The sequence below is a fragment of the Phalangium opilio genome, unplaced genomic scaffold (genome assembly GCF_054372755.1).
Source record: "Phalangium opilio isolate 3A_F unplaced genomic scaffold, DU_Popi_V2 ptg000043l_1, whole genome shotgun sequence".
Lineage (NCBI taxonomy): Eukaryota > Metazoa > Arthropoda > Arachnida > Opiliones > Phalangiidae > Phalangium > Phalangium opilio.
In genome coordinates this window covers 1,221,478-1,293,566 of record NW_028324167.1, presented here as the reverse complement: position 1 = coordinate 1,293,566, position 72,089 = coordinate 1,221,478, and the positions used below count along the sequence as shown (strand labels likewise).

Genomic DNA, 72,089 nt, shown 5'->3' with positions numbered 1-72,089 from the left:
GCTTTCGGACTTGTTGTAAAGATCTTGGCCCAGCATCATATCAAGAGCTTCATAAATTCCTATTTGCTTGCACACCTTCATTTCGCATTCTTGATAAGAATGAAACATATAGGCGTAATCTCGTCTAAAAATTGGACTTTTGTTCAAAAGACGAAATAAACGACACTCTGTTTCAGTTATTTTCCCAAATGGTCTATCATCGTGCTTGCCGTAGCGACCTTTGGGAAACAAAGTACTCCAAGTTTTTGTCCCAAGTACTAATCGGCGTGGCTTCGACGCGCTTCACTTGGTAAGTAAACCTAATTAAAATTAGTAATTTTATGAACGACTTTAGAGAGAGTACTAGTCAAATAACTAATAGACACATCGTATACGATGGGGTGTGGCTAAAAGGGCTAGAAAACGACATTCTTTTTAAACAAATTAAAAAAATAATAGATCTCATGCTTCTTAAAAACATTCACTTATTTTCTTATAACTAGCTCTAAATTAAATCAGGGGTGTAAATAATTTTGAACTGTTATTAAACATGTAGTCTTTTATTTATACATTTTAATTAATATTCAAGTATCAATTACCTAAAATGCGGGTATAAATTATTTAGTAAGGGTTTATCGAACAATAAAACTAACAATAGCGTTATCAACCAAAGAACTTAATCAAGACGTAATTCGTGCCTTTCTTGAATGAACCTGTGGACCTCGGTATGTTTTGAGCGCTAGTATGATCTGCGGATAGAGTCAAAAAATATGTGGTGAATGTGAAATAAGTTAGAACCGTGCTACTCTCTAGAAACTAGTCTATTTTAGTGTGCCTTAGGATTAAGGTATACTTATAGGTTACGGGTAATGATCTTAGCACTGTTGAAGGCAACGCGTCGAGGAACGCTAATTTTCACTCATTTTGGTATTTTATTCAAGATTTGAATATGGAATTTGTTTAAGGGTAACTTAGGGATTGCTTTTAATTATTTTTGAAACATTGAACGTAACGCGTCGAGGGACTACTCTCTAAAAACTCATTGCGTATTTTAAAAGGGATTGGGAAAAGGGTTATTCAGTGTTTTGTAGCGCTAAAATTTCAAAATTTAAATTAATTCCAATTTTACAATTCCAATTACGTACATACAAAATAAACTTGTTGCTCAAAAACCAACGTCACGCCTTTTCAATGATGGCCATTGTACAGGTTCAGCCATGGTGGTCCAAGAGACCTAGGAAAGCTACTGGCCACGGTACCCAATCTCTCGTTATCACGCCTTACAATTCAAAGGATGTTTCACCTCGGTAAAAACCCGAACCTTTATGGAAATTTACCATTTTCAACTAAAGAGTTTTGTATAGAATAGTTTACACAAAAATACCCCGACGTCATCGTTGACGTCAGCCTACCTGGCTAAGACCCGAAAGGAAGGGGTAAACAAAAAAGAGGACTCGCTCCTGACCCGACGACCGAGATGGTCGAGTTTAAAAAGAAAGACTAATCTTCAAGGGGAAGCCAAAAAAAAATAAAATACTCTTTATGTCGGGAACGCGACGTAGCAAAGAAACTTATGGAAGCAGGAACGGCCCTGGACTCAAAAACCAGTGGTCCAGTAATGGACACCTAATAGCTAATCACCAAGCTAATTACCGCGTCTTTATGTGCGCGTACGAACATGAATCGCGCGGTTAATAACCGCGTCTTCCGTTTGTGCGATAGAATGCGCTTTATGCTGGATCCAGTACCAGGAGGCGAACGATGTCTTAATATACGTAACGTACTCTTTACAGGATTATCCTGCTTTGTTTATTTAGGTTAATGTGTCTTCGAAAGCCAGAAAAATAAATTATTTCACTTTCAACTTGTTCTCACTTGTAAACTGTATGAGATAAGTAAGATTAGTAAGAAGCGCTTCGACTCTAATTAAGTGTTATTATGTTTTATTATGATTTAAATTTTATGCAATTTCTATTAAATATGTGAATTGAAATGGTAACTTTCGCCATATTGGCTATACTTATTCGATATCCCATGATTTATATTTGAAACCAGACACCCTAGATTCAGCACCACCTCCCAATAGTATAAAGTAGATCACCCGGACCAGAATGGTTTCTACAACTATCGTAACGAAAGGGAATGAGAAAAGAGAAGAAATTTTCACGTTACAGGTTCCAGGTTATCATTTTAGCACTGTTAAATGCTGTGCGTCTAGGGGCGATTCACTAAGGAAGATTTTCTTTCATTGTTGATTTTTATTGATGCTTTTAAAAGTGATAGGGATTCATTGGTGATTTAAAATGAATGGCCATTAAGGAAATAGAAAACTCGTGGCAGAAACACACTTTGAATTTTAGGCGTGAATGTTTCGTTGTAGAAGAAATTGTGAAACCCCCGAAATGACAAACGTATTTTCGACTTAAGCATGGTTTTCACTTGACCGAAAAATACTACTTTGCAGCTGGACGTCAAACGTCAGATTTGTTTTTAACGTTGTCGCCCAGCGTTACAGCGTTTTCACTTAGCGTAGTTTCCGCAAATAATGAAACCAAGGCTTAACAGATAAACTGAACACTGCACTAATTGCGGCCCATCCATTGTCTTTCGTTTTTGCAATCTTTGTTTCTAATATCATACAGATTTGTATTGTTCCTAATCTCTTCAATAAACCTTTCAGCATTGAACTTCAGCATTTTCAGGGATTTGTATTAGTAACTGACTCGATTAGGATCGAAATAAATAAAAAGATGGCGGACCGCGGACGGCCTCTTCCGAACACGCGTGGTCGAAAATGACGTCACGACTCTAGCTTATTGCTGATTGGCTCGCGCAGAGCGTTAACGTTGAACGCGGCCGAAAAAATAGAAAGCTAATATCGCCACACTCAATGTAATTTCTGTCCAGCGTTACTATGTTTTTTTCGGTTGTCGCTTGACGTCGGGCGAAAAGTCGTGATTTTCGCCAAGTGAAAACCATGCTTTATACTTTTGCTGATTCGCTGTCCATACAAAGTGCACCCCACAACGTGAACAGAATAAATTTATTTTTCCAAAAACCGTAACGCGTCATAACTCATCAGAAGTTAAGTCCCAATGTAGTCACCCCTGGCAGTAATAATTCTAGGGCCTGAGTTTTCTATACGAAACGGTTGAGAATTTATTTCGTTCAACACAAGAACAAACAAAACTAGAAACCGTAAGAATTTTAAAAACCTTCATTTTAACTTTGATAACTTCCTATAATTAATATATACGTAAGAAGATAAAATTTAAAATACCTTTGCCTAATGTCGACTTTCGCTTAACTAAATGCTAGAATGACGGGTTTCACACTTTTTCTTTTACAAAATATGTCGCAAGAGAATATACAATTACAACGCACGCTCGAACTTCATTTTTATAACACCGAACATCTTTACATGTAGGGTATGGAACAGTAATACTAGCCACATCGCACCGTACTTAACAGGCGTACAAAAACTTTATGTAAATAGACTCTCGATGCGCAACTTTAAACTTTCCCAAAAAATTACCCGTAATCGTTACTTCAATAAATTTATTTATGTTATAATTACAATAGTGCGACATAAAGAGAAATTTTGAGTGGGTAGCCCCTCGATGCGCTACCCTTAACATTGCTACAATGATTACCCGTAAGACCAGTCTAAAACGAGGCGTTATCTTTAACAATGCTAAAATGATCACACACTAGTAACCCTAAATAGAAGAACTGAAAGTTTTAGTGATTACCCCCTCGATGATCGAGTTACCTTTAATAGTGCTTAAATGATTACGTACTTAACGCTCGATTAATACACGTACAGAAAGTTTTAGTTTACGACGCATAATTTTCGCATCTTATAAATTTCTAACATGAACTTATGGCCAGAAGCGTTTGAAAGAGAAAGAATTCCGTAAAACACCAAATAATTGTAATATCCCGGTGCCTTAAGACCATTCTATAAATAACGTCAGCTTTTGCTTTCAAAATTTGCCTCGATTTCTTTGAATGTTGAAATAGGGGATAGGGAGCGTGATTGAAAGCGTAGAATCCGTATTGACGACGGGTGAGGGGAATTTTAAAGGGAGAGTATATAGCTTAACCTTACTTTCATAATTCCCTTACTTTTAAGAGGAACGAAAAATATCACCTTCACCACAATTTTCTCCCTTTCACTTTCCCTTCAATGACGAACGAAAATTTTTATACTGCCAAAGGCTCTACTCTTGACACTACTACTACGAGAATGACAACAGGGCAGGTCAAACTAAGAGCCTCATCGTAGATGTACAGTCTGTTAGAAAAGTCTTTGCCCGTTGATTTTTTTTGCGAATATTTTGAATAATTCAAAAACCGTTGATCACAGAGAATTAACATTTGACACTAAGATAGATATTTTAGTTCTCCATCAAATGAGACCAAATTTGAAGTCGTAGGTCGAAGCACGTGCTAAAAAACGCGAATTTTTCGAAAATCTGAAAATGTTCAACTTTTAAAATATTAGTTTTTGGAGAAAATAAATGTGACTTTCGTTATCAGGGGGGTCAATTTATATTTAGAAAGTGTCTTCAATTTCCTTGTATCTTTAATATTTCGCAAGATATTTCAATTTGTTTAAATTTATAAAATTGAGAACGCTCTAAGTTCCACAAAAAGTGAAAATGAAAACCGTTTACCCAGATATCTAGAACATCCCATATAGGGTATCTCTACCTATCTTTTTGTTGATATGACGAATTAGTAAGTTCCAGCTAACTTTAACTTTTCATTATGTTTAAAGGGATACATAAATGTTCTAATTTTTAGAATTTAGTCTTTCACTTCAATATTACCTGACCGTTGTAAATGTCACAAGGAATTTTTTTTAAATGTAAAGACTACTTTCCCATTGGTTTAGTAGCAGGGCCTGAAATAAGGTAAAATTATTATATAACGTGTGTCCAGTAACCTCTCCTTTGACTGGAAAATATATAGAACCCTGCCCTCCGGAGTTTCAAAAAATAGTGTCGAAACCTAATAGTCAAGCTATCTCAACTTCGGAAATATTTATCGGTCAAAATGTCAAGTGACCTTAATTTTTAAAAAAAATATGGGCATTTTCAAATTTAATTGGACAATGTCCTGTGTCCTGTGCTTATTCCCGGCCCTGTTTAGTAGTGTTTACCTGTTTGGATTAAATCTCGTAATCTAAGCTGCTGTTAATGACCGAGCTTCACGATATTTTGACTTCACCATGAATAATCAGAACAGTCGGTCTACTCAAGCCAAATATAACCCATAAGGTGAAGGTTCATAAGTAGCTGTGATCTTATATTTGAAAAGTTAGTTGGAATTTTAGTTTATTTAGTCTTTATGCACAGACACGGTTAGTTACCCAATTTGACCACTAACAATAGAGGATGACTTCACATATGGATTAGCTGAGGCTGGGTCTACGAATGTCTAGTTATTCACTCTCTTAGGAACGTCCTATTATAGACCCGCAACATATCAGTTTTATGAATAAACCCTGGTTAAGCATTGTTATTTTGAATTTGAGAGTTGTCAAACACCTGGTTTAAGTCAATTTTTACACCCGAATAACGCCGCGTAGCTAGACTAGTTTGAAATCCTTACACACCACACTAACTTATTCATGGAAATAATGTTTAAATTTACGATTGCTGTGACGTTCAATTTCTGAATGTCTTGTATGGGTCATGAGTGAAAACAGTATTTTCAAATGATCATTGGTATGAAATTTTGGGCTTTTCTATTGCCAGGCCTATCGTAACATTGTTAGTACGACAGCAGTTACCACAAATACAAGTGGATTTTTAGTTCCGAATCTTAAATTTACTTCGAAACGGTATACGGACTAAATACCCTCAAGACCGAAACCCCATGTCATAATCCCCAGTATTGAAAAAAAAAACAAAAAACCCCTCCTTAGACAAAACCCCCGGTCGTTTCCCCCTTCTCTAGGCAAAATCCCCCGGTCATTTTCCCTCATCCTAGAAGAAAGTAAAGCCCCCATTCTCAAGGCAAAATCCCCGGTCATTTTCCCTCATCCTAGATGAAAGTAAAGCCCCCCATTCTCAAGGCAAAATCCCCAGGTCATTTTCCCTCATCCTAAAAGAAAGTGTAGCCCCCATTCTCAAGGAAAAATCACCCGGTCATTTTCCCTCATCCTAGAAGAACGCAAAGCCACCCCCCCATTCTCAAGGCAAAATCCCCCGGTCACTTTCCCTCATCCTAGAAGAAAGAAAAGCCCCCATTCTCAAGGCAAAATCCCCCGGTCATTTTCCCTCATCCTAGGAGAAAGTAAAGCCGCCGCCATTTTGTGAAAATATATCGAGTGACGTTTAAATGGCCATATAGGTTACGTCGAATTATGGACTACTAGAAGAAAAGCCCGTTGCGGCTAATACACCAACGGGCGGTAGCGAATAATGTTTTTGCAATTTTTTCCCCTTGGTGACAACTACTCCTTGGTGGCTAAAATTGAATCTAAGCCCAACCTATACTAGAACCTGCAGATAAAACGGCAAATCGACACCCCAAAACTGGAAGGCAGGCCAGGGCGTTACGCTATTGGCCGAAGGTGCCAGTTTTAAATTATCGATGAAATCAGAATCTATTTTGATTTTTAAAATCATTCAGAGATATTTCCTGGATGTTTCGCTATGCAGATAGGTCTTATAACTAGTAGATGAATCGTTTGAAAATCACGAAAATTGAATTCGGACGGGCGGCGCGAGAAAAAATAGGCTGTTATATATTAGATGAGTCGGGGTAGTACCAGTTAGATCCTGCGGAACATGAAGGGATAACGTAAATTCGAATGTGACATGAAAAAGATAAATATGGGATTAAAAATCTGCAAATTGGTTTTAAATATTCCTTTATTTTTCTGTTTGTTACCATATAGAAACGTAAATAAATCAAAAGCGAGAAAAAGTTACATACGAATTTTTGGAAACAAATATTTAGCAATAATGATGGCTAACTAGACTAAACCGTTTTGCATCAATTTGGCAATAAAAATAAACCGCTTGCAAAAATCAATTTGTAAACCAAAGAAAAAACTTATCAATATTTAAACAATACGGCAGCGAATCGCCCCTCACGCGCAAACACATTCGTAGCCTTTTCCTAAAGGACACACATAATTTCCGGATGAAATCAGGTGGCAAAGCGTTGTAAGCCGCAAGAACCATGTTGAGAAGATCTTCTCGAGTGTCCGGAATTCTCTTTTCCATGTTGTTTGCCATATGTGCCCACATGGTTTCAATGGGATTTAAGTCCGGCGAGTGCGATGGCCATTCCAACACGTTAATTCCTTCGTGGTCCAAGAAATTGGCCACAATTCGGGCATTGTGCGCGGGGCAGTTGTCCTGTTGGAACCACAGGCTGAAATATTTATGTGATAAGTCAATAAATTCCATAGAATTAATGTTAATAAACTTACCGGTTTTGGTCTTCCACGTCATAAATAGCGGCCACAGAGGGAAGCATGGAGTCCCGCAAAATCCAAATATAGGACTGGCCGTTTAGACGTCCCTCAATTGGGTGCAAAATGCCGACCCTGCCATCGCCAATACATCCCCAAACGTTGACGCTAAAACGCCCGCTCCTTTTCGTATGATTGACGAAGTTTGGGTCGTATCTTTGATTTGTGGTTCTCGTGACCCACACCACCGGCGACGATGGCGAACTTTGAAAGGACTATAAAATATCAAGAATAAAATTAATTGAAATTAGCATAAGAAATTACCCAGTTAATATTTACTTTTTCATCGGAGAAGAGAATGAACCTTTCCAAGTCTTCCCGTGGCCAAGTTAGCATTTCTTCGCAAAATTCCCAACGAGCGCGCTTATGGGCTGCCGTGAGAAAAGGCTTATTCGCCGACCTTCGTCTCCTTACTCCCGCCTTCTTTAATTTGGCCCAAACGGTTGTTGGCGTAACGTTGACACCAGTGTTGTTTTGCCACCTATTTCTTAAATGTCTGATTGAAAGAAATTGGTTGTTCTTGGCGTCCCTGATAAGTGCCCTCGTCTCTCCGGCATTGCCGGCGATCGGTCTACCAGGTCTATCTAAATCCTACACGTAGGGGAACCACCTTATACTTTCTACATCTCTAACCTTATATAATCAAACCAAAGTCAAATATTAAGCAAAACCTTACTTGAACCCTTTGGAATCTTTCATATCGTGAATACGTGTAACGAGCACCTCTACTTGAACATCCAACACGATTAGCGATTGCATCCCAGGTCCATCCTTGTCTCCTTAGAGTAATAATTTCGACTCTTTGTCCTTCCGTGATGCGAGGCATGATTGAAACTGTTTACTTTCTTAAGGAATGTAGGCATTTTTATATCAAGTCACAAATATTTTTTGAGTGCGTTTCCCGTCTATAGAATCTCTATTTAGAACCAAAGCAAAACGTTTTTAAATAGAGATTCTATAGACGGGAAACGCACTCAAAAAATATTTGTGACTTGATATAAAAATGCCTACATTCCGTAAAGGGAGGGTGAAGTAGAAAATCAGGTGATTTTTTATCAATTCTTCTACTAATTACAAGACCAGTCTACATAGTGAAACATTCAGGAAATACTTCCGAATGATTTTAAATTTCAAATTAGGTTCAGATTTTAAGGATAATTTTAAAGAAGGTCCTCCGACCAATCGCGTAACGCCCTGCCTTTTTATTAACAAAATTCTCGTGGCACGATCCGTGTTGAATGAAATTTATCACGAGATTTGATAAAATTCGCGCGCGACATGGAGCGTGCCACGAGAATTTTGTTAATAAAAAGGCAGGGCGTTACGCGATTGGTCGGAGGACCTTCTTTAAAATTATCCTTAAAATCTGAACCTAATTTGAAATTTAAAATCATTCGGAAGTATTTCCTGAATGTTTCACTATGTAGACTGGTCTTGTTATTAGTAGAAGAATTGATAAAAAATCACCTGCTTTTCTACTTCACCCTCCCTTTACGGAATGTAGGCATTTTTATATCAAGTCACAAATATTTTTTGAGTGCGTTTCCCGGCTATAGAATCTCTATTTAAAAACGTTTTGCTTTGGTTCTAAATAGAGATTCTATAGACGGGAAACGCACTCAAAAAATATTTGTGACTTGATATAAAAATGCCTACATTCCTTAAGAAAGTAAACAGTTTAATCATGCCTCGCATCACGGAAGGACAAAGAGTCGAAATTATTACTCTAAGGAGACAAGGATGGACTTGGGATGCAATCGCTAATCGTGTTGGATGTTCAAGTAGAGGTGCTCGTTACACGTATTCACGATATGAAAGATTCCAAAGGGTTCAAGTAAGGTTTTACTTAATATTTGACTTTGGTTTGATTATATAAGGTTAGAGATGTAGAAAGTATAAGGTGGTTCCCCTACGTGTAGGATTTAGATAGACCTGGTAGACCGATCGCCGGCAATGCCGGAGAGACGAGGGCACTCATCAGGGACGCCAAGAACAACCAATTTCTTTCAATCAGACATTTAAGAAATAGGTGGCAAAACAACACTGGTGTCAACGTTACGCCAACAACCGTTTGGGCCAAATTAAAGAAGGCGGGAGTAAGGAGACGAAGGTCGGCGAATAAGCCTTTTCTCACGGCAGCCCATAAGCGCGCTCGTCGGGAATTTTGCGAAGAAATGCTAACTTGGCCACGGGAAGACTTGGAAAGGTTCATTCTCTTCTCCGATGAAAAAGTAAATATTAACTGGGTAATTTCTTATGCTAATTTCAATTAATTTTATTCTTGATATTTTATAGTCCTTTCAAAGTTCGCCATCGTCGCCGGTGGTGTGGGTCACGAGAACCACAAATCAAAGATACGACCCAAACTTCGTCAATCATACGAAAAGGAGCGGGCGTTTTAGCGTCAACGTTTGGGGATGTATTGGCGATGGCAGGGTCGGCATTTTGCACCCAATTGAGGGACGTCTAAACGGCCAGTCCTATATTCGGATTTTGCGGGACTCCATGCTTCCCTCTGTGGCCGCTATTTATGACGTGGAAGACCAAAACCGGTAAGTTTATTAACATTAATTCTATGGAATTTATTGACTTATCACATAAATATTTCAGCCTGTGGTTCCAACAGGACAACTGCCCCGCGCACAATGCCCGAATTGTGGCCAATTTCTTGGACCACGAAGGAATTAACGTGTTGGAATGGCCATCGCACTCGCCGGACTTAAATCCCATTGAAACCATGTGGGCACATATGGCAAACAACATGGAAAAGAGAATTCCGGACACTCGAGAAGATCTTCTCAACATGGTTCTTGCGGCTTACAACGCTTTGCCACCTGATTTCATCCGGAAATTATGTGTGTCCTTTAGGAAAAGGCTACGAATGTGTTTGTGCGTGAGGGGCGATTCGCTGCCGTATTAATTAAATATTGATAAGTTTTTCCTTTGTTAACAAAATTGATTTTTGCAAGCGGTTTATTTTTATTGCCAAATTGATGCAAAACGGTTTAGTCTAGTTAGCCATCATTATTGCTAAATATTTGTTTCCAAAAATTCGTATGTAACTTTTTCTCGCTTTTGATTTATTTACGTTTCTATATGGTAACAAACAGAAAAATAAAGGAATATTTAAAACCAATTTGCAGATTTTGAATCCCATATTTATCTTTTTCATGTCACATTCGAATTTACGTTATCCCTTCATGTTCCGCAGGATCTAACTGGTACTACCCCGACTCATCTAATATATAACAGCCTATTTTTTCTCGCGCCGCCCGTCCGAATTCACTTTTCGTGATTTTCAAACGATTCATCTACTAGTTATAAGACCTATCTGCATAGTGAAACATCCAGGAAATATCTCTGAATGACTTTAAAAATCAAAATAGATTCTGATTTCATCGATAATTTAAAACTGGCACCTTCGGCCAATAGCGTAACGCCCTGGCCTGCCTTCCAGTTTTGGGGTGTCGATTTGCCGTTTTATCTGCAGGTTCTAGTATAGGTTGGGCTTAGATTCAATTTTCGCCACCAAGGAGTAGTTGTCACCAAGGGGAAAAAATTGCAAAAACATTATTCGCTACTGCCCGTTGGTGTATTAGCCGCAACGGGCTTTTCTTCTAGTAGTCCATAATTCGACGTAACCAATATGACCATTTAAACGTCACTCGATATATTTTCACAAAATGGCGGCGGCTTTACTTTCTCCTAGGATGAGGGAAAATGACCGGGGGATTTTGCCTTGAGAATGGGGGCTTTTCTTCCTTCTAGGATGAGGGAAAATGACCGGGGGATTTTGCCTTGAGAATGGGGGGGGGCTATACTTTCTTCTAGGAATAGGAAAATGACGGGGGGATTTTGCCTTGAGAATGGGAGAATGGGGGGCTTTACTTTCTTCTAGGATGATAGAAAATGACCGGGGGATTTTGCCATGAGAACGGGGGGGCTTTACTTTCATCTAGTATGAGGGAAAATGACCGGGGGATTTTGCCTTGAGAATGGGGGGGGGGTCTTTGCGTTCTTGCAGGATGAGGGAAAATGACCGGAGATTTTGCCTTGAGAATGGGGGCTTTACTTTCTTCTAGGAATAGGAAAATGACGGGGGGATTTTGCCTTGAGAATGGGAGAATGGGGAGCTTTACTTTCTTCTAAGATGAGGGACAATGACCGGGAGATTTTGCCATGAGAACGGGGGCGGGCTTTACTTTCATCTAGGATGAGGGAAAATTACCGGGGGATTTTGCCTTGAGAATGGGGGGGTCTTTGCGTTCTTCTAGGATGAAGGAAAATGATCGTGGATTTTGCCTTGAGAATGGGGGGGGCTTTACATTCTTCTTGGAATAGGAAAATGACGAGGGGATTTTGCCTTGAGAATGGGAGAATGGGGGGCTTTTCTTTCTTCTAGGATGAGGGAAAATGACCGGGGGATTTTGCCTAGAGAAGGGGGAAAACGACCGGGGGTTTTGTATAAGGAGGGGTTTTTTTTTCAATACTGGGGATTATGACATGGGGTTTCGGTCTTGAGGGTATTTAGTCCGTGTACCGTTTCGAAGTAAATTTAAGATTCGGAACTAAAAATCCACTTGTATTTGTGGTAACTGCTGTCGTACTAACAATGTTACGATAGGCCTGGCAATAGAAAAGCCCAAAATTTCATACCAATGATCATTTGAAAATACTGTTTTCACTCATGACCCATACAAGACATTCAGAAATTGAACGTCACAGCAATCGTAAATTTAAACATTATTTCCATGAATAAGTTAGTGTGGTGTGTAAGGATTTCAAACTAGTCTAGCTACGCGGCGTTATTCGGGTGTAAAAATTGACTTAAACCAGGTGTTTGACAACTCTCAAATTCAAAATAACAATGCTTAACCAGGGTTTATTCATAAAACTGATATGTTGCGGGTCTATAATAGGACGTTCCTAAGAGAGTGAATAACTAGACATTCGTAGACCCAGCCTCAGCTAATCCATATGTGAAGTCATCCTCTATTGTTAGTGGTCAAATTGGGTAACTAACCGTGTCTGTGCATAAAGACTAAATAAACTAAAATTCCAACTAACTTTTCAAATATAAGATCACAGCTACTTATGAACCTTCACCTTATGGGTTATATTTGGCTTGAGTAGACCGACTGTTCTGATTATTCATGGTGAAGTCAAAATATCGTGAAGCTCGGTCATTAACAGCAGCTTAGATTACGAGATTTAATCCAAACAGGTAAACACTACTAAACAGGGCCGGGAATAAGCACAGGACACAGGACATTGTCCAATTAAATTTGAAAATGCCCATATTTTTTTTAAAAATTAAGGTCACTTGACATTTTGACCGATAAATATTTCCGAAGTTGAGATAGCTTGACTATTAGGTTTCGACACTATTTTTTGAAACTCCGGAGGGCAGGGTTCTATATATTTTCCAGTCAAAGGAGAGGTTACTGGACACACGTTATATAATAATTTTACCTTATTTCAGGCCCTGCTACTAAACCAATGGGAAAGTAGTCTTTACATTTAAAAAAAATTCCTTGTGACATTTACAACGGTCAGGTAATATTGAAGTGAAAGACTAAATTCTAAAAATTAGAACATTTATGTATCCCTTTAAACATAATGAAAAGTTAAAGTTAGCTGGAACTTACTAATTCGTCATATCAACAAAAAGATAGGTAGAGATACCCTATATGGGATGTTCTAGATATCTGGGTAAACGGTTTTCATTTTCACTTTTTGTGGAACTTAGAGCGTTCTCAATTTTATAAATTTAAACAAATTGAAATATCTTGCGAAATATTAAAGATACAAGGAAATTGAAGACACTTTCTAAATATAAATTGACCCCCCTGATAACGAAAGTCACATTTATTTTCTCCAAAAACTAATATTTTAAAAGTTGAACATTTTCAGATTTTCGAAAAATTCGCGTTTTTTAGCACGTGCTTCGACCTACGACTTCAAATTTGGTCTCATTTGATGGAGAACTAAAATATCTATCTTAGTGTCAAATGTTAATTCTCTGTGATCAACGGTTTTTGAATTATTCAAAATATTCGGAAAAAAAATCAACGGGCAAAGACTTTTCTAACAGACTGTACAATACGTTATATTAGTGACAATGTGAAAGTTACGAGACGCTAGAAGAATGTGTACTTTTTTAACTACAGCCCCTTTCAGACGATGCTTTTTGGCTTAACTATACGCGATGTACATACGAGGTTACCTCCAATTTTTTAAATGTTAGTAGTTTTTGGTAAGCGCCATCTAGTGAGCGAATTCTGTACTTTGATATTATTCCGTTTTTTAAAATGGACGAGAAACCAGCTTTGTAAGTAGTTACACGTTAGAAGTTTTTCGAAAACTTTTGAAATGGATGTCGAAATTATAACTTTAGGTATGGAATTTATTTATTAAATAAAGAACAAGGTTGAATTTTAAGACTACTTTGAGAAGATACTTTGTTTAAAAACCCTGCTATGATTCCTAATGAAGAATGGATAGATGATATGGAAAACTGGCCCAAAATAACAAAAGAAAGAATATCGAAATGTATAATTAACAGCAAAGCTTGTGACAACCAACCAGCCGACGCTCGAAAAAGCTTGCAAGCAAGCAATTACTTGGAAAGTGGATGGGTGGGGCAAATTAAGTTGGCGATGGCTGGTCGCCAGTTAGTTGCGTTGAAAGGTGACGTAACACCATCACAGAAATTGACAAAGAAGGATCATCGTTCTTGGTTTGTTTCAACACCTGATGGTACAATTGTAACGGCTTTTTGTACGTGCATGGCTGGAAAAGCTCGGGTATGTAGCCATGTTGCTGCACTTATGTTCAAAGTTGAGTTTAGGAACTCTGAATTTGCGAGAGGTCCATAATGTACCGATGGCCAAAATCAGTGGAATGCCGGAACAAAAAGAAAAATAGAACCTGAAGCTTTTGTAGCAATAGAATTTTCAAAAAATCAAAAAGAAGTTGTGAAAGAAGCCAAGAAGCCCTTCAAATTTGACTCACACGAATCTCTTAGGAAACATTTTTTAAATTCAGATTTGGCCGAACTAGTTAATATGCCAGGTTCAATCATTCTAAATACCAAAATTATTGATAAACCCATTCCGCGAAACGTTCTCAGCGGCTCAGCCCATATAAAAAGCTAAATAGTTCAAGCAAAAAAATTGTCCATAGTTGCCATATCGTAAATACCGATAAACCTATGACATCGGATTCGTTAAAATGCAATGTTTACCACAGCTTTTTTTAAGAAGTTCGTGGAAATTGAAGACTGCAATATTGAAAAATTGAAAGAAGAAACAGTAAAACAGGGAGAAAGCGCACTATGGAATGAAATTAGGCAAATACATATAACAGCTTCAACAGCCAAAGAGATTCCCAAGAAACCCACAACATCTCCTGCTATTTTCGTTAAAAACCACGTATTTCCAAAATTCAGGGGAAACAAAGCAACAGAGCATGGTACAATGAAGGAACCTGTAGCAAGAAATATTTTTAGTGACGAAAATCTTTTGCAAGTGGAGCTGGTAGGAACAATGATTTCAAAGTCGGAACAATGATTTCAAAGTCGGAACCTTGGTTAAGCGCTAGCCCAGATGGCCTCACTGGTCATGAGCAAATGTAAGAAATCAAATTGCAAGCAACAAGTACGACGTGAGATTAGATAAAATGGGAGATACACTTTGCACGAAAATGGAAAAAACCGCTATTATTTGCAAATTCAAATTCAACATTTTTGCTGAAATAGATCTATGTGTTATTTCTACATATTTACTAATCAAGAAAAAAATCAATTGGAAGTTCCGTTCAATGAAAAATATAAGGAACAGATCTTAAAAAATTAGAAACGTGTATGCTAGTCATATGCTACCAGTTATTGTGGCCGCTTTCTATGCTAAAAAGCTAAAGTTGCCATATTTAAGTTCCTTTTTACAAAATCAATTGTTAACCAGATAATTCATGAAATAAAATGTGATAAAATACAGTATAAGCAGGGTTCGTACGGAACTGTTTAAATCAGGGGTTGAAAAACGGGATAAAAAGTCAGGGATTTCCAATCCCAAATATTTCGTACGAACCCTAACCTGATAATTGATAACAATGTTTCCTATGATACAGTGGCGTCGCTAGGCCTTTTTTGGGGGGGCTATAGCCCCCCCCCAAATTCCAAACTTAGCCCCCCCCCCAAAATAATCCGTAAACCCTACCAAAAAATTGCTGTTAGCAACCCAAAATTCTGTAGCAATATGTAAAAAAAATTCAATATCAAACAGAAAAATTTTGAAGAAAAAAACAGATGGAGACAAGTTAAACGTTTCATGTTCTTTCGAAGGAAGTCCCAATAGTGTGGACTAAAAGCTAACCAAAACTAAAAATCAACCTAAGATGAGTGAAAATCCTTCATAATCGGTTCCGTAGTCTTTATCAATAAAAGGTTGTATATCCTTAAACTACGAATAATTTCATGTTGACACAAATTTATAGATAGTTTAAAGGTCTTCACATTTTCCAATGAACCCATTATGCAATTTTTAGCCACATCGTAGTATACGATAGGCTCTTAGTTTGACCCGAGCCGTAGTAGCTGTAGTAGTAGTGCCGGGGTTGTCGCTTTCGTTATCGTCAGATTTTAGCTTAAATGGAACTCGATACTACCTCAACCCACCAATAGTGGTAGCTGAGCTCAGTTAGAGATTTTATTTTGATTAGAAAAATTTTTACACCGTACCCGGGAATTGAACCCGGCTGGCAGGCGCAGCTGTAAGATACGCTACCACTGTGGGGTCTGACACTTCTGATTTTTTTTAGGGTCCTTGATTTTTTTTTTCGTTTTATTTATGTGCTAATTAAATAGATAACGATATGGCTACTATTAAGTCCCAGCCCCTGGGCCATCTTGTTTATATTAATTTCTTAAAATAATTTTAAAATAGTTTGCCCAGATTTAGCCCCCCTAAATTTCAAACCCTAGCGACGCTACTGCTATGATACAACAAAATGTTCCTTAAGTTCAAAATCTCAATTAAAGATCGTGAAAACGTCTTATACTTATTAATTTTTTTCCATCGTGCTTGTACTCTTACCAGTGATTGTCTGTGGCAAATTGCATAAAGCACCGCATAGACTCATAATTTTATCCTCCTTTTTAGAGAAAGACAGTGGCAAAATTCCTTTCAATATTCTGAAGCCTTTCAGTTTCCCAATTACCCTTTCAATCTCTATTCTAACGCTAGCTATTTGCCTAGTTTCAGTTACATCTTCCTCTTCCAACTGGTTCTTATCACGAGTAAACGCTGGAATACTGAGTTTCACTTAGATGAATTCAAGATCTTCCTCTATGTTGAAACCACGGTCAGCCATAACCTGTGTTAGATAAATAAGATTTACTGACGTTTACATAAACAATTAACAGGTTTTATACCTCATCACCGGGTACTAAGTATTTCTAAAAGTCAGAGTCTCGTGTGATAAAGTTGTCACTAGTTCTTCCTCCGTAGCAACGCGATATAAACATGATTAATCCATTTGGAGCTATCGCTGTTAATGCCTTCATCGTGTTATGGCTTTTGTAGTTGCTGTAAGTCAATGCTCTTGCTCTAGGTTTTCTTGGTCGCTGAACAAGTACTTCTGTACTATCTATGATGCACGTTGTTAAAGGATAATTAACTTTGAATGGCACCGGTGCACTACTATATATGGTTTCTCTAGGTAACCAACATATCACATCTGAGAGTCTTTCATACATAATGTTTAACCAGTATTTAAATATTCTACCAGCTAGAGAACCTGAAATATAAAATCTGCGCCCCAGATCTTGAAAAAGAAGGTTTAGTCTCAGTTTCATAAGCACCATATATATCTGATGTGGTATTTCCATCGAGCAGGGGGGCTTGACAGGCTTCTTGGATAGTGTTTTTACAAGTTTGTCAAAACGATCGACATCAAAACCATTTAAAAACTTTCAGTCCTTGTTACTAACACGTTGATAATCATGCATTTCAACTTGCACTGAAATATGATGGCTTGCAGCTTTAGAATAAAGACTTTTCGCGGTATAATCATGATCTTTCAGTGATGGATCTTCCCACCGAGTTTGAGCGTTGGCGGTTTTTATCGGCTCTTCGTATTGTGTCCCAACGCTAACCATAACTTTATTTGAGCATGTACATTTTTGTAGTATCTCATCTGTTGAGCTATTGAAACTCTTATTTTCCCACACTGATTCATGAAAACTGGACTCGCTAGACTGGGATTTTTCAAGCAGAGAATTGTTTGAAGATGAAAATGAGGAGTTTATGGCACTATCAAGAGTGTTATCTTCAGTACGAGGCCGTTTTGATGAAATACTATCATCATTAGAGCTCAAATTGATAGATCTTTTATGTTTACGGTTTGGTTTCCATTCATTATCTAGGTCAATGCTTGGGATAGGGTGTTCTTTAGTTGGTTTTCCATCAATGAAGTGCAACGAACAAACCTGCACAATCATAAAAATATTAAATTTACAAGAACTGAGCAAGAGCGACACAACAAATACCCACAACAGCTCTCTTTCCTGGTAAATAATCTTGTCTGCCAAGTGCTTCAAGCCATTGACCTCGTAATTTATCATTCTTGGGGAAAATATGAAGCCCAAAAGGCACCGGACAACAACAATCTTTATGGCATAGAGTTAACCCTTTGTCAGGTCCCGAATGAACTTTGCAAAGCTGCGATCTCCACTCCCTTAAATCTCTATCACTACTCTTACAGCCAAGAACTGAACATGTTCGACCGCAACTTGCCATTTTTATTTTTCAAAACTTACTAATAACTAATTACTGATGAGAATTAAAAATATTTTCAAATAACGGGATTCACTGCCCAAACGGATTTCAGACGATTCTTTTGAACTTCCTGCTTTTGAACGCTAGATGGCTTTAAACACTGACGTTTAAAGAGACGAAAATAACGAATTTTACGCTTTACTTCGACGCTAGATGGCGGTAGCAAAAACTACTAACACGCAATGGCAGCCCCCATGGAATTTGCCTGGTAAACGACGTATAGATCATCCTTGAAAACTCTACCTAAATAACTAACCGTAATATTTAGTCGGCCTCTCCATAACCCTTGGCTCGGTGTCATTAAAAGCAATCTTCATGTTCCATTGTTCAGAAAAATTATATACCCTATATTCAATGTTGTATGTACAATCCCTATGGAGAATTTATAATGCACGCTCTTTTATACATTAAGCACACTGAAAACGTTCTCCTCTCTCTCGGAAGGGAAATTTGAGAACTCTTCGTTCTGTCTCGACACCAGACTCCCGTAATATACCAGGAAAAGCACCGATGATTAGGCAAATAATTTTCATACAATTAATTCGGTCTTCCCCCGTACTCTGAAACGGTAAGAATCCAATCCCCCTCGTCGATTTATGTACGGACCCTCCGTACTACCTTTGTCAGCCTCTACCGTACTATGAGGCGGCAAAATTTATACATACAGTGTTATTTCTATGGTCCAAACCCGTCCCGCTCTGTTCTCATTTTACCGTGAAACTTACGTATTCTCCGTGCCGTCCAAGGTGCACAAAACAGCCGCTTCGGATAATTCGAGACCGTCGAATTTTTATACCCAATGTTATTTCTCTCATAGTGTATCATACCCCATGTTATCTCTATGGCAAATTCAAACCCATCCCGTTCTCTTATTTATATACTACTTCCAACCCCTCTCTTTTTATACAAACCCCACCGGCTATTTTAAGCTCTATGAGCAAGATCGCCCCTTTAACTAACAGCTGAAGAAATTTTCTTCTCTAAAATAAAATACCCTGACCTTTTAGGCCTATTTTTTAGCCCCCTTGACCTTTCTATGTATTATAGTGATCAGTAGTAACCCTTTGTTATTCCGCGACACGAGCTCATTTGAAATAAAGAGACGATATTTGCAAAAGCATTAAAATTTTTATTTGAAATTAATGTAAAAAGTAACAAGAAACAAGTGAGGTTTATCTGAGACCAATGGGGGAAAGAATCCATTGTCCCCTTTTGCCCTATTGATGTTAAGGACAGAAATGGGTGTGGCCGTTGGTCCAATAGGAAAGCCAAGGTCACGCGGACTTCTACACCAATGAACATCGGATGATTTCAACATTTTACAACCGAATTTGTTGTTTTTTATTCAACCTTACCTTTTTGCTTTCGCTGTCTATAGACTGCGGAAGCATTAAAATTACCTCTTACGGCTGGGCATCTTCTCCCCCCTTTCTGCCCCCAAATTTTTATGTGACCTGAGAGAATCTATCATAAATAAAGTTACTTTCATTTCAAACTTCCCGCTAGAAATACGAGTCGGTAGCAAAAAATGATCCGCATTAATTCCGGAATATAAGAATATTTTTTCTTCTCATATATTGGCACAATGTACCACGCCTTCGTTCGTTTACTGTAGGCACGTGTATCTCTGGAATCCACACATTTATGACCGTTATGCTTATTTCACAAGCACATAGGCTATAATAAGTATATTAATGAAATTTTACTTTGGCTGTCCATCTTGTCTATAAGCCCGAGGCCTTCCACAGTGTTTGTTGTTGTCTATGGCGGCTAATTTAATCCTTATTTGGTAGCCCCAGTAGCTACATCACAGACAAAAATTACTATGTGATTACGATGGAAACAAAGTTAGACATACCCAAAAGCGATTCTTTTTGGGGCATACATTAGAATTAGACTGTGGTAACTTTCGAGAAAGCCTGTGCGCCTGTAACAAACAAGATTTGCGCGTGATGAATGGTGGTACATTTCATCTCTCTATGTAATCACGCATACCTTAAGTTTGTGAAGTATCCCATATTTTTCAAGAGGTACTTCCTCATAACTTCGCTTCTTAATTTTAAGAAAGTGGGAGAGTTGGCTTGTAACCTGGGGTGTTTTTCCAGCTGCTCTTCAGTTAAAGGTTCATGGTCGCAATGATTGAACATGCCTATCTCCAAGTTGCCATTCATGCTCGTTGATAACACGGTGGAGACAAGTCAACCACAAACTCTATAAATATTTGGATTTCAATTGACCACCTGTTCTTCAAGATTCATTCAAGGTAATCATAGCACAATACCTTCATAGTGAAGACCTGTCCTTGACAATTTTTGGAGCACCACCAGAAATGATTACGTAGTAGAGGAGCCCAGTGACACAAATCTCTATGTTCTTTAGATTTCAGTCCAATCTACATGAAACACGTTCTGTTTCATTCACTTGATAAAGGGTGTGACAAGAGATTTAAAAATGGAAACATATTTACTTCGTTCAATCTCTTTAATATTATTTTGCCACCATGCCACGTGTCCCACGAGTGTTTTACACCTGGCAAACAAGAATCCTCCTTCCCTACGAAGAGTCGCAAATAAATTTTTTTCATTAAAAAAAAAAATATGCATTCTAAAATCGCCAAACGTTAATGTCATGCTTCAAACTAACTTAGCTCAGCTGAAATTGCCGAATGAGCATCTGTGACGACTTCCAACACTTTGACATTGTGTTTGGCGCCAAGCTCCAGAACCTCTTTGGAAGCACCTTTGAAAGCCAGGAGCTCCATGTTCGGGCTTTTCCCTTCAGCGTGTCGAACGTCTTTGTTGGATATAGCTATGATTTTCTTTGATTCAGTATCTGCCAAAGTGTACGTGCAAAACATGGCGGAATGCCCTGGACTGTCCATCCTTCCATCTCCAGCTACTACAAGGTCTTTTCCCGACAATTCTTCGAAAGTTTCTTTTTGCGTCCTCTCCCAGAAAACATCAACAGCTGGCTTCAAAAAATGAAGCTGATAGCTGATGGTGAAAAACAATTTCATGCCCAATTTAATAATAATGATATATGCTCGCTAGCGAGAACTCCCCGGTCTCCATGTCTATACATCGTTTTCTCTAAAGGTGAGAGGGGATGAATTTTATCTAGCCCCTTTATTTTATCATTCTCAAACAAGGCAATAATCATTTTGCATTAGTCCGTGTGCTTTCCAATGTGCTAAGGTTGTACATCACCCAACAACGATCTAAGGCTATAGACTAGTAACGGGACTAGCGGTAGAGGGGGTGTAGACGGTGTATCCCTCTCTCTGGTCGCGCTCTTGTATGGACTACTTTTCTCTTCTCTCAGTGTCATCCCCCTACCAGGCGCGTACTGTATCCCCTCTTACAAAAGCGCGCCTAGAGGGAGGGATACACCGTTTTGAGTGATTTTTATGGATATTAAAACCGTAACTGAAGTCTCCAGTTTTGTTTTGACTGTACTTCTTCAGTTTTTTATCCAACACCAACGCTATGACAAATTTGTAGTAGAAAAACAGTAAAAAGACATTGCTTTCATTTCAAAAGCATCGGAAAGCTAAAAATTCTTTAACCAATCTCCTTGTCTGTCCCTTGAGTCAATAAGTTTATTGGTCCTGACTCTGTAGCCCCCCCCCCTAAATTGCAACCATCTTGTCCTTCTAAAAGTAAAAGGTTTCCCATAGCTTCTCGTATACAAAATAACTAAGTGAATGCTTTTAGCACAACAATAAAAGCTTGGGGCAACCAACAAGAGGAGCTGATAAGCCTGACTATAATTATATCGAGGGGCTAATCACTATTAGATTTCGTGTTTTAAGGATGTTAGCGCTATCAAGTGCACGCCACTTAAAAAGGGAGGGTGAAGTAGAAAATGTAGTGATTTTTTTATTGATTCTTGTACAAATTATAAGACCAGTCTTCATAGTGAAACATTTAGGAAATACATCAGAAAAATTTTAAAATTAAAATTAGGCTCAGGTTTTAAGGATAATTTTAAATAAGGACGTCCGACCAATCGCGTAACGCCGTGCCTTTAGCAAGTAGTCCACTAAGCCTTGTGAAACCGTATCGTTAACGTAACGTCACATATCCAAATACGAACAGAACGCCATCTGATAACGTTTCTTAAACTATGCTTTCGGACTTAGGTAATGGGCGCCCTCTTTCGGATGGTTTACGAACTTAAAACGGTAACGATACGGTTTCGCAAGGCTAAGTGGACTACTTGCTTTTCTGTTAACAAACGTTCCGTCTCGAATTAAATTTATCACGAGATTTGATAAAATTTGCGCGCGATGTGACAATCGTGGCGCGAGACATGGCGCGTGACACGAGAATTTGGTTAACAAAAAGGCAGGGCGTTACGCGATTGGTCGGACGTCCTTAATTAAAATTATTATTAAAATCTGAACCTAATTTTAATTTTAAAATCACTCGGGAATATTTCCCGAATGTTACACCATACAGACTGGTTTTTTAATTGGTAGAAGAATCGATAAAAAATCACTTCATTTTCTACTTCACCCTCCCTTTAAAGGTTAAGCATAATCCTTATTTTGTAGTAAAAGGTACAGCGTCTACAACGATTACTTTTTCTTTATCCATTGGTTATTAGGCACGAAACCAAAAGTGATCACCCCCTTTGATTTTAACGCCAACATGCTAAAAATTGCTCGCTTCACTTTTTCCCACAGCCGAATCAGGCATAACCAACACTCTACCATTTCATTTCATTTTAAAAATTGTGTTCTTGAGAGTAGGTGTAAGGGCCGGCTACTTCACTCGCCGTTTAGTCGCTAAAAGCCGCGCGTCTCCATACACTCCAACCCTCTATGCCTTTAGGGTGTCCTATTGTCATCTTAGCTGGGGTGGTCCTCGTGACCCTGACCTCCCGGACTAGGATGCCATTAGGCACTAATTGGAGTTTCCGATAATCTACCTAAATTTATGGCTTGATGACTTGGCGGAGAGATGTTAAGAAACTCTCTCCGAATGGTTTTATGACAGGTTGACTTGGGGGATTCTGTTGTTCCGAATAATAAAATATCAGTTCTATTTCTACCCTCAAAACGAAGAGTCACTTTTTAACATCTCCTACATTAGCTACTTAAAATCGCGCTCGTAGAGAGACTTGTAACGTACATATCCGGGCAACGTTACAAAGGTTCAAAAAAATGGAAGACTTCCCAATTGCAATGAAATCGGGTTCAGCCGACCCCTTTTCTAATTGTTGTTCGTGTCGGTGCGTGTGTGCTCGAGCCCATGGGCGCCTAGGGTGCCCATGTAGGGCAAATGGTGTCGAGTGCACCGATCGATGTAGCTGCGGGTTTGTGGGCAAAAAGGTGCTAGTTTGCACAAACCAGCAAAGACCTAGCACCTCCCTCGCCCCAGACCCCCAAATAATTGTGGGAAGAGCAGGGGAGCCAACTCGGGACCTCATCGAAGAATTGGAAAGAGGAAGCGAGGATTCGAATTCTCAAGATGAGGATCCCAGGGAAGACACTTCCTCAGAAGAACTTCCCGAGCTGGAGGTTAGGTTTTGACTTTATAAAATTAATATAAAATAAGGCCAGTTTGACGGTCCGGGACATTTAGTGTTGCGACCGCCGCATCAAGCTTGGCATAGCGTGAAATTAGCCTAAGTCATTCTTTGTTCATTGGCCAGATTTCTTTAAAGACCATTTTAACAGAAGTTTATAAAGCATCCGAGGATAAATATTGCATGCACGCATGATTTGAATGACAGCCCCATTTTTTTACTTTTCATATGATGTAAAGGACAAAATATAAATTTTATAGCCCACCCCTGCTCCTAAAAAACGTAGGAGTCGCGGTGCCCAGGCAAGACGCCAACCGGCTCCATAAAGGGTGCGACAAACGCAAGACCCGGCGAGGAGGGGGGCATTTTCGGTTTTGGTAGTGCCTGCCGAGGCAGGGCCGTCTATTAGTGAAAATATATCTAGAGCCGTTGATGTACGTGTAAATATATATATATATATATATATATAAAGTGTTTTTGGTGAAACATAGAGTAATTTTGATAAATTTAGCTAAAATTTAACTCAACGTTTTTAACAATTTTAAATGTTTTTCAAATGACCCTTTTCGTTTCGGTTAAATGTATGCTACACGACTGATTTCGTTTCGGTGGTTTATTCATTTTCGCATGTATTCCTATGGGATTTTAGAAATTGTAAATTAGCGTTTTTGTTTCGGTCAATTGTAACCCAAATGATCAAAAACGTTTCGATGGATTTTTACTTCTAACACGAAATGCTTTGTGAATGATGCTTCTTACATTACTGTTTTACGTTTTGTCACACATTTTTGATTACACGGCCAATAATTTTGATAAATATAGTATAGTTAATGTTTCGGTCTAATAATACTTGTTGATTTCTGCTAACGCTACAAAAACATAACTTGTTGAGACTTGTCAGGATAATGCCCTCGGGGCAACCACCTGGAATCAATTAAATGTTTGGCACCCTTCGCCAATTAACAAAGCAATAAATCACTCTCCATTCATAACAATACAAATGATTCGACCACGCCCCCTCCCAAGCCATTAAGACACGCCTGGGCATGTTTACGTATAACTAAAAAACAGATTGGGGATAAATGTTTACCCTCGCCCCACTTTTAATGTCATAAAACCTGGTGGGTGGTCCAATTAAAGAAAGGACTAAATAAATTCCATTGATAATATAGCCAGGAATCAAATGGAACTGCGTTCTCCCCCCCCCATCTCAAGAATCTAGACACGTCTGAACGTGTTTACGTATAAATAAAAACAGATGGGGATAAATTCTTTTGTTATGAACCAAGTTTGACCCCTCCTCCCCCTTAATGTCATATAACACACACCTGTTGGGTGGCCAAAAGGGGCTTTTGTAAACTATAGAGAGTCATTTCACTTCGAACTCTGGAGAGAAAGGTTGTTGGCAAGATTAGTAAGAAATCACGTGTTTCCTCCGATGCACCTTACGTAATATGTAATTCTTGTTTTGGTAAAAATGTCCCTTAAAATGTGTGCTAAATAGAAAACATATGACGAATGGACAGATGATTCACCATAGATTTAAATCAGGTACGGCAGTGACTTTCGAGATGAAATAGAATTGTGGAAGCATGATAGTTAATACAAAGCATCTTTTGCTTCATAAAAAAGGGTATGTTTCACTTTGCATTATAACAATATGGATATTTTAGTCAATATTCTTGTGTACTTTAGTATTATTCGTATGAAGTTCAGTATTAATTTCTAATAAGGAACTTGTGCATGGTAAAATTGGTGTTTTTTAGGTAGTAATAAGTAAATGCCAGTATTTTAATCAATATTCATGTGCATTTTAGTAGTATTCTGCTATAACTTTTGCATGTATCGTATATAAATCAAGTGTGATTCAGTATTGTTCGTATGAAATTCAGTATTAATTTCTAATAATCCACTTGTGCATGGTAAAATTGTTGTTTTTTTAGCTTGTGTTATATAAATGCCAGTATTTTAATCAATAGTCGTGTATTTTAGCCAGTATTCGGCTATAACTTTTGCATGAATTTTATATAAATCCCTTGCAGTTTAGTATTATTCGTATGAAATTCAGCTTTAGTTTCAAATAAGGCACTTGTGCATGGTAAAATTGGGGTTTTTAAGATAGTATTATGGAAATGTTAGTATGGTAAAATTGGGGTTTTTAAGATAGTATTATGGAAATGTTAGTATTTTAATCAATATTCATGTGTATTTTAGTAGTGTTCAATGTTCTAAACCTAATACAAACTCTGATTCTTCCGCCTATACAACTAGAATAAACTAGCATGAACTTCTCTTTCAGGATCTATCATAGAATAACCTAACATAAGCCCACCAGGATCTAACATAAGCTTACATTAGCATAAACCTACCAGGATCTACCATAGATTGAGCCTAAGATAACATAAACCTACCCGGATCTACTATAGAATAAGCCTAGCATAAACCTACCAGGCTCTACCATAGAATAACATAGCCTAAACCTACCAGTATCATAGAATAACCTAGCATAAACCTATCTTTCAAGAACAAGTATAGCATAAACCTACCACGATCTACCATAGAATAAGCCTACAATAGCATAAACCTATATTTTTCAGGATCAATAGTAGCATAAGCCTACAATAGCATAAACCTATATTTTTCAGGATCTATGGTAGCATAAGCCTTTGTATTTTAATCAATTAGTATTGTATTTATTCACCAAATCGTATCAAAGCTAGTGTAATCCTTATGTTCTGGGTTTTTTTAGTAATATTTGTTCATTTTAACTAATTATCGGCTACCGATTAGTGTAAAAAATGTCGTAATTCCCCTTTTATGATATTAAAATATGCTATCCTTTTAACCCTGTAACTCGTTTACTAGCCAATACAAAAACATGTGTACACCTAGAACATCATCGTATCTTAATTTGTACCCTTTTCAATAAACTACGTAAACCTTATCTCAATTAAAACTGGTTCTTCAGTATAAGACTGGCATAAGCATACATGGAGACCTCAAAATCATACAGAGAATAGCATTATGGGAAGGGTGAGTGTAGAAAGGGTCTACTGAGCCTATGGAATTACCAATAATTCATACCCCAAATGTACACCAAAATAACAACAATACAAAACATGAGTACACCTAGAACATCATCGTAGCTTAATTTGTACCTTTTGCAATGTAAACCATATCTCAATTAAAACTGGTTCTTTAATAGAAGAGAAACATAAGCACACATGGAGACCTTAAAATCATACAAAAAATAACATTACAGGAAGGGTGTGTGTAAAAAGGGTCTATTGAACCTATGGAATTACCAATAAATCACACCCTAAATGTACACAATATCCTAAAGATACACCTAATAACAATACAAAACATGAATATACCTAGAACAGCGTCGTAGCTAAATTTATACCATTTTCAATGTAAACCATATCTCAATTAAAACTAGTTCTTTAGTATAAGAATAACATAAGCATACATGGAGACCTCAAAATCATACAGAGAATAGCACTACATGATGGGTGGGTGTAGAAAGGGCCTACTGAACCAATAGAATTACCAATAAATCATCCCCTAAATGTACACAATATCCTATAATACCCCTGGAGTTAAGTGACACTGAATGTCGTAATAAGCTTACATTAGTATAAACCTATCTTTCAAGCTCTAATATAACATAAACCTACCAGGATTTACCATAGAGTAAGCCTGCAATAGCATAAACCTATATTTTTCAGGATCTACAATAGCATAAGCCTTTGAATTTTAGTCCATTATTATTATATTTATTACCAAATCGTATCAAAACTAGTGTAATCCTAAGGTTCTGAGTTTTTTTAGTAATATTTGATCATTTTAACTAATTATTGGCTACCGAATAGTGTAAAAAATGCCGTAATCCCCCTTTTATGATATTAAAATGTACTACTAAACCTGTAACTCGTTTACTAACCAATACAAAACATGAGTACACCTAGAACCTCCTCGTAGCTTAATTTGTACCTTTTTCAATGTAAACCATATCTCAATTAAAACTGGTTCTTCAGTATAAGAACAGCATAAACATACATGGAGATACCTTAAAATCATACAAAGCATAACATAATGGGAAGGGTGTAGAAAGGGTCTGCTGAACCTATAGAATTACCAATAAAACATCCCCTAAATGTACACAATATCCTACAATACCTCTAGAGTAGTAGAGTTAAGTGGCACTGAATGTCGTAATGAGCTTACATTAGCATAACATTATCTTTCAAGCTCTAATATAGCATAAACCTACCAGGATTTACCATAGAATAAGCCTGCAATAGCATAAACCTATATTTTTCAGGATCTACCATAGCATAAGCCTATGTATTTTAGACAATTATTAATGTATTTATTCACCAATCCTTTCAAACTTGTGTAATCCTTATGTTGTGAGTTTTTTTAGTATTATTTGTTCATTTTAGCTAATTATAGCTTATTGATCTGCGACCAATTTGTGTAAAAACTGCCGTAATTCCCCTTTTATGATATTAAAATGTGCTATCGTTTTAACCCTGTAACTCGTTTACTAGCCAATACAAAACATGAGTACACCTAGAACCGCATCGTAGCTTAATTTGGACACTTTTCAATAAACTACGTAAACCTTATCTCCATTAAAACTGGTTCTTTAATATAAGAGAAATATAAGCACACATGGAGACCTTAAAATCATACAAAAAATAACATTACAGGAAGGGTGTGTGTAAAAAGGGTCTATTGAACCTATAGAGTTACCAATAAATCACACCCTTAATGTACACAATATCCTAAAGATGCACCTAATAAAAACAATACAAAACATGAGTATACCTAGAACCGCGTCGTAGCTAAATTTGTAAATGTATTTAGCAATGTAAACGATATCTCAATTAAAACTAGTTCTTTAGTATAAGAATAACATAAGCATGCATGGAGACCTCAAACTCGTAGAGAGAATAGCATTACAGGATGGTGTAGAAAGGGTCTACTGAACCTATAGAATTACCAATAAATCATCCCCTAAATGTACACAATATCCTACAATACCACTGGAGTTAAGTGACATTGAATGTCGTAATAAACTTACATTAGCATAAGCCTATCTTTCAGGATCTAATATAGCCTAAACCTACCAGGATTTACCATAGAGTAAGCCTGTCTTTCAGGATCTATCATAGAATAACCCAGCATAGACCAATCATTCAGGATCTAACATAATAAGCTTATAATAGCATAAACCTATCTTTCAAGATCAAATATAGCATAAACCTATATTTCAAGAATTGCATAAACCTACCAGGATCTACCATAGAATAAGCCTGCAATAGCATAAAACTATCTTACAAGCTCTAATATAGCATAAACCAAGCATAAGCCTATCTTTCAAAATCTAATATAGCATAAACCAAGCATAAGCCTATCTTTCAAAATCTAATATAGCATAAACCTACCACGATCTACCATAGAATAAGCCTATAATAGCATAAACCTATATTTTTCAGGATCTACAATAGCATAAGCCTTTGTACTTTAGTCAATTATTATTGTATTTATTCACCAAATCGTATCAAAACTTGTGTAATCCTTATGTTCTGAGTTTTTTTTAGTAATATTTGCTCATTTTAACTAATTATAGCTTATTGATCTGCGACAAAATTGTGTAAAAACTGCCGTAATTTCCCTTAATGATACTAAAATGTACTATTGTTCTAACCCTGTAAGTCGTTTACTAACCAATACAAAACATGAGTACACCCCCACTGTAGAACCGCATAGTAGCTTAATTTGTACCCTTTTCAATAAACTACGTAAACCTTATCTCAATTAAAACTGGTTCTTTAACATAAGAGAAACATAAGCAAGACCTTAAAATCATACCAAGAACAACATTATGTAAAGGGTGTGTGTAGAAAGGGTCTACTGAACATATTGAATTACCACTAAATCATACCCTAAATGTACACAATATCCTAAAGATACACCAAAATAATAACAATACAAAACATGAGTACACCTAGAACCGCATTGTAGCTTAATTTTCAATAAACTACGTAAACCTTATCTCAATTAAAACTAGTTCTTTAATAGAAGAGAAACATAAGCATACATGGAGATACCTTAAAATCATATACACAGAATAACATTACGGGAAGGTTGGGTGTAGAAAGGACCTACAGTACCTATAGAATTACCAATAAATCATCCCCTAAATGTACAAAATATCCTCAAAATACACCTAAATAATACCACTATGGTCACTGAATGCCTTCTACACCAATAAATTACGTGACGTCATGCCAATACACTAAAAATAAATTCAAAATTCCCGCACACCATCACGTGACACGTGACGTTATCAATTCCTCCCAACCCCCACCCCCTCCGGCACGATACACAATTGGCAGATAGTAATAATCAACCAGATCATCCGCAACCACCAGAGGGTATGACAATGGTTATGCCCCCCTCCTTCCCACCATATTTTACCCCTAAGGCACGGCACGACCTAGAGAGAGAAGAACGAAAACGGGGAAGAAATGACCCCCCCTCCTCCTCACAGTACCACCGTATGGCGACGATCTTGTCGCCATACGGTGGTCTATATTCTCTTACGCCCGCATGCTGCAAAATGCACAAAGCGAGAACTCTCAACCTCAGCCTTCTACACCTCTTCATTATATCCTCCTTGCTTTGAATAAGGTTCCCGAACCAAGGGTAAACGCTCTTTGACCAACCCTAACGCTTATCAATATCACTTCCTTCGCCATGAAGTAAAGGCTAAACTAAGGTTGCAACTACGTATATAACTTCACGGATTTGCCCTCGAACACTTTGTACCAAGTACCAACCCTATATTTTGATCTGTAACACGCACTCACTTCTACTAAAATCAGTTTCAAACTTCCATGTTTCTTTCATGCAATTTTAGTTGCAAAGCCTAAAATATGAATGGTTGATAATATTCAATGTTTTAATGAAATAGTTCTACGTGAAAACGACCACCCTGGCCTCGGAGACGCACCACAAACAGACGCAAAAACTAGCGATAGATTGAGGGAATGTCCCCCTCCTTCCTCACCCCCCCGCGCAGGGGCAACAGTTCTGCCTATGCGGAATCTGTATGCCTATGCCAACAGCGCTTGAGAATGTGTGCTGTCGTACCATCCAGGGCACCATTCAATGCGAAACCCTCAGGCCACAATTTCAATTGTTTTGTTTGGAACCAATGGTACTCATATTGACGATGCGCCTCAGGGGCGAGTCAATCCTAGAGAGGAATTTAGACATAGATAACGCAAACTTGAGATTTCAAGCTTACGCGAATCTATGTCTATCCCTCTTTGGGTTCCTCGGCCTTGGCAACAGGATGGTTTTGCCAGTCTGTTGTGTAAGGCGTACTCGTGAATCATTTCCAAGCCCCGATGGGGAATGCCGAGGGTTCCAACCAGGAAGATTTCCGGGGTAATTGAAAGAGTTGCCTGTGGGGGGGGGGAGGTGAAAGAGGGATATGTTTGTAAATATGTTCATAATTTTTATGTTTTGTAAATATGTTCATAATTTTTATGTTTTGTAAATATGTTTATAGTTTTTATGTTTTGTAAATATGTTTATAGTTTTCATGTTTTGTAAATATGTTTATAGTTTTTATGTTTTGTAAATATGTTTATAATTTTTAAAGTTTGTAAATATGTTTATAGTTTTTATGTTTTGTAAATATGTTTATAATTTTTAAAATTTGTAAATGTTTATTATTTTAATGATTTCTTAGTAAACCTTTATTTGAAATCATACACGTTTTGTAAATTTGTTGCAATTCACTCATAAATAGCATTTTTCCCTATAGACTAGTGGCGGTAGAGAGGGGGGCGTAAACTGTGCATCCCTTCCTCTGGGCGCGCATTTGTGAGAGGGGATACTTACGGGCTCGGTAGTGCGATTACACTGAGCTAAGAGATAGAAGGGTGTGACGTTTGCATACTTAGAACTGCCATTACTCTACGAAATTTTTAAATTAACATCATTCACCATGCTTATAACAAATCCCTGGTAAAGATTCAAATTTTTAGGTGCACGAAAGCTGTCCCCCCCTTTTGATCTATATGCTGTCGCAGCCCTCCCCCATCATTTGTAATGGCATGGCCCATCCTTGGGAACCGCTGCTGTGTAGTTCGGAATTCATAAAGTTCTACAGATTTTATAGTTTTTAAGAGAATTACAAAATAAGCGTCCTTCCAAATACAAATTTCATTTGCTTTTATAATTTTTCGGAAATCTTTAAACGATATTTTTTTATTTCACCAGACGCGCACACGAAAACACGATACGGAGAGAAGCTCAGAGACAAACGAATTGAAAGCACGACGTAGAGAGAGAACTGCCTGCCTGGTATATAGTGAGAGGGGGAGAGGGAGAGGGGGCGTCTCGCCCGGAGAGGAGAGAGAGGAAAGAAATGTAGTTTAAATTTCGCGGGCGAGCGAAGGGTCTTTGGGGAGGGAGGGAGGTTGGTAGGGGAAAAACACGTTTATTGGGAGAGAGAGCTTTCAGCAAGGAGGATATATAATAGGCCTTTTGTTGATAAAAAATTCTAGGAGAGCGATAGCTCTCTTAGATAAGACTTCATACCGACTTTAATGTATAAGGATGGTTTTTTGATTGGTTATAACTTTTTTTGTATCGTATTAACTGCTTTGAAAACATTCCACAGAACTACAATTCGGGCCCTCAATATGTGGTTAAAATTTCAAGAAGATCCACCTATTAGTTAATTTTATAAAAAATAAAGTTGCTAAGGGTGGTTTTCATTTCCATAAATTAATCAGCCCTTTTGGTGAAAAAGTTAAATTTTCCCATAGAAATAACATGGAGTTTTTTTCAAATTTAGCCATTTTGTGGCCACCCTTTTGAAATGAAATATTCGTTTGTTACGTTTGGGAATGGTTTTATATCAAAATTTAAACCTTTTTCTAGGACCATTTTTAAGGTTTTTGAGAAAAATTAATTTTAAGTATGTTTAATTTTAAATTTTAAAAACTACCCCAATCTGCGATATTTAGATGGATACACTGTTTTATTAGGAAATATCAGCGTAGCCAATATTGGCCTTTTTTAACGTATAGTTGCCTCATAATAATCCGATTGTTTCTTCTTAATGCCTGTTGGTTGGAATGGCCTATCGATGGTGAGATAAGACGGCTTTAATATTGCCGTGACGTTAGCGAGGCCACTGCGGCGACGCCGTCAAAACACCCGGGTCGAAATAATCGCGGATATAGTCCAATTCATAGAACAAATAGCTAGCTTAATGGACATTTTAACTTTTCCCTGCTAATTAATCTGGATTACCAATAAAAGATGATTAAACTAGATTATCACTTAAAGATAATTAAACTAGACTCCCAATTAAAGATCAATAAACTAGATTACGATTTTAAGTAATTAAAGTAGTTTACCAATTAAACGTATTTAAAATAAATTACCAATTAGAGGTAATTAAACTTGACTAGCAATTAGAGGTTATTAAACTAGATAACCAATTAGAGATAATTACGCTAGATTACCAATTAAGGGTAATTAAGCTAGATTACCAATTAAGGGTAATTAAGCTAGATTACCGACGACTGGTAATTAAGCTAGATTACCGACGACTGGTAATTAAGCTAGATTACCGACGACAGGTAATTAAGCTAGATTACCGACGACTGGTAATTAAGCTAGATTACCGACGACTGGTAATTAAGCTAGATTACCGACGACTGGTAATTAAGCTAGATTACCGACGACTGGTAATTAAGCTAGATTACCGACGACTGGTAATTAAGCTAGATTACCGACGACTGGTAATTAAGCTAGATTACCGACGACTGGTAATTAAGCTAGATTACCGACGACTGGTAATTAAGCTAGATTACCGACGACTGGTAATTAAGCTAGATTACCGACGACTGGTAATTAAGCTAGATTACCGACGACTGGTAATTAAGCTAGATTACCGACGACTGGTAATTAAGCTAGATTACCGACGACTGGTAATTAAGCTAGATTACCGACGACTGGTAATTAAGCTAGATTACCGACGACTGGTAATTAAGCTAGATCACCGACGACTGGTAATTTAGCCAGATTATCGACGGCTGGTAATTAAGCCGGATTACCGACGGCTGGTAATTAAGAAGGAATACCGACGGCTGGTAATTAAGAAGGAATACCGACGGCTGGTAATTAAGCCGGAATACCGACGGCTGGTAATTAAGGAGGAATACCGACGGCTGGTAATTAAGGAGGAATACCGACGGCTGGTAATTAAGCCGGATTACCGACGACTGGTAATTAAGCCGGATTACCGACGACTGGTAATTAAGCCGGATTACCGACGACTGGTAATTAAGCCGGATTACCGACGACTGGTAATTAAGCTAGATTACCAATGGACGCGCAACGTCCTAAGACTTTTTCTCTCCTATATTTTCTAAACAATTTTAATTAATATGAAGACTGAAGTGACAGATATTAATAAAAACTGTCATTGTACACAAAGACCGGAAAGTGTAATAGATAAGGCTTCAATATTAACTGCCTGAAGTAACAGATATTCAAATTTTCACTTTTGAAGACATGATTATAAAACATCAATTATTTTTAAAAATTCTTATCTTACTTTTTTCACCAAAATTTAATTTTCCCAAAATATTTTTCAGCAATATTTACCCAAGTATTTTGTTCTCAATAGTAATTCATGAAAAAAATGTCACCTAGAAGGGTTTAAGGGATACTAGCTTTTTACTTTCGACTAAGATTTGATTCTAGGAGTTTCAAATGCTTGGATATCTGAAAAGATTTCTCTTGAAGAGTTTAAATTTTCATATTTTAAAATTGGATATATTGAGAAGCGGAAAATAACATTGGCCTTTTCATTGTGATTTAGTTATTTGTGTCGAAAAGATCTGTAGATTGATTGTGATCTTTGAGAGCTATACAGCACTTTAATATTTAATACTTCGAAAGCTTTACAATTGAAGAATACGTTTTGCTAAGTTTCATAGGGTTTATATTTTATCAGCCCTCAACGATTTTCTGTCCATTTTATTCTCTTTATCTGGCTGAATTCACTACCTAATTGTAAATTTTTGATAAAAAATAATACGTAAGCCCGTAGTATTTTTTAAATGACGCGCATGTTTCTAATTGTTGAAATACTTTACCGAAGTAATTTCGGTGAAAAAAAGTAAGATAAGAATTTTTTAAAATAATTGATCTTTTATAATCATGTCTTCAAAAGTGAAAATTTGAATATCTGTTACTTCAGGCAGTTAATATTGTAGCCTTATCTATTACACTTTCCGGTCTTTGTGTACAATGACAGTTTTTATTAATATAGACATAGTAGGCTTTGATCAGAATAGACTAGTAGGTCAGATAAGGAAAGATAGGGAGAGATCGATAAGGTGACGTCATCCAACTGTTATCTTTGTCAGCCCTCTTTACTTTGCACAGTCAGTTCGCTTTGATATTTCAACCAGTTTAATTACATTAATCCGTCCCAATTAAAGTTGTATTAATTTATTTATGATATTCTTAACCTTTAATAAAGATTTGTTATGTTTGTTCTACAACATGTATGATTCACTACATAATAGACCACAAATGGTAGCAGAGCGTGGTTATGTAGTGACTAAGGCTTAAGTGAACTCGGACGGACGTTTTATTATCGGAACGAAATCGGGTACATGCGACCGGTATAAAATGGCGGACAGTAACGAAGCGGCAACATATAGAGTCGGACAAATAACTAAGTTAACCCCCGCGAATTATAAGCAATGGCGGTATGACATTGAAATGACATTACGATTACATTCATTGTGGAAAGTCATTCTAGAAACTGAACCTGTGCCTGGCGAAGAAGCAACGGCCGCGGTCAAAGAAAAGTATGAGACAAAGAAAGAACAGACATTCGTGACGATAGCATTAAGCCTCGGCGATGATGTGAAGAGTGTCATTCACGGTATAACTGATCCAGTAGAGGCGTGAGCAGCGATTTTACGACGTTTTGAACCCAGTTCGCGGGTGAGAATCGGATCATTAAGAAGAGCATTATATACTTCGACATATAATCCAGGAGATACCATGACATCATTCATAGAGGGCCTGTATGAATTACGAGGACGTTTGGAAAATGCCGGTGAGACGATAGAAGATAAGGATTTTGCATACATAATGATTGCATCACTACCGGACAAGTATGAAGCTTTAACGCAACAGATCTATTATGCACCTGCATCAGAGTTCAAACCAGAATTAATCAAGGAGAAGTTGATAGAAGAGTATGAAAGGCAGCTCGAAAAAGAAAGGCAAGGAGAAGCAAGTACTGCATTTCATGTACAATCAAGCTCACAACAGCAACAACAGCCTCAGTCAAGCTATCAACGACGACCATTCAACGGGGCATGTTATAACTGCGGACGAAAAGGTCATAAATCAAATGAATGTAGATCTAGACGGAGGACTGGACATCAACCGCAGAAATCAAAAAGGCAAGAAGACAGAGGGATGAATGCATGCATCGCCTCAGCATGTTATAGTTCAACGGGAATAAACGATTGGGTCCTTGATTCGCCAGCATCACATCACTTTTGTAACAACAAAAGTTGGTTTCACACGAACACTAAAGAAGAATCGGACGTTTCTCTTGGAGAAGGACAGTCGAAAGCAGTAGGGAAAGGTGATATCATGATCCAGATGCACAACGGTGAAGAAACCACATATCTACGTTTAACGGGTGTTATTCATACACCAGGGATGAGTAAAAATTTACTATCAGTACGACTTATGGATAAAGCTGGATTCAAGAGTATCATCGAGAACCAGAGATTCGTTTCTTATTTCCCCAATGGACAAAAAATATTCGAGGCCAAGATGAGGAACAACTTTTACGTATTGGAAGTACAAGTCCTATATGAAGAACCGTACTTCGAGCCTGAAGCTCACGTCAGTATATCCTCTACTGAAAAATGGCATAGTCGCCTAGGACATGTAAATGGTCAAGATTTGCAATTCATGTCAAAACATCAAATGCTACAAGGATTGGAATCGATAACATTACCGTTACCAGTATGTGATGCTTGCAAAGTGAGCAAAAGTACAACGCAGAGCCATAAAAGAAATACGCTGATCATGAGCAAGGAATGTCTCGAACTGGTACATTCAGATGTCTGGGGCCCAGCACCCGTACAATCCATGGACGGGTCACGATACTACGTATCTTTTGTTGACGATTATAGCAGATACGTTCATATCTATACAATGGCAAGGAAGGATGAAGTCTTCGATCGTTTCAAGGCGTATAAGGCACTGGTAGAAAAACAGATGGGGAAGACTTTAAAAATCATACGAACCGACAACGGATTAGAATACTGTTCAAACAAGTTCGATGAATTTTGTATCAAGGAAGGAATCCAACACCAAAGAACAAACACATATTCACCGGCAATGAATGGGATCGCCGAAAGGATAAATCGAACGTTGGTAGAAATGGTGCGAATCTATCTTGAAGAATCTCACTTGCCACACTCATTATGGTCGGAGTTGGTACGCACCGCAGCCTACATCAAGAATCGCCTGAAACATTCAAAATTGGGTACCAAAGTCCCATTGGAAGTATGGAACGGTAAACACCCCAGCGTTAGACATTTACGGAAAATAGGATGTTTGACCTATGTGCATATACCGAAACCATTGCGAGCAAGGAAACTGCACAATAGAGCCACGAAAGGGATTTTAGTTGGATATGCTGTTCAAACAAGGGGATATCGAATATGGTATCCAGGTGAAAAACGAATCATCGAATCAAAACATGTGGAATTTGATGAAGACGTTGTAGGCATGATCGCACTCACAGCGATGAAGAACCCAAGAGATGAATATACATATATATGGCCAACCCATAACGATGAGAAACAAGATGTAACTGAAGAAGTGCAGGACCAGATAGAAGAGGCACCAGTGGTCATTAACGAACCCATTGCACCAGAGCAAGAAGAACCAAATCCAGCAACTGAGCCCCAGGAACCAGTAGCGAAGATCATCACAAATGTGGAAGGATTACCTGGCTGGAAGAAAGAAGTGCGCATACGACAATCAGGGAGAAGAGCTGGAAAAACTGATATCTCCTACTATAAAGATTCCGACGGCAAGAGGTTACGGTCAACACATGAAGTCAAACAGTATCAACGACAGAATGGGTTGAACTATAGTATGTCATTGTTTGATTTCTCCACAACGAATATCCCACATGCGGTACAAGACCAAAACGAGGTACAAGAAGATAACGAAGAATTTTATGAAGCCCAATGTACGGAAGTCTTGATCCCCAAGAATTTCGAAGAAGCCATCAAGTCACCTGAAAAAGAGTTATGGGAAGCTGCAATGGATGACGAAATAAAAACGCTTACAGACAGACAAGTTATGACTACAGTTCCGAAACCTCATGGGAAGAAGATAACCGGATGTCGATGGGTTTTCGTAACTAAGAAGGATAATCTTGGGAATATCATTAGATACAAGGCGAGACTCGTTGCCAAAGGGTTTAACCAAATTCAAGGCATTGACTACAATGATACATTCGCTCCTGTCGTCAACTTCGCAATATTTCGACTATTAATAACGGTATTCATCATCAACCTTGGATGGCAACATTGCCATGTAGATGTCAAGAACGCTTATTTGTATGGACAACTTGACAAAGAAGTCTACATGGATTTAATTCCCGGATACCACGGTTTCGCTGGTCCATCGCAACACTGCTTAAAATTAACGAAGTCATTATATGGTTTACCTCAGAGTGCAAGACAATGGTTTGACGAATTGGATCGGACATTCACGAAGCTGGGGTGCAATAAATTGATGGGAACGAATTGCGTTTATCACAAATATATGAAGGCCGTCATCATGGTATACGTGGACGATTTAGTTATTATGACCAAGGATACATCAACTATGAAACAAATCCAAGAGGAGTTAATGAAGACGTATGAATTAACCGTACTCGGACCCTTAACGAAAATCTCAGGTGTGGAGATAAAGGAAGATCAAGATGGAATCAAGTTACATCAATCCACTTACATAGACCATATTGCCAAGAAATTCAACATAACAGTGGAAACCCCTGTCAGCTTACCGATAGTACCGAGTATTAATTTAACGAGACAAGACTGTCCAGAAACCCAAGAAGAACAAGAAAAAATGAAGAAATATCCTTATCAAGCATTAATTGGAACGTTACTTTTCTTGGCCCAGCGGACTCGTCCAGATATTCTTTATACAGTGATAACCCTATCCCAATTTAATGCCAATCCCGGATTCGTACATTGGCAGAGATTATGTCAACTAGCGCGTTACGTTATAACCACTCGGGATTATGGACTACATTATACGCAAGAAGAGGAGCCCAGATTAAACCTATATTCAGACAGCGACTGGGCGGCAGATAAGGACACACGAAGGTCAACTTGCGGCTACATTTTTTATTACGGTTCATCAGCAATATCATGGCGAGCCTTTAAGCAGAAATCCATCACACTTTCGACCATGGAGGCCGAATATGTCGCGTTATCAGAGACTATTAAGGAATTATTATGGCTTAACCCTATAATGATAAAATTGAGTACTGTGTTTAACATTAGATTATTGAAACCTTGTGTATTCTGTGATAACGAATCAGCTATATATTATGCACAAAATGCAATAGAAAATCATCGATCAAAACACATCGATATAAGGTATCACTTTATACGCGAAAACATAAATAAGAAAGTGTTTGATTTACAATATGTCAATACTAAAAGTAACGTAGCCGATATCTTTACTAAAGCTCTACGTAAGATAAATTTTCAAAAATGTATAGATTTACTTCAAATGTTGAAATAATTATGTAATGGTATTTTACTTATTCTGTCAAAGAGGGAGAGCTTGTTGATAAAAAATAGACATAGTAGGCTTTGATCAGAATAGACTAGTTGGTCAGATAAGGAAAGATAGGGAGAGATCGATAAGGTGACGTCATCCAACTGTTATCTTTGTCAGCCCTCTTTACTTTGCACAGTCAGTTCGCTTTGATATTTCAACCAGTTTAATTACATTAATCCGTCCCAATTAAAGCTGTATTAATTTATTTATGATATTCTTAACCTTTAATAAAGATTTGTTATGTTTGTTCTACAACATGTATGATTCACTACATAATAGACCAAACCTTTTTAAAAAGTTCCCTGTACAAACGATGTAATGGGGGAGGAAAGCGGAGATGGAAGGCATTTTTCCCTTGAAACGTCATTTTTTAAATCGCCTATTATACAGGCTCCTTGGTCTCCGGCCTTCTATCACGGTAGTAATAGCATGGATAAAAACTGCGCGTGAGGAAATTTGTTTTCACGCTATAGGATAGGCAACACCCTATCTCGGACGGCAGCTTATTCTGTATATACTCTGTTACAACATCGGTTGTCAGCACGCGCAAACCTAGGTCTCTATGCAACCTAGGTTTATGCGTGCTGACAATAGAGAAAAAACTTGAGGTTCTTCAGGATTTAAAATATCCGCCAGTTTTTTTAGCCCGGGTGCACGGGCCTCTAGGCCTTAGTTTCAAATACGTGTAATAGGCCTTAGGCAATTTCACACGTATTTGAAAATAAGGTCTACTTAGAGGTCCTGCACTGGAGCTAAAAAAACTGGCGGATATTTTAAATCCTGAAGATCCTGAAGTTTTTAGTCTCTTGACAGCACGTACCAAGCTGCTACGTCACATAGAGACGTGGGTTTGCGCGTGCTGAGAACCCATGTTGTAACAGAGTATATACAGAATAAGCTGTCGTCCGAGATAGGGAGTTGCCTATCCTGTAGAGTGAAAAGAATTTCCTCACGCGCATTCTTTATCTATGGTAATAGTTTCAAAAAGAGGGCTAACAAAATTGGGAATTTAACTTTTGTCAAAAGGAGCCTTTTTATGAACTCCTTCGGTGGAAGGGTAAGAACACCCTTCATCTCTACTCCCCCCCCTGCAAAGTATTCTTTTCTCGGGAGGGATGAACACCCTTCGGTACTGCTTTCCTCCTCAGCAACATAAGGATTTTATGTAAAGGCCAATTTCAAAAAAGGACCAGCAGACTAAGCCCCCCATCATTTTTTGACGGCCACGCTTTTGACGGAATCTGATGGGGTAGAACTTCAATCTTTTTGGTCTCAGGCTCTAAACCCAGTGACACACTGAGCCATTTCGTGAATTTCAAGGTCGTCCGCCAAACACCAATGTATCTCTTGTGTGTAAAATTTATATGCTATTTGGCTTGAAAGGCCAAATTTTCAGTCTGCAAGTGGCTTTACTAATTTATAGCGTATATTTATTTAGACTCTATTAATTTATTTGATTAAAAAAGCCTAATTTAATTTAAATGAAATAGTATAATTTTAATTGCAACTAGCCTTTTTTAATCATATAAATATTATAAAAAAACCGTTTCTACAATCGGAAAAAACCTGATATATACTACATCGTTGATTTTGGGTCGCCACTCACTGTTCTTGTGACGGCCTCTAAGGGACAGATATTGTTTATTCTAACCGTTTCATATAACACCACCATTTATTAAAGCGGTAATATTACGTCATGACAATTAATTTCACATGTCACAGCTAAAAACTGTCGATTCTTATCAGGGGCGTCAACTTCATTATCTTAACACATTTTCTTTACTTTTTATTTCGGCTGACATTTTTTGAAGGTAAAAATAAATAATTTTTGCCATAACAACGAAGTGATGGCAAAAACGTCAGCCGAAATAAAAAGTAAAGAAAATGTGTTAAGATAATGTAGTTGACGCCCCTGATAAGAATCGACAGTTTTTAGCTGTGACATGTGAAATTAATTGTCATGACGTAATATTAGCGCTTTAATAGTTGATGCTGTCATGACATGTGATATTAATTGTCTTGACGTAATGTTACCGCTTTAATAAATGGTGGTGTTATATGAAACGGTTAGAATAAATAATATCTGTCCCTTAGAAGCCGTGACAAGAACAGTGAGTGGCGACCCAAAATCAACGATGTAGTATATATCAGGTTTTTTCCGATTGTAGAAACGGTTTTTTTATAATATTTATATGATTAAAAAAGGCTAGTTGCAATTAAAATTATACTATTTCATTTAAATTAAATTAGGCTTTTTTAATCAAATAAATTAATAGAGTCTAAATAAATATACGCTATAAATTAGTAAAGCCACTTGCAGACTGAAAATTTGGCCTTTCAAGCCAAATAGCATATAAATTTTACACACAAGAGATACATTGGTGTTTGGCGGACGACCTTGAAATTCACGAAATGTCTCAGTGTGTCACTGGGTTTAGAGCCTGAGACCAGAAATATTGAAGTTCTACCCCATCAGATTCCATCAAAAGCGTGGCCGTCAAAAAATGATGGGGGGGGGGCTTAGTCTGCTGGTCCTTTTTTGAAATTGGCCTTTACATAAAATCCTTATGTTGCTGGGGGAGGAAAGCAGTACCGAAGGGTGTTCATCCCTCCCGAGAAAAGAATACTTTGCAGGGGGGGGAGTAGAGATGAAGGGTGTTCTTACCCTTCCACCGAAGGAGTTCATAAAAAGGCTCCTTTTGACAAAAATTCAAGTCCCAATTTTTTTAGCCCTCTTTTTGAAACTATTACCATAGATAAAGAATGCGCGTGAGGAAATTCTTTTCACTCTACAGGATAGGCAACTCCCTATTTCGGACGACAGCTTATTCTGCATATACTCTGTTACAACATGGGTTCTAAGCACGCGCAAACCCACGTCTCTATGTGACGTAGCAGCTTGGTACGTGCTGTCAAGAGATTAAAAACTTCAGGATCTTCAGGTAAATATCCGCCAGTTTTTTTAGCTCCAATGCAGGACCTCTAGACTAGGCCTGTGCGAGTACCCGGTATCCGAAAATTACCCGGTCGGGTACCCGACCCGATACCCGAAAACTTAATTTCTTAATACCCGAAATTATTCGAATATTTAAATTTTCCCGCTCATTACCCGTGACAAGGCTTAGGACAATTGGGTATTAGTTTGCCAAAGTTTCTTGAACTTAGAAGAACTTAAGTTTGAGTAAACTTTTCCACAATGCTCAGTATTATTCATTATTTTAATCCTCGCTAATAGCTTAAAAGGTGGAATTCATAAACATCGGACGCAACGCAATTTAGTACAGGCAAAGGCAGGGCGTCGTGCGCAAAAGGCGGAAGTTTGCGCACGACGCCCTGCCTTTGCCTGTACTGAATTGCGTTGCGTCCGACGTTTTTGAATTCCACCTTTAGCGTCTTATTTTTGTACTTTTCGCCACAATGGTATCCAAGTCTTTCATGACACTTATTTTTTTCACAAAAAAAAGTATTTCATGACGATAAGTACCCGATATGATTTTTTGCTACCCGAAAAGCACCCGACGAATGGTAGTTTAGCTAGGCATTATTATTCGAGTACCCGTTAGAAATCCGGGTACCCGACCCGATACCCGATTGGAAGTTTTTTCAACTACCCGTACCCGACCCGAAACCCAAAAATCACTACCCGCACAGGCCTACTCTAGACCTTAGTTTCAAATACGTGTGAAATTGCCTACAGCCTACAGCGATTTTGAGGTTACTGTATGGCTAGTGTACCCGCCTATCCATTACAACTTCCAATTTCCCCTGACTATTACCTGACTTTTAATTCAAAAATATTTTCCCCTGACTATTACCTGACTTTTAATTCAAAAATATTTTCGCCTGACTATTGCCTGACTTTTAATTCAAAAATATTTTCCCCTGACTTTTTAGGCCTATTTTCAATTTCCCAGACTTTTCCAGGTCGTGTACGAACCCTGCGGTACTTTAATACCCACTAGAAAATCGGGAAGGCGGGCGTGGGGGTAAGCCATTGTTTTTAAAAATTTACGAAAAACTATAAAAGAAAATTGAAATTTCTATTTGGAAGGACGCTTATTTTGTAATTCTCTTCAAAACTATAAACAGCGAAAGAGGAGGAGGGCTGTGACAGGATGTAGGGTTGGTACCGGTAATTGTGAACGATTGTAAATGTGAACACTTTTTCTTTAAAATTTTGTAACTAATTTTTGGGCGGCTCATATTCCTTTTAAAAAGGCTCAATTTGTAGATTGAATATCGAGGATTACGATAAAAATCGTCCGAATATTCTAGGAATACGTGGATAAAAGATACGGGCCAATATACACACCAACTCGGACTGATCAACTTAAGTTGATGCCAATTTTAGGTGTTTCTTAATACAATACCATCGGGGAATAAGCTTTAGCGAGAGTTACAATAATCCCACGATAACAAACCTTTAATCGTTAGATAGATCACGTTTTTTGCTATAAAATTGATATTAAAATCTCTGGTTTCGGTTCGGAATTCGATTCAAAAATAGAGTTGGAAAAAACCAAGTAAAAATTGCCAATGTGAACACGACGTTTCGAGGTTAATTAGAATCATTTTTAAGCTACTTTACTTAAATATAAAACGTAAAAGTGGTATTAAAAACCTACTTTCGGATAATATTAACTTCAAAATACATCATTGACCCAAAAAAATACTTAAATTTCGCGCCTTTAGTAAACTTACCAATTTATCCGTAAAAGGGCCGTAGCTACCACTACTTATTGGGCGGGAAAACGGCAAACCGTGTCAGCTGTTATGCTAGGGACTGAATAAAATGTGACTTCTCAACGAATTACTGAGCATTTTGACTCAGGTATGGTTTTCAACTATATTATCCAATTATCACTTATGAAATCTGCGTAAACTTTAATCTAGGTGCATGAATTTAGGCCCTACGTATTGGTAGCTTTTTTTCCTAGGGCCTTTTTTATTCCTCCCATTAGATTAGCATTAGTGTTCACATTTGGGTCCCGCGTTCACTATTTAGGGTCAGGGTGTTTACATTTACCAGCGACTGTTCACATTTGGGTTCCTCTAAGGGGTTTTGGAAATAGGATATTGTGCAAAATTTAAAAGAGTTAAAAAGCTGAAATCATAGCGAATTGTGTCTAAAGAATCAAATTTCATGTCCTGAAAGTTTCAGGTGTCTAACGTTAGCGCCACCGAAGTTATTCAAAGATTTGTAAAAAGTGTTCCCAATTACCAGTACCAACCCTATATACGGAGATCAAATTTTTACTTCAAATATTTCGATAACTTGAACACAAGAAATCAATAGGTAAAAGTGGCAGGAGAGAAGAAGGATGCTAGGAAAAGTAAGTTTAAAGCGATTAAAGAAATACAATGGAATTTTAATCCCTAAATGCCAAAAGTCTAGTATCCCATAAAATAGCTTCGGTGATATGTAAAGTTAACGATGTAATGCAAATTTATTGAATGGCGAATGGATTGAGAATAAGAAGCGGTCTCATCTAAGTTTTTGTTGTCTTTAAAAATTCATAAAAAGAGTAGGAATTAAGCTAAAGTACATGGTGCAATTTCAATTTGCCCTCTATGTGCTTAGAAAATAGTCGATCTGGCTTTAGTTACAAATAAACCGTGTTTTGTACGTCACAAGCGTCTTTATCCCTAAAACTAGATACGCTTTCTATCCATTTGATTTGGATATTGTATAGAAAGTAAAACGCTTTTTTCATCCCAAAAGTAAAACTGCATTTGTATAGTAATTTCTCTCAAAAATGAAATAGTTTTAAGAAAAACATTTTTCTTTCAAAAATTAATTTATAGAAGTCGCGATGCATAGCACCAGTATCTTCTTTGTGCAGGCTAGCAAAATTCACCACAAACAGTTTCTCGATGTTTCTATGTAGGGACATAGCCGACTTCGAGAAGTACATAATTATTGAAAAACGGACATGAATGCAAGCAAAGATGAAAATATCGTCACTGCTCAAACAGTTCCGGTAGTAACTTACTTTTAAATTGTATCCTAGCGAGATGCTAAATGAAAACTTTTATATTACAAGTTGTTACAAGACACAATACCAATATACAACGACTGGGCTGAACGAGTTTTGATTCTGCTAAAAAGCTGCAACAAAACGCAAGTTTCGCGGATTGAAATATTCACCACAATAAATTAAATTTGATTCCTCTTTCAGAATAAATGTTCAAACGCCTGAAGATGGTGTAGGGATGAATCCAGATAAGGAACTTAAACTTTTAACAGACGAATTAAGTATTAAAGTTTAAAGTTTAAAGTTCAGCTAGCTAATTGGACCAAGTCATCTTGCGACTTATTGCCACTTATCTAACGCCTTTACAATGCATAGAGAGGGGGGGGGTATTTTCAAATGAACCTTCGAAATAGTCAAATAGAATATAGACATCGGCAAACATCCACTTCAAGTTATTTGAAAATTTAATGTAATTTTCATTAAAATACAGGGATACGATTGTATCGTAACAAACCAATATGCATCGTGGGAACGTTTCCAAAAAGTGCAGTACACGGCACCCTTTTACCTTGATGAAGTGAAGCTAGTTTCTATGAATCCAAAGGAAAAACCATTAGGACTGGTTTCAAAGCTATTTGTCATGGACGATGTCGTAAGTTTCGTTAGTTCTCGAGAGTGAAAATTTTGCGAATAAAGTTCATACGATTTAATTAATTTCAGGCTGTATTTATAACTCTAATTATTCTAATCGGAGTAGTAGCCACTCTGTATTTGAAGGAGAAAACCGAAAGAATAAAGAGATCGAAAGACGCTTTACGTGAACAACTTGACCTTGCTTTCAAATTGTCACCTGTTATTCTATTGAAAGGTAACAGTCGAGTATTAAGAATGGTTCATTAATATATTCGAGTAGATCATTCATACAAGTTTAGAGGGTTTATTCTTGGAATTATTTCTATATATAAAACCAAAAACACGATAAGAGACTAGACGCTAGGTGCTATAGCATTGGTAATAGATCCTGGCACTAGTGAACAAATTTGAGGATTTTATGCCGCTTCCATCGCCCCTACACTAGAGAGAAAAATATTGGTTGAGTTCCAAAAAAATTTCTTACCCCCTTCCCCTCAACCTAAAGCGGGTGCTTCAATCTAGTTCGGCCGTCTACCGCCGCGAGCATCTTACGTTTAGGAGGGAAAATTCAGAAACCGTTACCAGAGGGCCAACTGTTGGTGTGTTATCAAGAATATTCGCTTTAGCCAAGAGAAGAATTTGGTAACCTCGATACTTCTAGTCCCTTATCTTACTCAACAAACGAAGACAAGACAATAGTAGTAGGCCATTAAAAAAGATATGGCACAAAATTCTCTTTCATTTAGCCCCCATACACAATGACGAAACTATATCTGCTATAGCAGACCAATGGAAATATCTACGCCCAAAATAACGGATACCGTTTACAGATGCCCTGATAAATCCAGTGACCACTTTGGGTAGCCTCGCTTTTGGAACATGGCTCTTGGTTTGTTTTTTCTTGACAAATGGCTTGCTTTGTTTCCAAAAGTCGAATATCCCCATCGAATACACTACTCTGGATGACATGAAGGATGTTGCAGCTAATCCCAAAGTCATTCCAATTGTGTATTACGGAACTCCAATGTATTTCATGTTTCAAGTAAGTGAATCATAGTTTACGGTCGACCGGTCGACTATAGTTTTTTGAAAGCGTAAATCTGAGTGGGTGTGAATTTGAATCAATCCAAAACGTCCAAGTCAGTAAAGATGAAGCCAAGAAGGAACTAGAACAATGAAGTTTTATAAAATGTCTGACTATGACACTCGTTATGATCTGGAAGGGTTGATATTTCAGAGACACATAACGTTTACAGGTTTTCGCAAAGTCTGACCTTGTTATGCGCAGTAGTTTGAATAGAAAAATTTCTATCAAGGTCAAAGGTTCACCATAAGCAGACCAAGACTTTGACCTATAAAGTAAAACCCAGATTGGGTACGTTTAGACTCTTCTAGAAGCACATATAGAAGGAGAGGACAACGATATGCTGGGTTTACAATTTCAAGTCGTTAAGTGCAATGGGGAAAAAATGTGAGGTCTCTCTACTGCGCAACTCGGCATTTGACTTCATGTTCTTGCATTAATTTTCGACTGCCATTTTCAAAAATATCGGCGGACTTAAACTACACAAAAATGTATACCCAGGTGTAGAAGTTTAAAAATTTTCTACTTCGCCTTAGATTTCATCAGACCCAAATATGAAAGCAATTTACAAAAGAGCAGAAACTATGAACAGCATATTTATGACTGCATTGGAGGCTATTGAAAGAACACCGGAGGTGATAATCGACACGGAATTCGTATTTCTCCTACCGTTCGCGTATTATTACAATTTTGACATCCACTATCTCATTGAACACTTCAAAGAGCAGAAAGATTACCTTTATATGTCAAAGAACAGCGTCTACAACTCACTGACTGTAATGCCATTCCGTTGGGGATTCTCAAAGTGGTGCATGGAAAAGATAAATGTTGGGTATGCATTGCTAAAGAACTGTTCATTTGTAATGCTTTTTTGAGGACCGTCTGAGCAGAAACTTTGCTACGTTAATTTATATTTTCCTTACAGACTCTACCGAACATTTGAAACCAAATCACACGAAATCAAAAGCATCAAGGCTAAATACACTTGGGACAGTTTTCAATGGGTGAAACCGGAAGACGAGGAATATTTTACTAAAGTAAAAGACTTTTATCTACCGGCGGGCATCATTGTTATTGGATCAATCGCATCAACAATCGTCGCTATGTTAGAAGTCTTAACATCGATTTTCTAATAATCAATTTGATACTGTTTATTTTCTTTATTCTTGAAAAATTATGATTGATAGTTTAAAATTTACTAAAATTTATTTTGTTACTGTACATACGTTAACCAATTAGCTATTCTGAAATTCGCGGAATAGGGCTATTATTATTTAGTTTGATCAAGAAGCGATATCTGGTTTATTAGGGAGAAGGTCTAAATTCCCCACATTTCTAGCTTTATCTCCAGGTCAAACGCAGGTCCGGAGTTAATTCCCGCTTCAAAATTTAAACCAGCATCTCATTGGTTCTTGTAAACTCACGTCAGCGCGACGCGAATGACGAAAATCACGTATTTTCCGACTGAGGAGAGGCGAATAGTCTGACCTTCTTTTTCGCCCCCCCCCTTGTTTTCTGAAAGGGGGACTGGGACTATAGCGCGCGAATACTTAGGAATCTTATAACTTCTCCCTAGTAAACTATATATCGCTTCTTGGTTTGATAATATTTTATGCTGTGTTGCCGATTGTTAATTATACATTTATTTAAATTAACCAATTAGCTTTTCTAAAAATCGGCTCAAATTTCTTCGTGGCTTTATAGATGGATATGTTTCGCTACCGAACTAGTACATCGCAGTTAATCTTAAATTTTTAATAAATTAGATTTTACCTATTTACTATTAATACAACTAACACAAAATAATTACACACCGTAATTATTCTGCTTGATATTAATTCAATCTTAACAATTGTTAGTAATAAAACTGTTTTTGAACACAAAGAACTTAAAAGTATAAGTGGACAAAAGAATTGTCTGAAGTTAAAGAAAATCCCATAAATGGTTTTCAAGGAACGAACTTTCCCGTGATATTTTAAGGAAAAATATAAATCTCTTCGTCAAAATCTGTGAAACACCATTTGCAACTTCAAATTTTATAAAATAACCTTAAAAAATAATTTGTTTAAAATTTTCACCACATATTAATAACCCAGTTGAATTTTGCATTACGCATCTTGCTAACGTTTCCAAAAACTGCAGTATGCGGCAGGCCTTTACATTGATGAAGTAAGACTTGCGTTAAGTGATTTAGGTATTAAAACAAGTACCACATACATTCAACGATAAAGCCTTTTCGCTGTTGTTAGTATTTGGTCCAAAATTGATTAATCACGAAGTTTGCATGTCTTTAATATAATATAGCTCTACATACGCATTAAACTTGGTCATTATCAGATACGACACCTGAAATGTTACGCAGAGTACTTGTAAAATGCGTATTAATTGGTTAATCTTGAGGTTTGGCAAGTTTCGGAAAGTAGCTTATACTTGAAAGTTGTGTAATTTTTCCTTCTATTTTTTTACGAGTATACCTTATAGAGATAGTAGTATATAAATCGATCAATAATGCTTTGATGGAAACAATTTTATCCAAAAGAATTTGAAAAACATCTTTCATTTATCAATTTCTAATGATTTTGGAAATATCTATTTCAATATTCACGGTTTAAATTTTCACCAAGAAATGTTTAAGGAAAGCGCACTGTTATGCCAGTTTCAATAGATATTTGCTACTAGAATGCGAGATTCATAACATAATCGCGAAATCAAAGGGCTGGCTTTGTGCAAATTTAAATATCAATTTTGAAATAAAAAATTGTTAGAACCAATATTGATTTTTTCCAATTATTTAGAGCTATCAAAATATCATAGTAGTCGAAATTAGCTACGAACCCTTTAACGATTTCTTCAAAGAAGACTAATGGTATGGAAAAATATAAGCAAAACTTAATCATTAGATAATTTAGTGAAGGGCCTTCGTATTCTTACTGCACACACAAAAACTCAGTGTAGCAAAAAGTAGTTGCCCTCGCTTTAAGTGCTTGAAACCCAAAAGATTGGGTTGATATTTGCAAAGACAAGTTATTTACGGAGATCAATTTTTTACGCAAATGTATGATAACTTGAACATGGTAAGTCGATAAGCAATAAGTGGCATAAGAGGAAAATTATGCAAGTTGATGTAAGTTTAAAGCTCCTAAGTGAACCAGACTCTTTCTTTTCATCATGTTCAAAACGTGTGTGATAATTTGGTGCTATCTGGTGAATAATGGATGAAATGGAATAAGAGTAATGTTACCAGATGTAAAGCATTTAAAGAACACAAGTGTTTTGTCAAAAAATATGCTAAAACGTCTTTCGTCTGAAACAATTCAACATGATCACAAAGTCAAACGGCAGGCTACGTGCGGTTGTGCTGTGTCTATATAGTTAACCAATTTCGAAATATTTCAAAATTTAAAAACAGGAAACAGGGTGGGACTAATTGTCTACTAATTACTGATTGGTCAACCTTGACGAAAAAGCCACAACACGCTTTTTTGCTTGTATCTTCTTAGACGGAAACATGATTTTCAAATGCAATGTTAATTTTTCATATGCCCGAATGAAATAGAAAAATGTCTTAGCCTATCATATGCATGGAAATGTAACCTCGAAGGAAACAAGACGTATCTTTATATTAGGCATGATCGTCTTGTTGTACTTACTCCAGAGGCACAAATGATTTAGACCGTGACCTTTTGTTATCTCTAACAGTGGGTAGTGGTCATATAATCCCTTACCCAAGATGTGCGTTAGATTCTTTTCACTTATTGGGCCTTTCTTTGAGGAGCTTTAAACCCCCCCCCCCAACAAATTTCAAAGTTAGCCTCCTCAAAGTATTCCGTAAACCCTACCGAAAATTTGCTCGTAGCCCGCTAAAATTCTGTAGCAATAAAGTGATAAGTTAGATCAGTTTCATCTTTGAAGAGACGAATTTCAATAACAAAAGTAGTGGGGACTAAAAGCAAACAAAAACTAAACTTAATAAGACGAGTGAAATTCTTTCATCCAAGTGTCAATAACTCGGTTCCGTACTATTTATCAAAAGAAGTTTGTATATCTTTAAAATACGAATAATTTCACGTTGACACAAATTTTTGGATAGTTTAGGTCTACACATGTTTCAATGAACCTTTTCTTTCTATTATTACATTTTAACATTCAAATATTCTCAGTGTTTACTTCCATTAACAGTAGAAGGCCATTACGCGCGCTTAGCCAAAACTCATTTGTGATGAATTTTAGGAGTAAAGTTTTTGGTCCTATATCAGCTCAGCACTATGCATTCATAGATTTATTACCAAAACTGTAAACAGTATTTCGTGCTCTCCGCCTCCAATATCGATATAACGAAACAGATTTTTTCCATTAATATTGGAACAGTTTCTGAAATCGGAATAATAATTTAACTCTAATCCAAAGTATTTATAGGTTCACTTAGGGGCATAGCGTTGCACAGCATCCATACTCCCTTCTCTTTGGCTAGAAAAAACGCGCTTCAAACAATCAGAGTCAACACGAATTTATTGGGAGAACTATAAATAAAATCTGTTGAACTTTAAACATGAACTCAAGCCAAGACGAAAATATCGCCACTGTTCAAGTAGTTCCGGTATAAACTAATTTTTATATGGTATCCTAGTGAGAATCTAAATGAACACCTTTATTTTTCAAGTTATTGCAAGACACGATACCAATATACAACGACTGGGCTGAACGAGTTTTGTTTCTGCTAAGAAGCTGCAACAAAACGCAAGTTTTCAGGATCGAAATATTCAACACAATATAATAATATTGAATTTCTTTCAGAGTAAATGTTAAAACACCTGAGGATGAAGTGGGAATGGACCCAGACGCTGAACTTAAACTTTTGACCGAAAAATTAAGTGATTTTAAATGAACCTTAGTAATAGTCTAATACAATGTAGACCTAGATAAATGCCCACATCTATTTCTTTGACAGATTAATGTAATTTTCTTTAAAATACAGGGATACGATTGTGTCGTAGCGAGCCAATACGCATCGTGGGAACGTTTCGAAAAAGTGCAATTCACAGCACCCTTCTACATTGATGAAGTGAAGCTAGTTTCGATGAATCCAAAAGAAAAACCATTAGGACTAGTTTCAAAGCTATTTGTCATGGATGATATCGTGAGTTTCATTAGCTCTCGAAAGTGAAGATTTAGCACATAAAATTCTAATGCTTTTCTTAATTTCAGGTTGTAGGAATCACTCTAATTGTACTAATCGGTGTAGTAGCCACTCTGTATCTGAACGAGAAAAACACCAAAATCAAGAGAATGAAAGACGCTTTACGTAAACAACTTGACTTTGCTTTCAAATTGTCACCGGCTATTCTATTGAAAGGTAACAGTAGAGGAATAAAATGAGCCAGAACTAACTAAATTCTTGCAAACTCTGATAAATCCAAGTACTAAATTGGGTACACTCGCACTAACAACATGGGTCTTGATTTGTTTCTTCCTGACAAATGGCTTGCTTTGTTTTCAAAAGTCGAATATCCCCATCGAATACACTACTCTGGATGACATGAAGGATGTTGGAGCTAACCCCAAAGTCATTCCAATTGTGTATTACGGAACTCCAATGTATTACATGTTTCAAGTAAGTGAATCATAGTTTACAGTCGACTGGTCGAATCTGCCTGGGTGTGAATATGAATGATTCCAAAACTTCTTGGGTCAGTAAAGATCAAGCCAAGAAGGAACTCGAACGATGATTTTCATAAGATGTCTGACTCTGACACTCGTTGCTATCTGACAAGGTTGATATTTCAGAGACAATAAAAGGTTTTCGCAAAGTCAGACACTCGCTATAGAGACAAGAGCAACACAAAAGTGTAGAGAGATCAGGAGGAGAGTCTGAAATTATATGCATATGACACGTTTTACGCGCAGTAGTTAGAATAGAAATATTTCTATTAAGGCCAAAGATCCAGTATAAGCAGACCAAGACTTTTTCCTCGAGAGAATGCGCAGAGACTGTTATTTATTAAACCCCTTTTATGTCGCGAGGGTTGTTTAGCCCCTTTTTTACATCGAAAAGGTCTATAAGAGAAGTAGCATTGCGAAGCATAGGAAAAATGGGCGTTTCTGAGTCCAACTTCGGTAAGCACCAGTTTCCAAGACAAAAACAGATTGAAAGAAAAATCAATATAGAACTTTTAAATACATTAAGAGTGTCTAGGCATTAAACTCCAAGTGCCATTTTCTAAGAGGAGAGAAAATGAAACTATAAAAATTTTACCTATCCAGGTATGGAAGTTCAAAAATTTTAAACTTTTTCATAGATTTCTGCCGACCCAAATATGAAGGAAATTTACAATAGAGCAAAAACAATGAATAGCATATTAATGAATGCAATGGAGGCGCTTGAAAGAACACCGGAGTTGATTTTAGATGCGGAATTTGTTTTGCCTTTACCGTTCCCGTATTATTACAATTTTGAGGTGACCCTGCTCATTGAAAAATTCCAAGCAAAGAAGGATTACCTCTATATGTCGAAGGACAGCGTCTACAACTCACTTACTGTAATGCCATTTCGTTGGGGATTCTCAAAGCAGTGTATGGAAAAGATCAATGTTGGGTATGTATTGCTAACTAGCTGTTACCCGCGTCGTCGTAATTAGAACTTCCATCAAAATGATATAAAGAACGGGTAGATTTTACTGATGACTAATAATTTTGTAGCACGCTAGGAGCGGAGGCACTCGGCGTTGCCCGTCAGCCCGTCAGGACATTTTTTTATTACTTTTCACGCGGAAATTTCTCCATAAAGAAGGGTTTTTAAGTTTTTGGCCGCCATTTAAAAAAATGGCAACAAATCGAACCCAAAAGACTATTCAGCCCGTCCATAGGTTAAAGGAAACCAGCGTACTAAATATTTGTGAAATCGGTGGAAACGCGCGGACTTTGTTGCATAGTGAAGATTTTTTACATTTCTGGGCGCCAATTTTTAAGATGGCCGCGGATTGGAAAAATCTTTCTTAGTACGTGCCTACTACTTATGAGTAACATTCCTGCAAATTTTCAGCCTTCCAGGGCAAGCGGTTTGGGCTGGGTGTTGATTATCAGTCAGTCTGTCAGGACTTTGATTTATATAGACATAGATCAACTGTTCAGAAGTGATGCTATAACCAGAAGTATATAATACTTCTCTTCGATGAAAGTGTACCACAAAGCGTTGTAATTGTAACATGACTCTTCCCAACATCCCTTAACATTTGGAGCGAGGTCACTAAACTGAATCATATTTGCGATAAATATTTCCCTCATCATTACTCTGTTAGTGCTTAACTATTTGCAGTAAGGCACGCTTGTGGATTTTTATCTCACGTCAAGACGAGGTTTGTGGGTTGATTTCTAAAGTTTAGTACCAAACAGTTATAGAATTCACCCCTCGACGCGATGTCCATCTGAAGTGCGACGAACAGAAGAGCGAACAAAATGGGCTCCTCGCCTGGGAAGAATCATGTTACATAATTCAAGTAGTAAAACAATACAGAGTGCCATCCTTCCTCTGTTATAACTTACTGATTTTCAGAGGACTGTACTTAGCAGAAATTTAGATACATTAATATCTCTTTTCTTTATAGACTCTACCGAACATTTGAAACCAAATCATACGAAATTAAAAGCATCAAGGCTAAATACACTTGGGACAGTTTCCAGTGGGCGAAACCAGAAGAGGAGGAAGATTTTATTGAACTAAAAGAGTTCTATCTGCCGGCGGGCATCATTGTTATTGGATCAATAGCATCAACAATCGTCGCTATATTGGAAGTCTTAACATCGGCTTAGTAATATTCTAATTGATATTGTTAGACCTATATGATGTGTTGCCGAAAATTATGATTGTTAGTCGCAATTGCTAATTATACATTTATTAAAATTTATTTTGTTACTGTATACATGTTAAACAATTAGCTATACTAAAATTGGCACTAATTTCTTCGCTGCTTTATAGCTGAAAGTGTTTTACTGCCGAACTATTTAATCGCAATTGATCTGAGCTTGTTAGAACTTTTGTTCATTCCTTATTTTTTATTATTATTAACACAACAAACCCTCTTATTATTGTACATTGATATTAACTTAATTACTCCTAACTATTGTTTTTAATAAGAACTGTTTTGAAGACAAATAATTGAAATGGGTATGATTACGAAAGAAAAAGAATTGGCTTGAGTTAAAGAAAATCCCGTGAATTGCCTTCAAGGAACGAACATTCCCTGTTATTTTAAGGAAAATTATCCATTTACTCTGAAAGAAATGCAATACTATTATATTATGTTGAATATTTCCATCCTGAAAACTTGCGTTTTGTTGCAGCTTCTTAGCAGAAACAAAACTCGTTCAGCCTAGTCGTTGTATATTGGTATCGTGTCTTGCATTAACTTTAAAAATAAAGGTGTTCATTTAGCTAGCACTAGGATACCACATAAAAATCAGTTTATACCGGAACTACTTGAACAGTGGCGATATTTTCGTCTTTGCTAGAATTCATGTTCAAAGTTTTAAACAGATTTTTCTTATAGTTCTCCCTATAAAGTCCTGTTGACAATGATTGTTTGAAGGTTTTTTTTGGGGGGGGGGGTTCCCATTCAACCGAATCTCATTGGACAGAATCACATTCGACAGAAAATGTTTGGCTAGAATTTCAAAATCTAGCCCAACGGCGGGTTTCAATTGAGTTGGAATATTTTATAACATTTTTAAAGTCAGTATAGGTTAGGTTTGGCTGTAATTGGTTTATTGATAGGTTATGGGTTAGGTTAGTAATATTTTATAAATCATTTAACTATGGTACGCCTTTTCCAAAATATTGATGTTTAGCTTCATTGACTTCTCAAATAATATGCCTTTTCCAAAACATTACTTTTATGTTAGGTTAGGTTTGGGTTGATTAAGTTAGGTTAGTAATATTTTATAAATCATTTAACTATGGTACGCCTTTTCCAAAATATTCATGTTTAGCTTCATTGACTTCTCAAATAATATGCCTTTTCCAAAACATTACTGTTATGTTAGGTTAGGTTTGGTTAAGTTAGGTTAGTAAAATTTTATAAATCATTTAACTATGGTACGCCTTTTCCAAAATTTTTGATGTTTAGCTTCATTGACTTCTCAAATAATACGCCTTTTCCAAAACATTACTGTTATGTTATGTTATGTTAGGCTTAGTTTGGTTAAGTTAGGTTAATAATATTTTATAAATCACTAGCTGTTACCCGCGGCGTCGCTCGCGTGTATAAAGAATGGGTAGATTTTACTGATGACTGATATTTTTGTAGCACCCTATAGGGGCGAGGGCACTCGGCGTTGCCCGTCAGCCCGTCGGGACATTTTTTATTATTTTTCACGTGGACATTATTCTATAAAGAAGGGTTTTGAGTTTTTGGCCGCCATTTAAAAATATGGCAACAAATCGAACCCGAAAGACCATTCAACCCGCCTATAGGTCAAAGGAAACCAGTGTACTAAATATTTTCGAAATCGTTTGAAACGCGCGGACTCTGTTGCATAGAGAAGATTTTTTTACATTTCTGGTCGCCATTTTTTATGATGGCGGCGGATTGGAAAAATCTTTCTAAGTACGCGCCTACTACTTATGAGTAACGTTCCTGCAAATTTTCAGCCTTCTAGGGCAAGCGGTTTGGGCCGGGCGTTGATTATCAGTCAGTCAGTCTGTCAGTCAGTCAGTCAGTCAGTCAGGACTTTGATTTATATAGATATAGATTTAACTATGCTACGCCTTTTCCAAAATATTTATGTTTAGCTTCATTGACTTCTCAAATAATATGCCTTTTCCAAAACATTACTGTTATGTTAGGTTTGGTTAGGTTTATTGTAAGCTGTGTATTATAGTTATTCTGATTTCAGAAACTGTTCCAACATTAATAGAAAAAATCTCTTTTGTTATATCGATATTCGAGGGGGAGAACACGAAATAGTGGTTACAGGTTTGGTAATAAATCCATTAATGCATAGCGCTGAGCTGATATAGAAGAACCACAAACTATTAGTGATGCCACGAATATTCGGTTACTATTCGGTATTCGGCCTATTCGGCCATTTTTTTCGTATTCGGTATTCGGCCGAATATTTCGTAATATTCGGCCGAATTCCGAATCTCCAATCATGAAGGAAAAAAACGGAAAAATTACTCAAAAATTATTTATTTCAATAACAATTTTTACTTTAATATTTATAATCCACCAGTGGTTAGTTGTGATGAATATAAAAAAGCATATAGTGACACGATCTACTCGCAAATGAACCAAAAAACCTAAAGACGCTATAGACGGGTCCTATAGTGTTAAAGAGAGCGCGTTGAAAAATCGTAACTTCCCCCTTTTCATTCCCTCCTTCCCGAGTTTATCACCAACGTTGAAAGCTTCCGCGCAGGCGCGCTGTAGCAGAGGCGGTAGAGAGCGGATCTAAACAGTGTATCCCTCTCTCTGCTTGCGCGCCAATATTGCGCAGAGCAGTATTCGCGTTACAGCTAGTGCCGAGAGGAGAGGAGAGTTTTCCCACGTGACCCTACATTTCGCATAGCCGTCTGCCTATTCACCTCACCATTCCATACCCTTCTTCTTCCATGTTGAGACCTGTTCCATTGCCGTCCGTGCGGGGGATGTACGTATTTCGCGGAACGGGTTACAGCTCATAACCGGTTTCGCGCGAGTTGCACATATCTTACGCCCGAATATTCGGTGGCCGAATATTCGGTGCTTCGGCCGAGAGCATGGCCGAATATTCGGTATTCGGTATTCGGCAAAATCAATATTCGCGGCATCACTACAAACTATAGTCCTAAACTTCATTAAAAAATTCACAAAAGGGTCTGGCGAAGCGCGCGTAATGGCTTTCTACTGTTTATGGAAGTAAACACTGAGAAAACATTTGAATGTTAAAACACAATAATAGAAAGATAAGGGTAGCCACATTTTCCCCCTTCAACATTGATTTACGTTCCGTACTAAGCTTGTCAAATTATTGTTTTTGCTTCGCAAGCAGCCATTTATTTCTAGCTTTAGTCAGGTTAAATGGTTATGCAGTAACGTTGCTAGGGTTTGAAATTTGGGTCTTAATCTGGGCAAAGAATTTGAAAGTTGTTATAGGAAATTAATAACAAAATTTTGCATAATTGGTTCATTATAACTATCAAAAATTTGTCTCAACGTGAAATTATTCGTCTTTTAAAAATATACAAACTTTTATTGATAAAGAGTACGGAGCCGAGTTATTGACTATGAGACAATTGTGGATGGAAGACTTTCATTCGTCGTAAGTTTAGTTTTCGTTTGCTTTTAGTCACCACTACTGTTTGATATTGAAATTCATCTCTACAAAGATGAAACTTAACGGACTTATCATCATAATTTTATACACTATATTGCTACAGAATTTTAGGGGGCTACGAGCAATATTTTGGTAGGGTTTACGCATTATTTTGAGGAGGCTAACTTTGAAATTTTACAGGGGGGCTAGAATGGTTCGGCTGCGTTTTCCGAATTACTAACCATTAAGCCTGACTTTCCCGGTGACGTTGTTCAATGAAATATAATATGGCATTCCTAAGTCATTGGCAATAGCATTCTGTAATACTCGAGTACGGGATATGGGGTTTGTATGCTACGCACAGGGTAAAACTCATGTATTTCAAGCCTTTAAAGTGAAAAGAATCCAACGCACGTCTTGGGTAAGGGATAATATAACCACTCCCCTGTTGGAGATAACAAAAGATCATGGTGTAAATCATTTGTGCCATTTAATGGAAAACCTCTGGGGGGAAATACAACAAGATGATCATGCCTAATATAATGATACGTCTTGCTACCTTCGTGGTTCCATTTCCATGCATATGATAGGCTAAGACTTTTTTTTCTATTTCATTCGGGCATATGAAGAATTAACATTGCATTTGAAAATCATGTTTCCATCTAAGAAGATACAAGCAAAAAAGTTTAAAACAACACACTGCGCGTGTCTAGGTTACCAATTACAGCAGCTGCCTCACACCAATACGTAATTATCCGCTGCACAGAGACTCTTTTCTTATTGTACCCTTCATGTCAGACATACCTACAAAGCATGGGACATTGGTTCAGACTTCCGAAGGTTCATTTGGATCACTTGTACCCCAGCAAGCGCTTGTAAAAAATTAGTCCCACCCTGTTTTCTGTTTTTAAATTTTGAAATATCTCGAAATTGGTTAACTATATAGACACAGCACAACCACACTTAGCCCGCCGTTTGACTTTGTGATCATGTTGAATTGTTTCAGACTCGAAAAAGAAATAGAAGGAAAATTACGTATTTTTCAAGTACGCTACTTTCCCAAACTTGCGAAACCTCAAGATTAACCAATAAATACGCTTTTTTCTAGTACACCGAGTAACATTTCAAGTTGAATATGTATGTACGGCTATATTATATTAAAGACATGCAAACTTCGAGATTAAATCAAATTTGGACCAAATACTAACAACAGCGAAAATGCTTTTTCGTTGAATGTATAGCGTACTTGTTTTCCTAAATCACTTAACGCAAGCAGGTAAGATTTAATTATAGAAATAGGAATGGAGAACAGAGTAATCTGGGCGCGCGTCAAAGTCCCGGACCCACTTCCCGGCGGGAGAGGGGTATGAAAGAGGAGGCGGGTCATAGTGACAGAGATATATACATATATTGGAAGTCTTATTATCGGCTTAGTAATATTCTAATTCTATGAGAGCGATAGCTCTCTTAGATAAGACCTCATACCGACTTCAATGTATAAGGATGGTTTTTTGATTGGTTATAACTTTTTTTGTATCGTATTAACTGCTTTGAAAAAATTCCACAGAACTACAATTCGGGCCCTCAATATGTGGTTAAAATTTCAAAAAGATCCACTCTTTAGTTTATTTTATAAAAAATAAAGTTGCTAAGGGTGGTTTTCATTTGCATAAATTTGTCAGTGTTTTTGGTGAAAAAGTTAAATCTTCCCATAGAAATAACATGGAGTTTTTTTCAAATTTAGCCATTTTGTGGCCACCTTTTTGACATGAAATATTCGTTTGTTACGTTTGGGAACGGTTTTATATCAAAATTTAAACCTTTTTCTAGGACCATTTTTAAGGTTTTTGAGAAAAACTAATTTTAAGTATGTTTAATTTAAAATTTTAAAAATACCCCAATCTGCGATATTTTAGCATTTATACACTGTTTTATTAGGAAATATCAGCGAGACCAATGTTGGCCTTTTTTAACGTATAGTTGCCTCATAATAATCCGATTGTTCCTTCTTAATGCCTTTTGGTTGGAATGGCCTATCGATAGTGAGATAAGACGGCTTTAATATTGCTGCAGTGACGTTGACGCGGCCGCTACAGCGACGCCATCAAAACACACGGGTCTAAATTGTCGCGGATATAGTCAAATTCAAACTAGCTTAATGGACATTTTAACTTTTCCCTAAAAATTATTCTGGATTACCAATAAAAGATAAATAAACTAGACTCCCAATTAAAGATAAATAAACTAGATTACGAATTTAAATAATTAAAGTACTTTACCAATTAAACGTTCTTAAAATAAATTATCAATTAGAGTTAATTAAACTAGACTACCAATTAGAGGTTATTAAACTAGATTACCAATTAAGGGTTACTAATTAAATTACCAATTAAGGGTTACTAATTAAATTACCAATTAAGGGTTACTAATTAAATTACCAATTAAGGGTTACTAATTAAATTACCAATTAAGGGTAATTAATCTAGATTATCAATTAAGGGTAATTAATGTAGATTATCAATTAAGGGTAATTAATCTAGATTACCAATTAAGGGTAACTAATCTAGATTACCAATTAAGGGTAACTAATCTAGATTACCAATTAAGGGCAACTAATCTAGATTACCAATTAAGGGTAATTAATCTAGATTACCAATTAAGGGTAATTAATCTAGATTACCAATTAAGGGTAATTAAACTAGATTACCGACGACTGGTAATTAAACCAGATTACCGACGACCGGTAATTAAACCAGATTACCGACGACCGGTAATTAAGCTAGATTACCGACGACCGGTAATTAAGCTAGATTACCGACGACCGGTAATTAAGCTAGATTACCGACGACCGGTAATTAAGCTAAATTACCGACGACCGGTAATTAAGCTAGATTACCGACGACCGGTAATTAAGCTAAATTACCGACGACCGGTAATTAAGCTAGATTACCGACGACCGGTAATTAAGCTAGATTAGCGACGACCGGTAATTAAGCTAGATTACCGACGACCGGTAATTAAGCTAGATTACCGACGACCGGTAATTAAGCTAGATTACCGACGACCGGTAATTAAGCTAGATTAACGATGACCGGTAATTAAGCTAGATTACCGACGACCGGTAATTAAGCTAGATTACCGACGACCGGTAATTAAGCTAGATTACCGACGACCGGTAATTAAGCTAGATTACCGACGACCGGTAATTAAGCTAGATTACCGACGACCGGTAATTAAGCTAGATTACCGACGACCGGTAATTAAGCTAGATTACCGACGACCGGTAATTAAGCTAGATTACCGACGACCGGTAATTAAGCTAGATTACCGACGACCGGTAATTAAGCTAGATTACCGACGACCGGTAATTAAGCTAGATTACCGACGACCGGTAATTAAGCTAGATTACCGACGACCGGTAATTAAGCTAGATTAACGACGACCGGTAATTAAGCTAGATTACCGACGACCGGTAATTAAGCTAGATTACCGACGACCGGTAATTAAGCTAGATTACCGACGACCGGTAATTAAGCTAGATTACCGACGACCGGTAATTAAGCTAGATTACCGACGACCGGTAATTAAGCTAGATTACCGACGACCGGTAATTAAGCTAGATTACCGACGACCGGTAATTAAGCTAGATTACCGACGACCGGTAATTAAGCTAGATTAACGACGACTGGAAATTAAGCTAGATTACCGACGACCGGTAATTAAGCTAGATTACCTACGACTGGTAATTACCGATGGACGCGCAACGCCCTAAGACTTTTTCTCCCATATTTTCTAAACAATTTTAATTAATATGAAGACTGAAGTGACAGATATTAATAAAAACTGTCATTGTAGACAAAGACTGGAAAGTGTAAAAGATAAGGTTTGAAAATGAACTGCCTGAAGTAACAGATATTAAAATTTTCACTTTTGAAGACATCATTATAAAACATCAATTATTTTAAAAAATTCTTATCTTACTTTTTTTTCACCAAAATTTCATTTTCGCAAAATATTTTTCAGCAATATTTACCCAAGTATTTTGTCCTCAATAGTAGTTGTCACCTAGAAGGGTGATATGAAGGAAATATATCGCATGCACGGGCCTTGGTAGATATAGGAGGCAATGAAGGAAATATCTCGCATGCACGGGCCTTGGTTGATACAGGAGGCAGTGATAATCTCTCTTTGTACGAGAGGTTTATCTTTAATATTTAAATAAATATAATTATTTTTAATTATATTAATCATCAATTATTAACGTTAATAATAGTTAAATCGTTTAAAATAAAGTTATACCTATTATCATCTCAAACTTTGCTAATATTGACGTTTAAAGTGAAGGGTACCCCTCTTGCCCGCTTTCTTCAAATTTTGGGGTATATATACGATTCGATTCCATTATAATAGTAAGGAAAAAGCGCAATTGCGAAAACCTTTGGTGGCGATCCCACCTTAGGGAGGCTAGACGTTTCTCGTAACCCTAGCTGATCGCCGCGTATATCCTAAAACCAAACGATGATAATGGAGTAGAAGCCAACACTGAGAGAAATTTCTGTAGTTTGAACAGAAGTATTTTACAGTATTGAAATGTAAAAAATATTAACGGAGTTTTTCTGCAGAAATAGAAACACAGTAAAATCGTTTCTACTATTTTACGGAAAACATCTGTATATTTCACTGATTGAACTGGTATTTCTAATTCTAACTGTAAAAATTACACATTCGTTTCTGTAATTTTGGATCCTCAGTTTTGATCGGTGAATTCCACAGAAATGTTTTACAGGGTGACTGCTCGATAGGCATTGCAGGCATTTTCTGTATATTTTACAAAAAATATTTTATAGAAGTATCTGTGAAAAATACAGCTTTACTTATTTGATTGGTAAAACAGATGCATTCTGTAAATTTTGCAAAAAAATTACACAGAATGACTGTTTTGTAGGTATTGCAGATATTTTCTGTACCTTCATGGTATTATCTGTTAGTTTTAGTCCGAAATTGTGAATATGACAGATTTGCGTATTTGATTGGTAAAACAGATGCCGTTTGTAAATTTTACAGATATTGTGCTACCATTACTTTGTTAACGTTACTAGCAAACTGTAAAAACTACAGTTTATTGGCGATTAAACAAGCAAAGTATGTTCTATGTATAATTTTCAGATACGTGTGTTACCGGAAACCTTTAATAATGTTCAAAACTGCAAAAACTAAAAGATTTGATTCTTTAATGTTTCATTCACTTTTTCCCCCAAATTTTACGGTATCTATTTTGGGAAAATTACAGGTAAACCCATATAATTTCTACATTAATTTTGACAGACTATTTTCTGTAATTTTTAATTGCTCCCACTTCTTTAACCAATGGTGAACTCAAAAATAATCGACCTCTGTTTGACAGTAAAAATACTAGACCTAATTTTAAAATAGCTCCTATCATTTATGGTTTAACTAATATATAATTTTCGAGTTGCAAATCTTCAAATTCCACCTTGTCGGTTTATGTGTAATAAATATAGCTTTGTGAACGGGTATAGCTTTTAAATATATAGTCTAAACCCAAAGTTTCGACGAGATGCAAATCAATGCATATAATTGAAGTAACAGGTGAAAAATGCATCATTTTTAGTCAATTTAATTTTTTAACTCATCGTGTAGGGGACTAGACTATACATTTTTGGTTCATGAGATGTTTATATTTAGAGTGCATTTTCTATAAGATTTAGTAAATATTCTACAAATTAGTAAATATTTATATTAGCCCACTTGATGCCGCGAGATAAAATGTAAGAACTTAATAATGCTAAAAAACGAGTGCACGTGGATTCGAGAGAGAGTTCACCGGCCCCCACCTTTAGAATGGAAAATAACCGCAACCCCAGGAGGGGGAAATTCTTTGGAAAAAACTAGGAGGCTCCGCTGGGTCAAGAGAGAGACTTTAACCCTTTTTTGTCACTTCCCTCTGGGCTACAAAGATTCCATTGTGCCCGGTCGAGTTCGGGTTTTTTTGGACAGGTTCGATATCTACGGTCTCCACGCGGGTAATGCAGGTGTGGTTCTTAGAGCTAGAAATGAAACGCGACTTACTGAGTATTATATTACCTCGTTTACCAGCGCCCATTAAGTGAGATTCCACAATTTGAACAAGTAAGTTAAATACATTTCAGCATTCTGTATGATAAATGATCTAGTTATAAAAGGTGAATTTTGCTGTTTATTTTTAATAGAAGACAATTGAAAATCCATAAATCGGTTACTTATCTTTGGAGTTAATTAAACAGTTTTTCTTTAAAAATAAGGAGATAAAGCCTAGATCATTTATATATTGAATTTATTATAGAACCAAAACGCAAATTTATGTTTATGTTTGTTTACAGACTATGATTAATATAGAAATACCACCTTGATTATTGCGTCATAACGAGTGCCAACTAAACAAGTAAGTTATACATATTTGCATTGTTTATATTAAAATAGACCCTAATATTGCAACCCCTTGGCCAGATAGGTTTTTCTTTACTTTTTACGGAAATTCAAATGCCGCTTAAAAAATATCAGCCATTATTGCCTTACATTGGCCCTTAAAGGGAGAATGAAATAGTCAGAACAGGTCAAGTGAAAGTCTAGGAAGCTGAAACCAAAATTTTTTGTCCGTCTTCAAAATGTCGTGAATGATTACACCTAACAACGAGAATTTTACCGTTCTTTGGATTGTATTTCGTTTTAAATATCGAGTATCCAGAAAAAGCGAGCACAGATAAGGAATTAATCCAAAGGTATAAAATCGTCTTTCTCATATTTTCCCCTTATTGTGTATTGAAATCCATGTTAATATAGTTTTTAAAAAGGTAGAAAACCAAAAATCTCACATTGAAAACCTGTTTTTCTGCAAGATTTCTCTTTTTTGGCACTCAAAGTTTGTAGTTAAAAGCTGTTGTTAATTTAATATTAATCATTTAATTATTTTTCCTTTAGATGCACCGCGAAGATTAACCCAGAAAATCGCAAAGGGTGTAAGTCCAAAAATTATGTTTTTGATTAAAAAATATTTTCGAGTTTGGCTGGCTTTGAAGGATTTTAAAGCCATTGTAATTTTTAAAGGTTTGGCCTTTACTTTTATTAAAATTTTGCATATATTAAAAAACCTTTTTTTTTAATTTATAAAATAATGAATCGTTATCAGAGCGAACTCGTTTTCAAAAATGACTTTTACCGAAATTTTCGGATCAATGAATAAGTTCCCACATCACAGGATATAATCAGGCTACAATCGGTATGTCTTTAATTCTTTGGGTGTAATGTTCTTAGATAAAATTTTTGAATTTTATAGCCCTACAAGTAATAAAAACAATGTTTCTGCAAATATTGGAGACATTAATCTTGCATTGAATGATGCAAATTGAGTTAACGTGCAAAACAGTGATTTTGATCTGACATTTCTGTGAAATTTACAGGTTCAACACTGAATAATTCTGTTAAATATATCATATCATCTGTTTTAAGTACTGATATTGAACGCACCCCAAAAAAGTAATATACAAATGTTTCTGTAAAATCATCAGATTTTTAACACCAATAAAACGATGGACTTTACACGGGTTGCTGTAATTATTACACATTTTAAAAGCTGACATATACTGTTATTTCTGAAAAAACCACAGACATTAGTTTTAGATCAGAACAGTTATTTCTGAGAATTTTACAGATTTTGAAAGCAGATCTATACAGTTATTTCTGTAAAAACCACAGTACTTAATTCCACATAAAAACAGTTATATCTGTAAATAATGCAGATTTTCAAAACCGATCTACACAGTTATTTCTGTAAAAACCACAGACCATTATTTCAGATCAAAACAGTTTTTCTGTAAGAATTACAGATTTTCAATACAGATCAAAACTGTTGCATTCATAGTTATTTCTGTAAAAACTACAGAATATGGTTACAGTTTTAACTTGTAAAATTGACATAAAAACTTCTGTTTTGGAGAAAAACGAATAACCTATAATTTTTACAGAACCGTTCTGAAAATCGAGAAAACCGTAGTTGCTGTTATTTTTACTGATATTTTCTGGCATCACGTGCTGCCAGAAGTTTTCTGTTTTTTTCACTGAACATATTTTTCTCAGTGAATGATACAGATTGGTGTCTATGTAGCATAGACGGAAGACCAGTGGATGGTGGTGTTAGAAGCCAGTGTAAGTGTAGACTGGTGTCAATGTGGGATTGACAAAGAACAGAAAATGGTGGTGATTAGAAGCCAGTAAGAACAGACTGGTGTCCGTGTGGGATGGACAAAGACCAGAAGATGGTGGTGTGAGAGCTCAAGTAGAGGAGCCATTTCCGTGACTGTGAAAGCAGTTCGGAGATGGCGAACACGTTTGCTCCGATACGCAAACTGCGAACGCGGTCACGTGGGTGTAACAACAGACAGACAGACACACAGACAGACACACAAACACACACAGACGAGACCGTATAAGAATGTGACACAACACATAATGACATAGAACAAAATCACCCTGACAAACAATTTCTAGTTAAAAATGTTATCAGAAACCTCAATGGAAGAATCAATTGAAAAGGAAAAGGAGTAGTTCATATCTGAAATACTAGCACTAGCTGGTGGCGTCAGAAGCTGTCAAAACTTGGGTGTAATAACAACTGTCACGAAAAAAATAAGGGTGTCTAAATCACTCCTTGGTACTAGTTATTCATGTAAACCCAACGATGCGACTGATAAAATTCCAAATGTTAAAAAAATAACATCAAAGATGTTGTAAATTGTAACCGTAAAATTTAAATGTAGGAAAGGGGGCCTAATTTCACGGCTCGCAAAGAACTTAAATTAAAACAAGAAAAACTAAGAAGTTCCCAGGTTCCCGTTTAAAGGACTTATTGTCCATGAATAGCAATATTTACCAGGTAATCCATTGTAGAAGAAAGACGCAGTGTGATTTACTAATAATAACTTGAATTTATTCTGACAACCAAAACAAAACACGTCCGAACTGGAGCGCGATTACAAAAGAACTGCCAACTGACCCCCGTTACAGACGGAGACGGGGGTTTTAATTCCCGCGAAAACGTTTCTTAACAAGTTTGACAGCAGTGGCGCTTAAGGCGCCACTTCGGGACAATTTAACATTATACACAAATAAATGTAAAAAATGAAAAATGAACAAAGCAGACGACGCGGTTTTTCCCCGGGAAGGAGGTGCTTGGTGTGGACGGTTATATCCCCCCCCCAAAGAAAAGTCGTCTGCTGCAAGGCGAGTTGAACCCGTGTTTGTCAGGCAGCGCAGATTCGGCGCCATCTTGATTTGGCCTGTGTCTTCGGCGGGCCTTGTACGTCTCGCAGTGTACCTTTCATCAGGGACCATGTGCGGTGGAGTAGTCTTGGGCCTCACCGAGGATTCGACGGCAAACGGCGTTTCCTATGCTGAATTCCCTTGCATAGATACTTGTCAATGAGCGTCCCGTACAGTCTCCCATGGTTCTCGCGAGATTGCTTAACGCAAATCACAAGAAGTCACATCTGTGATTGCATGCACGCGTAAATACTCTTCCACGTCTGCGCGAGACCGAAGAGTCTTATGCGGATTATTCGCTGGAGGGTGATATTTTATGTCCAGTTCAGGACCTCCAGGCTTTGGATTCTTCCTCAGTACTATCTCACGCTTCCATCCTTTACGAAAATGATTGACAAATCTCATAGGATTTTCGGGAATAAGACTGGACAATTCATTTTCGCCTTCCTCAGATTCAGAGGAAGAACTGGAATCGTCAGGCTGAGATAGAGTAGAGGGTGGAGGGAAAGACTTCTCCCTCGATCTCCTATCAGGATAGGAAGGAGGAGAAAGGTCTGGCGGTATCCGATTAACTCGGAAAACCGCTGGAGGATCTGAGAATAAGTCACATCCGTCTCGCTCAGTTTCCTCGGGCAGATCAGAGACTTCTGGAAAGGACTCTGGTATATTTTCCGACGGGGAATAAGATGATTCTTCCGTGGATGAAGATGAGGATGACGATGACGTTTCTCCAGACGACTCAGTTTGCGCTTCTTGGTCTCTCAACAGTCGTTGTCTTCTTTCTCGTCGAGTCTCACGACGTACGTCACCAGTACTAATTCCAGCGTCCTGAAGTATAGGCATGGACTGTGACGAGGTAGAACTTGAAGATGAACAACTGGACGTTGAGGAGAACTGGCTTCCGTCCGGTTGGCAGACATCTTTATTCGGCCAATATAGCTTTAGATGAGCAATATTTTCGATCCTTTTTCCTTCTCCAGTTTCTGGGTCTTCTAGTTGATATCGCAATCGGCCGATCTTCTTTGCGATTTTGTAGGGACCATCTCATTTGGGACATAACTTATCGGCGACGTTACGTGCCGCTTGAGACAAGGGATGCGTCTCCTTCCAGACAAGTACACCAACGGGAAATTCAATCCCTTCCCGCCTTTGATCGTAGTAGCGTTTCTGGTGTGCTTGCGCTTTCTTGGCAAGTTCTTTAGACAAAGCAAGTTGCTTCGCTAAAGCTGAGAGCGATGCGGACCTTTCAACAAAGTCCGCTACTGGCATACCCACGTCTAAGTCCCAGGGAAATCTCGGTTCCCTACCCATGTTTAGGTAGAAAGAAGTTCTTCCTGTTGTTGTATGTGTAGTCGAGTTGATGGCGAACTGAATAAATGGCAAGTTCTCGTCCCATCTTCGGTGATCTCGACCAACGAACATTGAAATAATTTCGCCCAGAACTCTGTTTGTGCGTTCCACGATGTTACTCTGAGGATGATACGGAGTGATGTATCGTGGTTTTACTTTGAACATCTTAAGAATGTCCTTCCAAAGTTGAGAAACGATGGCTTTCGGACATCCGTAGCGAACTATCACGGAGACGAGTTTCATCGCACACGTTCTGGCTGTGATGTTCTTCATCGGGTATAGTTCGACAAATTTAGTGGCATAGTTATAAATATAAATATAATTATATAAATATTATAATTATATTAATATTATAATAATATTATAATTATAATAATATTATAATTATATAAATATAATTATAAATATAATTATAAATATAATATGAGTGCACTACTAAAGTCGTTAATCGCCCACATTTAGTGCAGGGGAAAAAGAAACGCACAGGCTTTAAAGCGCTGAACTGTATGAATAGCAAGTAAACTTCATTTTGGTTTAAGCTGTTGCGAAGCACACTTGCCTTTGAGAAGGTAAGTTAAAAAATCGTTCGGTAAAAATGTTATATAACCACTGAGAAAAAAAGGTTTTTGACTGAAAATTAATACTTGAATCCATGTTTTTTTCAGAAGTTGGATTTAAATTTTCAGTTGGAAAAATACACGATGAACAGCGTTTACAAGCAAATTATGATTTCTTTAATAATAAAAATAATTGTGTTTCTAGGTAAGCATGCAGGATGACAATCTTAGTCCAGGGTACGCGAGAATATATAAACCACATACCCCCAAATGCTGGAACCTTTAGCGTTTCCTGTGAAAAAGGTATTTAGATATATCATAAAGTCAGGCAATAGGTTAGGTGAAAGATTTCAATCGTGATGTTTGCCACGTGTTTTATATAGGTTCTTGATACTAACAGGTATAATGACTGAGGAAAGTTTTCCATACATTAAAATATCCGACACTCAGTTTATTAAATACAAGCAACTGATACGTTTCCCTTAGTATGTTTCTTCAATAATGAAATTTTTTTATTTCTGTCAAAGGTTTTCCAACTTAACCAAGTTAACACTGGGTGTTGTTACCGTGAGTGTATTGAGCGGGAAACCCTCATAAAAGCAGTTCCCATAAGAACTAACCTCATAACATCGGTTCCTCAAATAGAGGATTCCCGAAACCGCAGTTTCCCCTTTGTAGCGGTTCTAGTTAAACCGCCGTACCGTTACAGCAGTTCCCTAAATAGCAGTACAACCGGGATGTCAAAAACGATAGTCATTTATGACGGTATAGGTTTGGCTATTTGAACTCTAATTGTACTAGGTCAGGTGAGATTAATTAATCCATGTTTAATTATCTTACCAAAATAGTCTTAGGTTAGGTCATTTCAACTAGGTCTGTTAACTTAGGTCAGGTGAGGCTAGTTTTGGTCAGGTGAGGCTAGTTTTGGTCAGGTGAGGCTAGTTTTGGTCAGGTGAGGCTAGTTTTGGTCAGGTGAGGCTAGTTTTGGTCAGGTGAGGCTAGTTTTGGTCATATGAGGCTAGTTTTGGTCATATGAGGCTAGTTTTTGTCATATGAGGCTAGTTTTGGTCATATGAGGCTAGTTTTGGTCATATGAGGCTAGTTTTGGTCAGGTGAGGCTAGTTTTGGTCAGGTGAGGCTAGTTTTGGTCAGGTGAGGCTAGTTTTGGTCAGGTGAGGCTTGTTTTGGTCAGGTGAGGCTAGTTTTGGTCAGGTGAGGCTTGGTCAGGTGAGGCTAGTTTTGGTCAGGTGAGGCTAGTTTTGGTCAGGTGAGGCTAGTTTTGGTCAGGTGAGGCTAGTTTTGGTCAGGTGAGGCTAGTTTTGGTCATATGAGGCTAGTTTTGGTCATATGAGGCTAGTTTTTGTCATATGAGGCTAGTTTTGGTCATATGAGGCTAGTTTTGGTCAGGTGAGGCTAGTTTTGGTCAGGTGAGGCTAGTTTTGGTCAGGTGAGGCTAGTTTTGGTCAGGTGAGGCTTGTTTTGGTCAGGTGAGGCTAGTTTTGGTCAGGTGAGGCTTGGTCAGGTGAGGCTAGTTTTGGTCAGGTGAGGCTAGTTTTGGTCAGGTGAGGCTAGTTTTGGTCAGGTGAGGCTAGTTTTGGTCAGGTGAGGCTAGTTTTGGTCAGGTGAGGCTAGTTTTGGTCAGGTGAGGCTAGTTTTGGTCAGGTGAGGCTAGTTGGGGTCAGGTGAGGCTAGTTGGGGTCAGGTGAGGCTAGTTGGGGTCAGGTGAGGCTAGTTGGGGTCAGGTGAGGCTAGTTTTGGTCAGGTGAGGCTAGTTTTGGTCAGGTGAGGCTAGTTTTGGTCAGGTGAAGCTAGTTTTGGTCAGGTGAAGCTAGTTTTGGTCAGGTGAGGCTAGTTTTGGTCAGGTGAGGCTAGTTTTGGTCAGGTGAGGCTAGTTTTGGTCAGGTGAGGCTAGTTTTGGTCAGGTGAGGCTAGTTTTGGTCAGGTGAGGCTAGTTTTGGTCAGGTGAGGCTAGTTTTGGTCAGGTGAGGCGAGTTGGGGTCAGGTGAGGCTAGTTTTGGTCAGGTGAGGCTAGTTTTGGTCAGGTGAGGCTAGTTTTGGTCAGGTGAGGCTAGTTTTGGT

The 72,089-nt window shown here is 37.3% G+C and overlaps 1 protein-coding gene and 2 long non-coding RNA genes across 4 annotated transcripts; 2 read left to right on the top strand and 1 right to left on the bottom strand.

The window, feature by feature from the left end:
• Window positions 1–20,297: 20,297 nt before the first annotated feature.
• LOC149677287 (uncharacterized) lies at window positions 20,298–21,714 on the bottom strand. Its single transcript, XM_089837269.1, has 4 exons — window positions 21,052–21,714; window positions 20,780–20,865; window positions 20,594–20,704; window positions 20,298–20,465 (listed from the first exon to the last, which is right to left on the bottom strand). The coding sequence occupies exons 1-4, from the start codon at window positions 21,326–21,328 to the stop codon at window positions 20,298–20,300; spliced, it is 642 nt and encodes a 213-aa protein (XP_089693395.1). The 5' UTR covers window positions 21,329–21,714.
• A 24,646-nt stretch (window positions 21,715–46,360) lies between these two features.
• On the top strand, window positions 46,361–46,889 carry LOC149677286 (uncharacterized). Its single transcript, XR_016366407.1, has 2 exons — window positions 46,361–46,434; window positions 46,503–46,889. It is a non-coding gene; the product is annotated as an uncharacterized LOC149677286 (long non-coding RNA).
• A 17,621-nt stretch (window positions 46,890–64,510) lies between these two features.
• Window positions 64,511–65,722, top strand: LOC149677285 (uncharacterized). 2 transcript variants are annotated; one of them, XR_016366359.1, is made up of 3 exons: window positions 64,511–64,938; window positions 65,169–65,230; window positions 65,296–65,722. It is a non-coding gene; the product is annotated as an uncharacterized LOC149677285 (long non-coding RNA). The 2 variants fall into 2 exon arrangements; XR_016366360.1 differs by having other exon boundaries at window positions 64,516–64,938; window positions 65,300–65,722.
• Window positions 65,723–72,089: the final 6,367 nt, after the last annotated feature.

What these genes read in the sequence shown, in the direction of transcription:
- LOC149677287 (XM_089837269.1), bottom strand. Translation starts at nt 21,328, where the DNA reads ATGAAATTGTTTTTCACCATCAGCTATCAGCTTCATTTTTTGAAGCCA. An exon ending in GGAGCTCCTGGCTTTCAAAG is followed by an intron (nt 20,866 to 21,051) that starts GTGCTTCCAAAG and finishes GACTCTTCGTAG; the next exon opens with GGAAGGAGGATTCTTGTTTG. An exon ending in GACAGGTCTTCACTATGAAG is followed by an intron (nt 20,466 to 20,593) that starts GTATTGTGCTAT and finishes GGCAACTTGGAG; the next exon opens with ATAGGCATGTTCAATCATTG.